The sequence below is a fragment of the Bufo bufo genome, chromosome 1 (assembly GCF_905171765.1).
Source record: "Bufo bufo chromosome 1, aBufBuf1.1, whole genome shotgun sequence".
Taxonomy (NCBI): Eukaryota; Metazoa; Chordata; class Amphibia; order Anura; family Bufonidae; genus Bufo; species Bufo bufo.
Window position 1 is genome coordinate 15,076,840 of NC_053389.1, and position 64,863 is coordinate 15,141,702.

Here is a 64,863-nt window from a genome sequence, read left to right on the forward strand (position 1 = left end):
AATGACTATCCTGAAGGGAACCCCACCAAACAGTTGTAAACATGATGAATGTAATCCTCTGTTCCTGTCCATTAGAAATCCTATACAACAGGATTTGGGGATATATGTGTTAGGAGCATGTGTAAGTGACAAAGATCCCCTAGGCAAATCTAGAATGTTGGTAAGGGAGAAATCTCAAAGTTCAGTAGCATCTGTAGCTCCTACATCCTTACCTATAATTGACATTAAATATTTGGCCAAATTTAAAATATAATGACAAACTGACCTTAGAGACAGGATTTATACAGGAAAGCCCTTTGGTGTTTTCCCTCCAGGATATTGTTCTTACATAATTCAGCTGAAGAAGACAAGTAGTGACTCTAACATTTACTCTGACAGTTGGTTTATCAACCAAAAATTATCAAAACGCAGATATCTGGTGATTGTGTGGAGATTTGAAACTCCGACCCAGGATGCAGGTGGAATGAAGTGGTCAATGTACCCTGATCAAGTCCTGATCGGGTACTGATGCCATTTGTTCTATTCTCAACTCCTGAGTGGGATCAAATCAGAAAACAATGTCCGGTCACGACTAAGGAGGTCACTGCCTACATCCTTTGACTCACATGGATACATGGATGCCATAGGAGTCTGTAGAAGAGTTTCTGATTAATTTAAAGCAAAAAGTCAGATAGTTGCAGGATTCGAGTCATTAACTCCCATGATTAGTAAAAATAAAAAAATTAATGTTTTTTGATTGGATTAACATCTCTATTGTCATCAACAGAGATTTGTGAATTATATCTGTGATGCTGTTGAAGGAATGGTGGAACAACTGAGCTCTTTTCCAGTGATGACTCTACAGAACCGACTGGTCCTTGACAGCAGAAAAAGGAGGGGTCTACAAGAACGGCTGCATCTACATCCTGGACAACACTGCCCCTGATGGAAGGATCACCAAGCATCTGAAGAAACTGATGGAAGGATCACCAAGGATCTGAAGAAACTCATAGAAGGATCACCAAGGATCTGAAGAAACTGATAGAAGGATCACCAAGGATCTGAAGAAACTGATAGAAGGATCACCAAGGATCTGAAGAAACTGATAGAAGGATCACCAAGGATCTGAAGAAACTGATGGACTTTATCAAATGAACTGACGGGAAAAATTCTGAAATTAATATCATGGCCAGAATAATGTTTTGGGAACTGGTTCAGCGACTACAATGTTATTAGAATTTGGTTTTAACAGGCTGTCATATAGTTCTACATTTTAGGAAAATTGTTTTTGAAAATGTATAATATATCCATGCCCACACTATGTATATGTGCTGTGCCCCTGTCAAAGACACAGATTATTCCATCCTGAAGTAAATAAAACCTTGTTGGTGGTTGCGGGGTAAATAGGACAAGGTGAAGGCAAACCCGAAAGGGAGTTGAGGGGACCTGGTGAAGCAATAAGGAAAGTCCAGCTCTTCGCTGTTTAGGGCGTTGGGAGAGTACCTCACTTTTGCCTGTTCACCTCTGGTCTATTTCCCGCAAAAGGAGGGATTTGTGAGAGAAGGATTTATGATTTTATGAATATATAATGAGAATATTCTGTAGTACACATTTCTGTCCACTAGATGGCTGCAAACCATATGTATGAGAAGGTCAATGAGGGAGGGGGAAAGAGGGGATTACATTACAGTCTTCAAATACACCTATAGACTCAGTGAAACCCCTCCTATCAGGTTAAGGAGCCAATAGTGTCTTCTTAAGGAACACCCCTTTTGTGATGTCATGTCTGCTATTTAAGTGAATGTACTGTGAATAAAAGGCTCTCTCGCCTGCTCTTCTACCAAGCGCTCAGGGAAGATGAGAAGATGCTTTCATGAAACCACCTAGAGTGTCTGGTCTCATTATAAGGCAGTATGGTGTACACATACTTATTCTTCTAATTGATTTGGCACCACACAAAGAAGAAGGAGAAGCGCATGAATTGCGCTAACAGTGGTTATTTTTTGGCTATATCCTACATCAGGGGCAAGCTGCCACCAAGTCCATTTAACCATCAATAGTGTGGTTATTTTTTGGCTATATCCTACATCAGGGGCAAGCTGCCACCAAGTCCATTTAACCATCAATAGTGTGGTTATTTAAATCTATCCCTAAAAGGGTATATTAGATTCAAGGTGCTGATAGGGTCATTCTCAATAACTTCACACACACGCTACTGTGCATATCCAAGTCTAATTCTGTGATTAAACGTATACCTGTCACCCAGCGCCTAAATAATAGGCTTCAAATTTATATTCAGCTAAATCTGTCATTACTGCTGTGCCTGTATTAGTGTAATACGGTACCTAAATAGATAGCCAGATAGTGTTAGGTGTCTGTAAAAAAAGGCCTGAATTTGAATTTAATACATTGGGCCAAATAATATTTTTCTTATTGTGGTGAACGGTAACAATGAGGAAAACATCTAGTAAGGGACGCGGACATGGTCGTGGTGGTGTTAGTGGACCCTCTGGTGCTGGTAGAGGACGTGGCCGTTCTGCCACAGCCACACGTCCTAGTGTACCAACTACCTCAGGTCCCAGTAGCCGCCAGAATTTACAGGGATATTTGGTGGGGCCCAATGCCGTTCTAAGGATGGTAAGGCCTGAGCAGGTACAGGCATTAGTCAATTGGGTGGCCGACAGTGGATCCAGCAGGTTCACATTATCTCCCACCCAGTCTTCTGCAGAAAGCGCACAGGTGGCGCATGAAAACCAAGCCCATCAGTCTGTCACATCACCCCCATGCATACCAGGGAAACTGTCTGAGCCTCATGTTATGCAGCAGTCTCTTATGCTGTTTGAAGACTCTGCTGGCAGGGTTTCCCAAGGGCATCCACCTAGCCCTTCCCCAGGGGTGGAAGAGATAGAATGCACTAACGCACAACCACTTATGTTTCCTGATGATGAGGACATGGGAATACCACCTCAGCACGTCTCTGATGATGACGAAACACAGGTGCCAACTGCTGCGTCTTTCTGCAGTGTGCAGACTGAACAGGAGGTCAGGGATCAAGACTGGGTGGAAGACGATGCAGGGGACGATGAGGTCCTAGACCCCACATGGAATGAAGGTCGTGCCACTGACTTTTTTACAGTTCGGAGGAAGAGGCAGTGGTGAGACCGAGCCAACAGCGTAGCAAAAGAGGGAGCAGTGGGCAAAAGCAGAACACCCGCCACCAAGAGACTCCGCCTGCTACTGACCGCCGCCATCTGGGACCGAGCACCCCAAAGGCAGCTTCAAGGAGTTCCCTGGCATGGCACTTCTTCAAACAATGTGCTGACGACAAGACCCGAGTGGTTTGCACGCTGTGCCATCAGAGCCTGAAGCGAGGCATTAACGTTCTGAACCTTAGCACAACCTGCATGACCAGGCGCCTGCATGCAAAGCATGAACTGCAGTGGAGTAAACACCTTAAAAACAAGGAAGTCACTCAGGCTCCCCCTGCTACCTCTTCTGCTGCTGCCGCCGCCTCGGCCTCTTCCTCCGCCTCTGGAGGAATGTTGGTACCTGCCGCCCAGCAAACATGGGATGTACCACCAACACCACCACCTGCGTCAACAAGCATCTCAACCACGTCACACGGCAGCGTTCAGCTCTCCATCTCACAAACATTTAAGAGAAAGCGTAAATTCCCACCTAGCCACCCTCGATCCCTGGCCCTGAATGCCAGCATTTCTAAACTACTGGCCTATGAAATGCTGTCATTTAGGCTGGTGGACACAGACAGCTTCAAACAGCTCATGTCGCTTGCTGTCCCACAGTATGTTGTTCCCAGCCGGCACTACTTCTCCAAGAGAGCCGTGCCTTCCCTGCACAACCAAGTATCCGATAAAATCAAGTGTGCACTGCGCAACGCCATCTGTGGCAAGGTCCACCTAACCACAGATACGTGGACCAGTAAGCACGGCCAGGGACGCTATATCTCCCTAACTGCACACTGGGTAAATGTAGTGGCGGCTGGGCCCCAGGCGGAGAGCTGTTTGGCGCACGTCCTTCCGCCGCCAAGGATCGCAGGGCAACATTCTTTGCCTCCTGTCTCCTCCTCCTCCTAACTCAGCTTCCTCCTCCTCTTCTTCCACCTGCTCATCCAGTCAGCCACACACCTTCACCACCAACTTCAGCACAGCCCGGGGTAAACGTCAGCAGGCCATTCTGAAACTCATATGTTTGGGGGACAGGCCCCACACCGCACAGGAGTTGTGGCGGGGTATAGAACAACAGACCGGCCTGGTAGTGTGCGATAATGGGCAAAATCTCGTTGCAGCTCTGGGACTAGCCGGTTTGACGCACATCCCTTGCCTGGCGCATGTGCTGAATTTGGTGGTGCAGAAGTTCATTCGCAACTACCCCGACATGTCAGAGCTGCTGCATAAAGTGCGGGCCGTCTGTTCGCGCTTCCGGCGTTCACATCCTGCCGCTGCTCGCCTGTCTGCGCTACAGCGTAACTTCGGCCTTCCCGCTCACCGCCTCATATGCGACGTGCCCACCAGGTGGAACTCCACCTTGCACATGCTGGACAGACTGTGCGAGCAGCAGCAGGCCATAGTGGAGTTTCAGCTGCAGCACGCACAGGTCAGTCGCACTGCGGAACATAACCACTTCACCACCAATGACTGGGCCTCCATGCGAGACCTGTGTGCCCTGTTGCGCTGTTTCGAATACTCCACCAACATGGCCAGTGGCGATGACGCCGTTATCAGCGTTACAATACCACTTCTATGTCTCCTTGAGAAAACACTTAGGGCGATGATGGAAGAGGAGGTGGCCCAGGAGGAAGAGGAGGAAGAGGGGTCATTTTTTGCACTTTCAGGCCAGTCTCTTCGAAGTGACTCAGAGGGAGGTTTTTTGCAACAGCAGAGGCCAGGTACAAATGTGGCCAGACAGGGCCCACTACTGGAGGACGAGGATGAGGTGGAGGAGGATGAAGCATGTTCACAGCGGGGTGGCACCCAACGCAGCTCGGGCCCATCACTGGTGCGTGGCTGGGGGGGAAACGCAGGACGAGGACGATACGCCTCCCACAGAGGACAGCTTGTCCTTACCTCTGGGCAGTCTGGCACACATGAGCGAATACATGCTGCAGTGCCTGCGCAACGACAGCAGAGTTGCCCACATTTTAACGTGTGCGGACTACTGGGTTGCCACCCTGCTGGATCCACGGTACAAAGACAATGTGCCCACCTTACTTCCTGCACTGGAGCATGATAGTAAGATGCGAGAGTACAAGCGCACGTTGGTAGACGCGCTACTGAGAGCATTCCCAAATGTCACAGGGGAACAAGTGGAAGCCCAAGGCGAAGGCAGAGGAGGAGCAAGAGGTCGCCAATGCAGCTGTGTCACGGCCAGCTCCTCTGAGGGCAGGGTTAGCATGGCAGAGATGTGGAAAAGTTTTGTCACCACGCCACAGCTAACTGCACCACCACCTGATACGGAACGTGTTAGCAGGAGGCAACATTTCACTAACATGGTGGAACAGTACCTGTGCACACCCCTCCACGTACTGACTGATGGTTCGGCCCCATTCAACTTCTGGGTCTCCAAATTGTCCATGTGGCCAGAGCTAGCCTTTTATGCCTTGGAGGTGCTGGCCTGCCCGGCGGCCAGCGTTTTGTCTGAACGTGTATTCAGCACGGCAGGGGGCGTCATTACAGACAAACGCAGCCGCCTGTCTACAGCCAATGTGAACAAGCTGACGTTCATAAAAATGAACCAGGCATGGATCCCACAGGACCTGTCCATCCCTTGTGCAGATTAGATATTAACTACCTCCCCTGAACAATATATTATTCTACTCCAGGGCACTTCCTCATTCAATCCTATTTTTATTTTCATTTTACCATTATATTGCGGGGCAACCCAAAGTTGAATGAACCTCTCCTCTGTCTGGGTGCCGGGGCCTAAAAATATCTGACAGTGGCCTGTTCCAGTGATGGGTGACATGAAGCCTGATTCTCTGCTATGACATGAAGACTGATTCTCTGCTGAGTCGCTGACATGAAGCCAGATTCTATGTTATGGGACCTCTCTCCTCTGTCTGGGTGACGGGGCCTAAATTTATGACAATGGACTGTTCCAATGTTGGGTGACGTTAAGCCTGAATCTCTGTTATGGGACCTCTCTACTGTCGGGGTGCCGGGGCCTAAAAATATCTGACAATGGACTGTTCCAGTGGTGGGTGACATGAAGCCAGATTCTCTGCTATGGGACCTCTCTCCAATTGATATTGGTTAATTTTTATTTATTTTAATTCATTTCCCTATCCACATTTGTTTGCAGGGGATTTAACTACATTTTTAGTGCCGAAAAGTTCGGGTCCCCATTGACTTCAATGGGGTTCGGGTCGGGTTCGGATCCCGAACCTGAACATTTCCGGGAAGTTCGGCCGAACTTCTCGAACCCGAACATCCAGGTGTTCGCTCAACTCTATTTATTATCCTAGATGGAGTAAACCTATGCGCCATGTTTACCACAGTGGGGGATGTCTGGCAGGGTTAGACACTTCCTAAATTTACACCAATGACTGGAGCTAAAAAGCACATATCAGGCCATGCTCCCTTGTCAGGTTGGGCTTTGTTCACACAGTGTTTTGATCAGTGATTGTGAGTAGAGTTGAGCGAAGTCGCTTTGTTCAAAACTTCAGAAGACTACTGTAAGGAGATTAGTCTCCGTACAGTGTTAGAAGGTATGGACTCCGATGAGCCGAAGTACTAGTCGGAACCGAAGCGGGGTTCGGTTCAAGTTTTAAAGTGGTTTTCCACTTTAAAAATCAACTACCGTAGTTATGCGCCACTTCGAGAATAACTTACTTCGGCTCATCTGAGCCCATACATCTCAGTACAGTATTATTCCGAAGTTTTAACTAAAGCGACTTTGGATTAAGCAGCCGAAGCTCGCTTCGCTCAACTCTATTTGTGAGCTAAAACCAGAAGTGGAGCTGCACAGAGATAAGGTTGAAGGGAAAGATCTGCCCCTGTTCTGTGCTTAGACCAACTCCTGGTTTTGGCTGACAATCACTGATCAAACACTGACTGTGTGAATAAAGCCTTAGGTGCACAGGTCTCTAAACGTAGATGTGCTAAACATGCCACATTTTGGCACCAGTCTCCGCTTTCTCGTACCTCTCAATACAGCCAATCTCTGATGACATCTGTGACCCGCTAAATGAAGGTAAAGGTCAGTTTTACCACAAAGAGAACGTCGTAAAAACAAAACCCACAAAACGATGGTGAAATTGCATCACTTCAGCAAATTACATTTATCCTGTGGACAAAGTTAAATACAAGGCATCAGGGGTGGACGGAGAACTTAAAGTGGTCCTGGAAAAAAAAACAAAAAAAAAAAAAGAGGCCCCAAGCTGTAGGCAGGTCCAAATTGACAGAAGGAACCAGTGATACTTAAACCAGCAGAACTAAATACCGCCCCCACTGCCGTATTCAACTGTATCAGTCATGAGGACGACGATACAGCCAAACTCAGGAGGGCAACGGCCAAGTGCATTTGATGCTCCTAGCATTATTACTGAGAGCATGAGATCATTATGTATCCTGCTGGAGGCTCAAGTGGCCCCCTAGGCATGAATCAAACGGGAAATTTCCCTGTAGGGACTATGGCCATATTGCTTACTTTGCTCCATATACTACATAAACTATAGGAAAAAGCATCAACCTATGCAGAGGCCAGTATCTTCTCCTATAGTGTGCAAGCCCATCCACTACCGCTGCTCAATTGCAGGGTGATCGTATCCATGGAAACGAGCAGTGTATAATGTGATAGGAAAAAGAAACCTGCCAGCAAAAAAGGAGGCAATATGGACAATAACAATACATTAGTAAGTGTCTTGCAAAGAGGTTCAGAGAATCCCAGCTCCACTTCAATGAAGGAATCTTTATTTAGCTTGCGGTATTAGTAAGTGCCTTGCATTAACTTTCCCTTACATGATAAATGCCACTTGCTGAAATGAGACAACCCCTTAAAAGGACCTATCCTGAGGATAGACAAAGAAAAAACACAATGCAAACCAAATAAAGTACAATAATGCCATAGTTATAGAAAATATTCTGGTGCTAATGCTACGCTTATTTTGTAAATTTGAGACTCTTGGCAAATACATTTTGTACTAAATTATTTGGGCCCGTCTGCACACGTCTAGGCGATCTCTGTAAGATGGGAACCTAACACTAAATGCTACAGTACCTGTTACGTGCTATAACGGCCACCATACAATTTAGGGAGTGCAGGTTCCACATGCATGCTGGGTCCACTCTGCTTTTTATCATTTTTGGTGCCAAAATGGCCTCCATTAAATTTAGGGGGTGCAGATACCAACATGCATGCTAAGCCCATTATAAACCTCTCCTGGTGCCAGTCAGCTTCCAAAGAATGCAATGAGAGTCCACTCCATACCTCTCCTGGTGCCAAAAGGCTTCAAGTGAGTGCAGGCTACAGCTTTATACTTACACTAATTAAAATCAGCCAATGGGGGCAGACAGGCTGGTCAGGGGTGCAAGACTGAATGGAGTCTGCCACACATCCAGTACAAACTGCAAAGAAAAAAAAAAAAAGGGATCAGTCAGCACATCCCAATGCGCAGGTGTGCGCAAGACAGGAACCTAACACATGTTGGTACCCGCATCCCTTAAATTTAATGGAGGCAATTTTGGCACCAAAAATGATTTTAAAAAAGCAGAGCGCACCTAGCATGCATGTGGAACCTGCACTCCCTGAATTTTATGGTGGCCATTATGGCACATAACAGGTACTGTAGCATTTAGTGTTAGGTTCCCATCTTACAGAGATCGCCTTGACGTGTGGCAGACGGGCCCAAATCATTTTGTACAAAATGTATTTGCCAAGAATCTCAAATTTACAAAATAAGCGCAGCATTAGCACCAGAATATTTTCTATAACTATGGCATTATTGTACTTTATTTGGTTTGCAGAGTGCTGTTGCATTGTATTTTTTTTCTGTGTTTTTTTTTTTTTAGACATGACAGTGTGCATCTGTGCATTGGGATGTGCTTGAGGATATATCATCCATCTCAGGAGCCTGAAAAACCCTGTTAAGCAAAAAATGGCTTGTCGAGCCAGAAAAAAAATTAAAAAAAAAAAATTAAAAGGGGAGTTGGTAGACACCGCGGCCATTACACTGGACATAGGACTTCTGCTTCCAGCTCCATCCACTTTTGTTTGGTGTCCTCCCCAACTAATTTGATATTGAAGACCTATATCCTGAGGGCGGGTCATCCATAATGGGAGACTGGAAAACCCCTGGAAGCCAGAGGTGCCGAGTAGGGATGAGTGAATAAAACATCCAAAGTGGATTCGCATAAAACTTCATTAGAATAGTGTACGAAACAGAGTTCAGTAAAAAAAAACAAAAAAAAAACACCACATTATAACAGTAGAAATACATTTTTGAAATTACCCGAAGTCTCACAAGACTTTGCGAAGTAATAACTTCGGCTCATCTGAGCCAATACATTCTAAAACTGTATGGTGCGCTCGCACCGTACAGTATTCAAGCGAAGTTTTATGCGAATCGACTTTGGATGTTTCATCCGAAGTCTATTCGTTCATACCTAGTGCTGAGCTATAATGTTATAAAACTAATAGTCCAGTTTTAATCCCCTCCCTGTGTGCAGAACAGTCCATGTAATGACACTGGCGAAGGGACTCTTTCTACGCACCACCCAGATCAACATTAATGGTTATGACGAGAGGTTTCCGTTAAACTTTATTTATACAAATTGCATTTACAGGTCATCATCTCATCCAAGTCACAAACACTGATGTTAAAAAGACGAAGCTAAATCGAATCAACAGGAACGAGGCTCTTTAATACTGTCAAGCAGGACAAGACGCAGCAAGCACAGCGCAAAGGTCAAGCTAAAAACTGGACGTTCAAACTTTGACGAGCTTCCATCAGACATCTGGAGGTTTGGGATAGAACAAGTAGCACCTGCTGTGAATCCACGTCGAATTACAAATTCCAATCCCGGGTTGACAAAGTGCATAACGGAAAACCAGCCTTTAACCTGGCTTAGAAAATTTTGGCCAAGTTTTATTTTTAAAGGCGCGCTTACAAAAATTTCCATCCAAAATGTAGGACATCTCCTAAATTTCTGCATATTTTATACAAGTTGTCTCTCCATGTGAAAAGGACTAACTTTGGGGTCTTCCAATTGGTAATTTTTTTTAAGTGGGTGCCCAAAACATCATCTCTTTGAGAAGACCACAAGATTTTGCACTGATGGACATTCAATTGCCTCATACTGTATAATGGAACTGTTCTTCGAGGTGACCACCTCTTTAGAAGACTACATTTTATTGTGTATGGTGAATATGGCACAGGGAGCGAGAGAGAAAGTTGTGGTAGTTTATGTGCTACCAAGCCACTTTGACTTTCTGATCTTAGTCTTGTCTATAGCAACCAGTCTAAAGACTATCAGGTAGAAATATTTAACCCAATCAACCAGCCTGCAGAACTTGTCCGAATTCTGAACCCGAAATGTGCATGATTCGCCAAAGTCAAATCTGCAAGCCTTCCAAATCATCACAGGCCTCAACGCTATGAATCGTAGAGACGGCGAGGGCTCTAAAATATAAGAAACGTCTCAAGTGAATCAACATTTCCATGCTGGGTAAAAAGTGGCAGCATTCTTCTTTGGTAAGGGCACTTCAGAGCTTTCCTTCAAGGGACTGACCAATGAGTCATCAAGCTTTGTTATAATGGAGAAAGTTCTTGTGCTTAAGAAACAGACCGAAGCTGAAAACGCGAGTGCACGAGTCTTGGCCCAGGAGCCACAGCTAAGCAATTTTGATGTTAGAAAGGGCTGGGGAGGTTTTCTTCATTACTTCTCCTGGTCTGACACAGTTAAAAGTGCTATCAATGCAACAACAAAAACAGACAAAACCTCTGGAAACAAAAATGGTTGTATTTATTCATGTAATTTTACAATCAAGGCAGCTCGACCGATACACTCAAATGCAATTATCGAAGTTGCAAACATCACGTACTTTGGACTATATTTAATTTTTCTCCTCCAACTGCAGGCGTTTTTAAAGGAGTTTTACTGCAGGTTATACTTTAGAAACAATTAAAACTTAATACATTTTATTTCTGGACAAAAACAGCAGCTTGAATATAGGTGGTCTATGGCAATATAGTGTTCTCAGATGAGGGACAAGCGGCAGGCAGCTCCATTAAAACCTGCGTCACTGCTCGACACCCCTTTGCCGGTGAAGCTGCTGCCGAGAGATCTCTGTACGAGTGGCTCGGCCCCAGCCGCACCGGCAACGGGGCGCCGAACCGTTATTTACACAAGGTAAAAACACTAAACAGCATAGTATAGGAATATAGACCTGAAAGCATTATTTCACAAAAATAATAAGCTGCCATATTCCCTTCCCAGTCGACCTAGATTACTTTCTTGTAGTAAAAAAGTGATATGAACATAATGATCCCCTTCAGAGTCCTTTTTGGACAGAGTAATAGCATATTAAGAGTTAAAAGCCACAGCCACTAACGATTCATTTGAAGTAATGTTCAGCACTATGTATGGAGGGGGGCAGAGATTCCAGGCTGTGGGAGAGACCAAACACCACCAGGTAGGATCGGGCCAAAGGATGTGGTGCGGAGGGCAAAACTGTGAGTAGAGTCGTGCAAGGGGAACAAAAATAAAAAAGGTTCTGTCAGAAGCGGAGTGCCACCGTCAATGGATATTCTCATGCCAGAGCCAGCACTAGAACAGAGAAGAGAACAAAATAAGTACAAAAAGCAGTAGAGATCGTGAAAAGCTGTCCGATACTATAACAAATCCCAAACAAAGAATTCCCTCGGATCCATTAGGACGCCGCTCTGAACAGTGACTCTGGCTTAGCTGCAATGTCTTACGGGAGTCTATGGTAGTTTAGAAATGCACCTCCCCCCCCCTCCCCTTATACAGACTGACACGATCTGCATTGTCCATGTGAAAGAGGCCTCAGGAACAGATTAAAGGGGTTATCCAAAGTCTAGAATCTGCCCCCCAATGCCCGGTCCCCTCTCACCTATATTATACTTGCACCCACCTCACTCCTGATCTCCCTGCATCTTTCCCAGGTGACGTTAGGAAGGCTTGTCCCCGTAGCGCCCCCAGTCGCAGAATGCAGCGGCGGCTGCGTGGTGATCAGGAGAGATGCGGGTGCTGGGGAGCGGGGTAAGTATAATCTATATGAGGAGACCGGGCATATTTTAGACTTTGGATAACCCCTTAAATCCGAGAACATCAGCCACGCGAGATCCGTTTGTTTAAGTAGAATGTCTGAAAAAGTGCACGCGGGTTCCATGGTTTCCTGGACCAGGAGGTGCTTTGTTTTTAGTTGACATTTTATATAGTACTGACTAAATGATGATTTTTTTACACTATAGGGGCTCCGGTTAGGTTGGGGTCACATCACCCAGGGATAAACATCCTGTTTTTTTTTGTCCGTTCTTCTCACAGATTAGAAAAATGAAACTGATGTGAGCGCGGCCTTAGCAAGAACATTATCTATGCGTTCCCAGATGCTTATCCCTGTGATCTGTATATAGGACAAGCATGCAGATCCCTTCGCCTTCTAAGCCCCGCGGCACAGGGTTTCCTTAGCAACAATCTGAACGCAGGAGCAGCATGTCCGCATCTGGGAACACAGCGTTCAGTGCCGGCGCCGTGATCAGGGGTTTTCTGTGACAGGGAGCCAAGTACTTCAGGTGCCTTTCATAGTACAGGACGGGCAATCAGTCCTGTCAGCCCCATCTTACTAAAGGGAATCGGTCACCCCCCCCCCCCATGACTCTGCTCTCAGGGCTTAAAGCTGCACTAAACTGCATTGTAGGAAGTGCCGCGAACACGTCCCGGTGCCCCCTCCATTACCACTGCCATCCAGACTACATATTACATCACAGCTTTGAGTGGTGACAGAGGAATGGGAAGCAGTAGGAAAAAAAAAAAAATGAGGGGGGAGGGGTATTTTTTAATAAAGCCCTGCACTCTAGAACAGTCTTCAAAATGTCATAAAATACAGCTTTTGCAACTCAGAGGTAATTTGCCCAATATACCGGTATGTGACCTTTGACATTTAGACCACATCAGTTTTGTAAGGCAGGAGAAGTGGGCGTGGTTAGCTATGCTAATGAGCTTCACTTTAGATTTATGACGGACCAAAAAATAAATAAAAATAACAAAAATATATAAAAGTCCCAAAGCCCGTCCAGTAGCAGGGAGCGGAGTAGCATTTCTAGACCAAAATAATAGGTTTAAAGATGAGCCAAGTTTGACAAAAAGTAAGCCAACTTATGTGTAGCACTACTCCTGTATTACCTCAGACAATCGCCCAGAACCGCGATGACAGATTCCCTTTACCCTCCCCACATGAGGCACAGGGTCCAGTGGGGAAGGGGTTAAGCGAGGCTCGGGCTGCCATATCAGATTGCTCTTTATCTCGAGTGGCGCTGCCCTGACAAATGCTAGTCTGCGGCCAAGTCCCTTTCCGAGACCCCGCTTTATACTGCCCCCTAGTGTCTTGTCCGCCTCAGACCAGGCCCCGTACCTGTCACTGCTTCCTGTGCAAAGTATTTCACGTCGACGTCTTGGTCTTGAGTCAGCTTCTCCAGGACCGGCTTCACGTCATTCTGCAGAGTGCTAGAAGTGCAAGGATGAAGAAAGGTTACTGGCGCGGATATCGGGAGAGGATCGATACCCTTCTCTCACTGACGTTTACGCCTTTGTCCCGTCTTGCGGAGGATGCCGCACTGATGACAGCGCCCCGACATCTGGCCGATGTACGGATGTTCTGGGGTCTCATCCCCTCCTGCACCCAGGTCTGCACTTACATACTGACCCCCCCCAGAATAAGCAGGAGAATAGAAAGCTGCAGGTGCCCGTGGTTTCCATCGCTGCCCCCGGCAAATATCTGACTATTTAGACATTATGAAAGGTGATTCGCCTCGGAATATGAAGCTCTAATTTTCAAAGATGAAACAGAGACGCTATTTTAGTACCAGAGGGACACATTCATCGCCAGAGGCTCTGGAACAATTGGTACAATCAAGCACTTAATTAGGTAAACTGGAGGCGAAACGAGCGGGGCGGCAGGAATCCCGCCATCTGCTGCTCGTAACTCTACCCGACAGCGGAGCGTGAAGTGTAAATTTCATGGACACACAGGTTCACTCCCATCACATCCAAATCTGAAATCCAATTACAAAGTATTACCGAACAGCTACACTTCAGCTGAGCATCAAGTGCTGAGTGCTTTATACTGCAGCTCTGCTTGCTTATACAGGCTTCAGCCCGTAAGGAGGTCAGTACATAAAAAGCGGATTTCTACTACACCAAGAACAAAGATAAACTACAAAAAAATAAAGCTGTGCAAGATCACGTGGAAGAAGACCGCAGAGCATGGTGGCCGGACACCGACTACTCTGCTCCATTTTTGGTAGGAATGCTCAAAAATAAACGTGTTGCAGCAGCCGCCTCTTAATGGGTAGAAATGGAGAAAGTTCTGCATACCTGAAATGTCAGTGAGGGTCTATGTACGGGGTACTCAACTACTTGTAGTACAGGTCCACATATCTGGCTCTGCGGTCAGGAGAAGGTCCGAGTCACTAGCGTTGTGTGGTGCGGCAGCCATTTATTATAACAATAAAGCACACCTGTGATCCCACCTAATCCCCTGTCTCCGAACCACACAGTAATAAAGCCCCCCCCAACAGTAAGGATACCCCTAGGACACAGTAGTATATCCCTTTAGTGCCCCCTCAAAGCAGGGTGATCCCTTGGTGCCCCCAGACTGTATGAGACCGTGTCCAACACAAAGCGATACCCTCGAAGTGCTCCCTCACATGGCCCCCTCAAATCAGATGTCCCTTCAGTGGCTTGCACGCGATGTATGATGCCCCTTTAATGTCCCAAAAAAATATGATGTTCCATGAAGTGACCCACACAGAATCCCGCACCCTTACGTGCCCGCACAGAGTACCTCAAACACACAGTGAGGCCCCCTCAATTAAGCTTCCTTCGGTAACCCCCAGACACGGTGATACACCCTCAGTGTTATACCCCCTTAAGTGCCTCCAGTTTAAGTAGTCACCTACCCCATGTTCCACAGAAACAGGTTGAAAAGGCGCGATGACCTGCACTAGGGACAGTAGGGAATGGTGATGCAGGGAGCTGACAGGACGCATCTACAGTTTAATGCGGGACATGCAGATGTTCTGACAGCTGGCTCCTGGGGTCCGGATTCGGCACGCGGTCTGCCAGTTGAGTACCCGTGGTCTATGCATTGTTCTACCAACCCTCTAGCGTCCTTACCTGTTATCCAGAGTGGGTCCTATTTTCTGTAAAGACTTGGCAACATTAAAACGTACATTCGCAACAGCATCGCCAGCCATCCGCACCACTGTGGGCAGCATGTGCTTGGTAGTGATGTCCTGTCCGCAAACCTCTGACAGAACCTGCAGCCAAAGCAGTGAGATGAGTAATGTAAGCAATCCCCTCGCCCATGATTACCCCAAAGATTACATAAGAGGACGGAACGACTAAAAAAGGGAGACACGAGTGGAGGACGGAACGACTAAAAAAAGGGAGACACGAGTGGAGGACGGAACGACTAAAAAAAGGGAGACACGAGTGGAGGACGGAACGACTAAAAAAAGGGAGACACGAGTGGAGGACGGAACGACTAAAAAAAGGGAGACACGAGTGGAGGACGGAACGACTAAAAAAAGGGAGACACGAGTGGAGGACGGAACGACTAAAAAAGGGAGACACGAGTGGAGGACGGAACGACTAAAAAAGGGAGACACGAGTGGAGGACGGAACGACTAAAAAAGGGAGACACGAGTGGAGGACGGAACGACTAAAAAAGGGAGACACGAGTGGAGGACGGAACGACTAAAAAAGGGAGACACGAGTGGAGGACGGAACGACTAAAAAAGGGAGACACGAGTGGAGGACGGAACGACTAAAAAAGGGAGACACGAGTGGAGGACGGAACGACTAAAAAAGGGAGACACGAGTGGAGGACGGAACGACTAAAAAAGGGAGACACGAGTGGAGGACGGAACGACTAAAAAAGGGAGACACGAGTGGAGGACGGAACGACTAAAAAAGGGAGACACGAGTGGAGGACGGAACGACTAAAAAAGGGAGACACGAGTGGAGGACGGAACGACTAAAAAAGGGAGACACGAGTGGAGGACGGAACGACTAAAAAAGGAGATTTTTGTGAAACTCACCTGTAAAATCTTTTTCTCGTCTTTTCCATTGGGGGACACAGACCATGGGTATAGCTTAGAGATATTACTAGGAGGGACACTATGCAAAAAAAGAAGCTCCTCCTCCTCGGGCTATACCCCCAGGCACCTCCAGGAGAACTTCAGTCGTTGCAAAAGCAGTAGGAGAAGGAGAACGGAAATAAAACACAATGGAAACCATCACACCGCACACCATAAGGCGAAAACCATAAAAAAAGGGGCGGGAGCTGTGTCCCCCAATGGAAAAGACGAGAAAAAGATTTTACAGGTGAGTTTCACAAAAATCTCCTTTTCTCGTTCATTCCATTGGGGGACACAGACCATGGGACGTCCCAAAGCAGTCCATGGGGTGGGAACAAGAAACAAACCCAACACCGCCTGGAATAAGCGTCCCGCAGTTAAACAGGAACCACAGCCTGCAATACCCTGCGCCCAAAAACAGCATCAGCCGAGGCTAGAGAGTGTAGCTGATAAAACTTTGTGAAAGTATGTAAGGACGACCAAGTGGCCGCCTTACACAACTGGGAAACGGATGCGCGATTGCGTCTAGCCCAGGAAGCTCCCACTGCCCTTGTGGAGTGAGCAGTAATCCGTGACGGCGGAACCTGGCCACGAGCGCGATAGGCCGCAGCAATAGCGGAACGGATCCACCGCGCCACGGTGACCTTGGAAGCCGCCAGGCCCTTACGAGACCCTTCAGGAATCACAAAGAGAGAGTCTGAACGCCGGAAGGAGGCAGTAGCCCCCAGGTACACCTTCAGAGCCCTGACGACGTCCAGAGAGTGGAGAGCGCATTCCTTGGGGTTCGCCGGAGAAGGACAAAAAGAGGGCAGGACAAGATCTTCGTTAAGGTGGAAGGGAGAAACCACCTTGGGCAAAAAAGAAGGCACCGGTCTGAGCACCACCTTATCCTGGTGAAAGACCAGAAAAGGTTCTCGGCAGGAAAGTGCGGCCAGCTCCGAAACTCGCCTGATGGAGGTTATGGCCACCAGAAAAACCACCTTCCAGGTAAGTAAAACCAGAGAGATCTCCCTCAGAGGCTCAAAAGGCGCCGACTGAAGGGCGCGCAGAACCAAGTTGAGATCCCAGGGGGGCAAGGGAGGCACATACGGGGGAACAGAATGCGCCACCCCCTGCAGGAAGGTTTTCACAGGTCTCAAAAATGCAATGGACTTCTGAAAAAAGATAGCCAAAGCAGAAACCTGACCCTTCAAAGAACTGAGCGACAGACCCATGTCAAGGCCGGATTGGAGAAAGGACAGCACCACTGGGACAGAGAAACGTAGGGGCGGGTAGCCCGACTTCTCACAAAAAACCAGGAAGGCCTTCCAGGTGCGATAATAGATCCGTGAAGAAGCCGGCTTCCGAGCCCTGATCATGGTTCTCACCACCGCATCAGAGAAGCCTCTCTTCCTTAGGATGGAGGTCTCAACAGCCACGCCGTTAAACGCAGCTGCCGTGAATTCTGGTGGAAGAGTGGCCCCTGAGACAGGAGATCCTCTCTGTCGGGTAGCGGCCAAGGAACGTCGACCAACATACGAGCGACGCTGGAGAACCAGGCGCGGCGAGGCCAATCCGGGGCGACGAGAATGGTTGGTATCCCCTCCGCCTCTATCTTGCGCAGCACCTTCGGCAACAGAGGAATCGGAGGGAAGACGTAAAGGAGGCCGAACCGCTGCCATGGAGCTACCAGCGCGTCTACCCCGTCCGCCCGCGGGTCTCGAGCGCGGGCTAGATACACCGGCACCTTGTGGTTGAGCCGGGAAGCCATCAAATCTACGTCCGGACGGCCCCATCGGTTGCAGATGTCCTCGAAAACCTCCGGATGGAGAGACCATTCTCCCGGATCCACCCTGGTGCGACTCAGAAAATCCGCCGTCCAATTGTCGACTCCCGGGATATACACTGCCGACAATACTGGAACATGCGACTCCGCCCATAAGAGGATCCTCGCTACTTCCTGCATTACTGCCCGACTGCGGGTCCCGCCCTGATGGTTGACATAAGCCACAGCCGTGGCATTGTCCGACTGAACACGCACCGGGCGAGTTGCAAGGAGAGGAGTCCAGTGGGAGAGGGAGTGGAAAATCGCCCTTAGTTCCAAGACGTTTATCGGGAGACGGGACTCCTCCGTCGACCAGACACCCTGAACTGTGAGGTTCCGGAGAACACCTCCCCAACCGATGAGGCTGGCGTCGGTGGTGACTACCGTCCAGGAGAACGGAAGGAAGGACCTTCCTGACGATAGGTTGAGGGAAGACTGCCACCAAGGGAGAGAAGCTCGAACTTGCCGGGACAGAAGAACAGGAGTGTCTAGACCCCGAGGGCTCTTGTTCCAGAGGGCAAGGATCATTTGCTGTAGCGGACGAGTGTGAAATTGGGCGTACGGAATCGCCTCGAAAGAGGAGACCATAAGGCCCAGCACCCGCATGCACTCCCGAATGGTGGGACGTGGAGAGCGTAGAAGAAACACCACTGCCAGTCGAATCTGGGAAACCTTGGAATCCGGAAGAAACACCCGAGAAATCGAGGTGTCCAAGATCATCCCCAGGAACGAGAGTCTCTGGGAGGGGTGAAGAGAGGACTTGGGAAGATTGATCAGCCACCCGAACCGTTCCAGGGATTGAACGGTGATTCGGACGCTGTCCTCGGCCTGTGGAAGAGACGGAGCTTTTATCAAGATGTCGTCTAGGTATGGTAACAAAGAGATGCCCCTGGTGCGAAGAAGCGCCATGAGAGGCGCCAGAATCTTCGTAAAAACCCGAGGGGCGGTCGCCAACCCAAAAGGTAGGGCGACGAACTGGTAATGACGCCCCCCTATGGCAAAGCGCAGAAAACGATGGTGGGACTCTGCAATAGGGACGTGCAAGTAGGCGTCTTGAATGTCCACAGACGCGAGGAATTCTCCTGGACTCAGAGAAGCAATAACGGAGCGAAGGGACTCCATGCGAAACTTCCGCACCCGTAGAAACTTGTTGAGAAGTTTTAGATCCAAGATCGGACGCACTGACCCCTCCTTCTTTGGAACAACGAACAGGTTTGAGTAAAAACCTGTCCCTTGCTCTTCTGGGGGAACGGGGGAAATGACACCACGGTCCAGAAGAGAGGAGACCGCAAAAAAGAGATCCGAGGCCTTGGCCGGATCCCCCGGAACGCGAGAAGGAAAAAAACGTTCCGGCGGACTGGACGCGAACTCCAACTTGTAACCGGACGTCACCACTTCCAGAGCCCAGGCGTCCAGAACGTGAGCCCTCCAAACTTGTTGAAAGGAGAGCAGACGTCCCCCCACCACGAGGGGTGGGGGCACCCCTTCATGCGGAGGGTTGCTTGGGAGCAGGAGGACGGGCTGACTGCGCCCGAGGCCGCCAAGAAGGCTGGGGCTTGAAGAAAGGCTTCTTGCGGGAGTCCTGGGACCCCCCTGCCGATGAGGACGACGGCGTCCTGGCAGTGGAGAAGCGACGAAAGGACTGGCCCCGGAAACCTGAAGGCCGAGACCGAAAGGGACGCTTGGTCCTGGGCTGAGGTAGATGAGTGCTCTTGCCCCCAGTTGCGGCCGAAATAAATTCATCTAGTTGAGCCCCAAAGAGCCTGGACCCTTCAAAGGGAAGATTAGCGAGTGAACGCTTAGATGAGGCATCAGCATCCCACACCTTCAGCCAGACCTCCCTGCGCTGAATGACAGAGAGGGCCGAAATACGGGCAAAGAGGGAGCCGATGTCCATTGAAGCCTCACAGAGATATTTGGAAGCTTGAGACATCTGAATGATAAAATCCAGAGTATCTGCAGAGGCGTCCTGCTCTGACAGATCCTGGTGGTGGCGCTGCAACCACATTGTAAGGGCTCTGGCGACCCAAGCTGACGCGAAGGCCGGTCGCAGGGAAGCGCCCGCCAGGGAGAAGATAGACTTGGAAAGTGAATCCAAACGTCTGTCCACCGCGTCCTGCAGAGAGGAACCGTCTAGGACGGGAAGGGCCGTGTTCTTGGCTAACCTGGCCACCGGAGGATCTACCTTAGGGGAAAAAGTCCACTTTTCCACTGTGTCAGCTGGAAAAGGATACAGTGTATCCATACGCTTGGTGGCCGAAAACTTTTGATTAGGACGATCCCAAGCTTTTGATATGACCGCAGTGAATTCCTCATGAATAGGGAACACAGCGGACTCCTGCTTCTTAGGTGGAAAAAGGGAGAACTCCCGACTAGTGGAGGGAGGCGAATCCCCTTGTATATTAAAAGTGTCACGGACGGCTGCCACCAACTCTGTTACCATGGTGGAAAGCTTAGGCAGGGGTTCCCGCTCCGTGACTTCGTCCGATCCGGACAATTCCCCTTCGGATTTGCGCTCCCTGCGGGGGGGGAGAGTCAACCGGGCATGCCTCAAGGCGAGGGGGAGAAGCGGAGTCATCCGAGGAGGAATGCTGCCGCTCACGCTGCCTTTTAGAAGTCAGACGCCCTCTGTGAGAGTCACTGAGAGGAGATGGAGTGGTGGCTGCCACAGGGGTAGTAGCCGCCATGCGCTCCATGAAGGACATGGCTGCCTTGGCAACTAAGGCCAGATCAGCTGCCGCATTAGACATGGCGGAGGCCCAGGCGGGTACCGCTGGTTCCGCAGGGGCAGAGGGAGGACCGGGCTGAGCAAGAGAAGGAGGCTGATCCTGTATAGGAGCAGGGCATGAGTCACAAGAACCAGTGACAGAAAAAGGCCTAAGGCATATCTTACATGACTCCAATGGAGCCTGAGAGGGAGCCTTGGAAGGCTTAGGGGCCCCAGGTTTAGGCATGATGGATTCCAATGTAAAACAGATTTCCTACCAGGTTGCTGCAATTCCTACCACCCAGGCAAACAGCAGAAGTCTCCGGTCACTGAGGAGCTGCACGGCCACAAACCAGCAGAGTCTCCGGCGTAAGGAGAAAACAGGCCGGACGCCGAAGCTCCGCCCCCTTGAGCGCGTCATTGCGGCGCGAAAAAAGCGCGCGCGCGCGCGATTCAAACTACACCCCATAGCCGTACGGCGCAGCAGGGGTTAATGAATGACGGAGCGGTCCGGCGGGGAGCTGCAGAGAGCGCAGCGGCCGCAGTCTAAAGGAACAGAAATAATCATATGCAGAGGCGTCCTGTCTCTGCCGATCTTAAGCTGCCGTTTGAGCTGTAGGCAGGTAGGAAAAATGAAGATAGGGAATCCTCAGCCCTACCCGGAAGGCCCCCTCCTCTAGGAAAAAATGCCCCCAGCAGGTCCTTTTCCAGCTCACCCAGGCGGCCTCAGAGTGCCAGACAAACGACATGAAGATAGGGGGGGGGGGAAGAGAGAGAAGGGAGATTGAAGCAGGCAATACTTATCTGCTCAGCATGCTCCCTCGATGTCCAAACCAGCAGGGATTCACCTCTTCAGACATCTGACTCCAAAGGAGGGCAGTGCTCTGGGGAGGGTAGGCAGCAGGTGTCCCAGCAGCTGGTGGGATGCCAGAGCTTACATGTCGAGCCTGGATCCACTTTTCTTCTGTGGGGGAATGGGAGGTAGCCAGGAACCTTCAGAAGACCGTGGCAGACACTCCACAGGGGCCAGGAAAGCGCAATGCTGACCTGCGTCCCCATCTGAAAACAGAAAATAACAAACAGGAGAAGAGTAAGAGTCAACCTCCTTGGACGGACACTAAGCAAAGACTGGAGTTCTCCTGGAGGTGCCTGGGGGTATAGCCCGAGGAGGAGGAGCTTCTTTTTTTGCATAGTGTCCCTCCTAGTAATATCTCTAAGCTATACCCATGGTCTGTGTCCCCCAATGGAATGAACGAGAAAAGGGAGACACGAGTGGAGGACGGAACGACTAAAAAAGGGAGACACGAGTGGAGGACGGAACGACTAAAAAAGGGAGACACGAGTGGAGGACGGAACGACTAAAAAAGGGAGACACGAGTGGAGGACGGAACGACTAAAAAAGGGAGACACGAGTGGAGGACGGAACGACTAAAAAAGGGAGACACGAGTGGAGGACGGAACGACTAAAAAAGGGAGACACGAGTGGAGGACGGAACGACTAAAAAAGGGAGACACGAGGGGGGGACGGAACGACTAAAAAAGGGAGACACGAGGGGAGGACGGAACGACTAAAAAAGGGAGACACGAGGGGAGGATAGCCCGCTCATCACTTACATTGATGCAGAAAAGCGTGGTCATTCGATGCAGGTAGTTTGGGTCGTTGGACATGGCCAGCACCTTGGGGATGATGGTGGCCTGAGCCCAGTCTTTACCGAACTTCTCCACCAGCTTCTTCAGATTGCTTGTTGCAGCCTCTCGGATGGCGTACACTGAGAACAGAGGAGGGGAGAGTACAACTTACTGAGGAGGAATGCTGGGAGCTGTAGTCCCATGGTGCTCTAAACTACTACTTTATAGCTGGTGGCCTCGGACACAGATTAGTTTTATCAAAGATTAATATCTAGAAATGCACTTAACCCCTTAAAGACCAGGGCTGTGTCGGCTTAGAGTCAGTTTCCAGTCACTGCAATCCCTTTTCACATCGTAATGGTCGTGCCTCCTGCTCTCCATCAGGAAGTACAAAGTCATTGTAGCCGCCGCTCCGTCCCCCGGGACTGAAGGGCCAAGTCTTTCCTTCTCTCTATCCGCCAGACGCACAGACACAGAGGCCGGTAGTTAGCGGAGTGAGAGTAGCAGCGCCGTTTACCCTGTAGATGCAACAGTCAATAGCGACCGTGTCATCCAAGAGGTCTGACAGTTATACTGTCCCTGGCTATCCCGTGTACAACCATCAGTGACTGACCGCCATCTACAGTATGTACACACCTACACAGAGAATGCCATCAATCACAGATTTTTTTGCAGACTTAACATTTTTTCAGAGATTTCCATACTCAATACTCCATACCTATCCTCTGGTCATCAGTATCGGATAGGTGGGGGTCATACACCCGGGACCCCCGCTGATCAGCTGTTTGAGAAGGCACTGGGGCTCGCAATAGCGCATGGCCTTCTCTCAGCTTTTCCTAGGCCAATGACGTCATGTTCATCGGACACGTGACCCAGACGCAGCTCAGCCTAATACAAGTTAACAGGGCTGGGCGCGATACCAAGCATAGCCATTACAGGCCGCGGCGCTCGCAGGAGCCTTCTCAAGCAGCTGATTGGCGGGGTTCCCGGGGGTCGAACCCTCACTGATCAGATACTGATCACCTATCCAGAGGATAGGTCATTAGAATTAAAATCTCGGCAAAACCTTTTAAAGGCATTACTAACTTACCAGTTTATTTTGTATTAGCATACTACATGTATGTACCTGTACAGTACCGCACGTACTGTCAGAAGAGCACAATGTCATGTCAGGCCTGGGGTCCTTTATACATCCCGAAGGCTGACTGCACAGGGGACGCCAGTCTCTGGTCACTCTGGGCTGCCATGATTAAAGGGAATCTCAGCACATACCAGTAAATGAAGCCATCCCACTGTGTCAATGTGTGCTGTGCCCCTGAAAATACAAATGTTCCTTCTACCATCCTGATCCTCGGTCCCAATTTTGAGAAAAACGTCTTTTTGTGATATGTTAATGAGCCCCTTGGTGCAACAAAGGACTTTGTCGTTACGCCCAGAGGTCCTGCTCATCCTCACTGCTGGCCAGGCAGCGTAGATGGAGTCATGCCTGGCCCTGAAGATGCCCACCTGTCCGAAGATCTCCATCTCTGTACTGTGTGCCCCAAACATGCCACAGTGAGACTTCAGGGCCAGGCATGACTCCAGCTACGGTGCCCGGCCCTGTCAGTCAAAGTGGTGGGGGAGCAGCGACGATGACCGGAGCCTCAGGGTGCAACGGCAAAGTCCTCGTCGCATCAAGGGGCTTATTAGCCCGTCATAAAAACATGCTTTTCTCAAATATGGGACCACAGATTAGGATGGGAGAAAACACACTGTATTCAAGGGGAAAGAAGGTGCACATCTACTGGACTTCACTTGCTGGTATGTGTTGACAGACACCCTTTAAAAAGGGTTAAACAGCTGAGAAGAGGAGAGGTTCCTTCAATCCTGGCCTTCAAAGCTCCAGGGGGACCCCCATGCATAAAGTCATGGCGCTACAGACCACCATAAAAATGTATACTGGCAGTCATTAAGGGGTTAATGGGCTCTTTACACTAAACAAACAACTGAAAGCGATGTCGTGTTGGCCACAAGTATCGGGGACGTCTTTGCATATAAAGGAGTCTCTTACCATGATCCACCAGCCACGCCATGCACAGAGAGTTCAGCTTCTCGTCAAAAAACTCCACGCCCTGCAAGGAAAAGAAACGTCAACCACTGCTTTCTGGAGAGCATCATCCGACGATGGGGCAGAGCGCCCACTGCTGGTGAAGAGCGGCACAGAATTAATCCTTGTGTCATGGAGAGTCTCCCGGGGGGTGTAATGTCGGCCGCTCGCAGGCTTCCATTACATAAGCCCATCTATTAACCAGACAGCTGAAAGCAGAAATGTGCCCACGAGCCCAAGCTAGAGTCTCGCTGTGGAAATTTCGCCAGCCAGATGGGCGCCCCGAGTGCTCGAATTAAATGGATCTGTCACCGTGACATTTCTTGCAGCGTAACCTGAGTAAATTACTAAATTCTACCCAAACGGCACAGAGAATAAAGTGGAACTACGCAAAACCAATCATTCGCATATATTAAAGGGAGTCTGTCACCTGCCTGACCGGTTTCAAACAGATCACATTGTTCAGTGGGGCACAAAGACACGACACAGATGTTACCCGTGGTTAGTTCTTCTGATGCTTCAAATCGCCCAAAAAGTCGTTTTTATCATATGCTAATGAGCAGTCGCAAGTGCCCAGGGGGCGGAGTTTTCTGAAAGTGCCCAAGTTCCTCCGCCTCACTCACGCCTAACTCCGCCCCTCAGGCCCGCCCTGTGACATCATATTTCCCTATAGGCTGTTCGCACATCACTGCCGGGCCCGGGCATGCGCAGTGTTCTGCCCACTGTGGGCAGAGGGACAGGGATATGGAGTGCGCATGCACCAGTTACTGGCGTGAAATTGGCCCGGCAGTGATGCGCGAACAGCCTATAGGGAAATATGACGTCACAGGGCCACAGGGCGGGCCCGAGCTTACTGAGGGGCGGAGTTAGGCTCGAGTGAGGCGGAGGAACTTGGGCACCTTCAGCAAACTCTCCGCCCCTGGGCACTTGCGATGGCTCATTAGCATATGATAAAAACGACTTTTTGGGTGATTTGAAGCATCTGAAGAACTAAACATGGGTAACATCTGTATCATGTCTGTGCCCCACTGAACAATGATCTGTTTGAAACCGGTCAGGCAGGTGACAGACTCCCTTTAAAACATAATTTTTCTCAGCATTGCGGACACATCCGAAAACAGGCGCCTTCAGCTGCCAGGAGCACGTGTAACAGGTCAGTGTCGTAGGAGGAAAAAAAAAAAAAAAAAAACTGCTGACAGATGCCCTTTAAGAAAAGATGTGTTCTAGTTCTGTGGCTCTTAACCACGACCATTGCTCATTCCATTACAGTCCAAAGGTTTACAGAGGCGCTTAACAGCTGTCCGGCAAGGAGAGGCATGTACTCGATGATGGCCAGACACACGTGCCACTTACCAGCTGTCCGGCGAGGAGAGGCATGTACACGATGATGGCCAGACGCACGCGCCACTTACCAGCTGTCTGGCGAGGAGAGGCGTATACGCGATGATGGCCAGACGCACGCGCCACTTACCAGCTGTCCGGCGAGGAGAGGCATGTACTCGATGATGGCCAGACGCACGCGCCACTTACCAGCTGTCTGGCGAGGAGAGGCGTATACGCGATGATGGCCAGACGCACGCGCCACTTACCAGCTGTCCTGCGAGGAGAGGCATGTACTCGATGATGGCCAGACGCACGCGCCACTTGGCATCTTCCGCCAGCTCCACTATGGCAGGCAGCAGAGACTGGGAGAGCTGCCTGATGCCGATAACCTCGTTCACACAGTCCAGGTTGGAGATGATGTTGAGCCGCACTTCTGGACACTGCGGAGATCAAGAGAGGAGATGAAGCAGCTGAGACACTGAGCACAACGGGAGGGACGCCCAACCCCTCCGACCAGGCGACTTTGGGAGTTCTTCGTTTCCCCTTATTTTCGCACCCTTCTGCTTTACAACGCCTCAAGCTGAAGTACTTTAATGGCGTCTGTACTCAAGACAGGCGTCCGTCACATCTGTTCCGGATCCCACATAAAGTGCACATTCAGGCCGGATTATATTGATGGGGAGAAGTGAATAATCGGATCTCGCCCCAATAAATACGGATCCATTAATGGATTCTTCGCTTTGCTTTACCCTGGTTTCACACCTGAGCGTTTGAGACGCGCGTTTTTGCAATAGTAAACGTGAGTTTGACGCGCGTTTGTGTGATTGAAAGCAGTGTCCTATGGCCGCAAACGCGCGTCAAAACGCCCCAAAGAAGCTCAAGAACTTGTTTATGCGTCGGGCGTTTTTCAGCGCGTTCGAACACGCTGTAAAACGCGAAAATGTGAACCAGTCCCATAGGGAAGCATTGGTTTGCATCGGTTATGCATTTTACAGCGCGTTCGAACGCGCTGTAAAACGCGCAAGTGTGAACTTAGGGTTAATCTGTACAAACACTGCCTCTCCTGGTGCGATCAGAGAAGCCCAAGGCTCTATTCACTCTGCACATCTCCAGCGTGGTGGTGACAGTCGTGCACAGAGCTCCCCCAAGAGGGTAAAAGAGGAAGTGCTTAATAAAAAAATAAAATAAAAAATAAAGTGCAGAACCGCTAACATGGTTGCTCTGCCGCTTCCTTAACCGCTTTCCGTCCGCCCATAGGATATAAACGTCCTATGGGTGGACGTCTATTTCTGAAAGCACGTTTTAAAACGTCTTTTCAGAAATAGCAGCTGCACGCTAATCGTGCAGCTGCTGATCGGATTGCCCGCTGTCAGTGACAGCAGGGCAACCCTAAGACAAGGCAGGGACAGTGCCCAGGTGTCCCTGCCTTCTAGATCGCTGTGCGCTTCCTGTTCCGGACCAGCGGTCATGTGACCGCCGTGACCGGAGTGTGCAGGAGCTGTGTGAGGTCTCTCAGAGACCTCGATCAGCCCTGCTGTGAGGCTGTACAGCGCAGGATTGCTGCTGTACAGCCTCTCTAGGGGTGCATTTGTCCTGTAACTGGGGCTACTATGTCAGCCCCAGTTACAGGAGAAATCAACTGTGAAAAAAAAAAGAAAAAGTGAAGTAAATGTCCCCCAGAGGTCTTGTATGACCTTATGGGGGACGAAAAGTGTAAAAAAAAAAAAAAAGGTTGAAAATAAAAAAATTCAAAAAAGTTTCACATGTAAAAAAAAAAAAAAAAAAAAAAAAAATTTAAAAATAGAAAAAAAAAAAAAAAAAATGTATACATATTAGGTATTGCCGCGTCCGTAAAAACCAGCTCTATAAAAATATCACATGACCTAACCCCTCGGGTGAACACCGTAAAAAAAAAAAAAAAAAAAAAAAAAAAAAAAAAAAAAAGAAAACTGTCAAAACAAGCAATTTGTCACCTTGCATCACAAAAGGTGCAACACCAAGTGATCAAAAACGCGTATGTCCCACAAAATGGTACCAATAAAACCGTCACCTCATCCCGCAAAAAATGAGCCCCTACATAAGAAAATCTCTCAAAAAATAAAAAAACTATAGCTCTCAGAACATGGACACATTAAAACATAATTTTTTGTTTCAAAAATGCTATTATTGTGTAAAACTTTAATAAATGAGAAAAAGTATACATATTAGGTATCGCCACGTCCGTAACAATCTGCTCTATAAAAATGTCACTTGACTGAACCCCTCAGGTGAACGCTGTAAAAATAAATAAATAGAAACTGTGCTAAAACAACCAGTTTTTTGGTCACCTTGCCCCATAAAGTGTTATAATGAATGATCAAAAAATCATATGTACCCAAAAATAGTACTAATAAAACTGGCACCTTATCCCCTAGTTTCCAAAATGGGGTCACTTCTTGGGAGTTTCTACTGTAAGGGTGCATCAGGGGGCTTCAAATGGGACATGGCATCTAAAAACCATGTGGAGTTCCTTTCCTTCTGTGCCCTGCCGTGTGCCCATACAGCAGTTTATGACCACATGTGGGGTGTTTCTGTAAACCGCAGAATCTGGGTAATAAATATAGAGTTTTGTTTGGCTGTTAACCATCGATGTGTTAAAGAAAAAAATTGATTAAAATGGAAAATCTGCCAAAAAAGTTAAATTTGAAAATTTGATCTCCATTTTCCTTTAATTCTTGTGGAACGCCTAAAGGGTTAACAAAGTTTGTAAAATCGGTTTTGAATACCTTGAGGGGTGTAGTTTCTACAATGGGGTCATTTATGGGGGTATCCACTATGTAGGCCCCACAAAGTGACTTCAGACCTGAACTGGTCCATAAAAAGTGGGTTTTGTCAATTTTCTTAGAATTGCTTCTAAACTTTTAAGCCTTCCAACGTCCTAAAAAAATAAAATGACATTTCCAAAATGATGCCAACATAAAGTAGACATATGGGGAATGTTAAGTAATAAATATTTTATGAGGTATCACTTTCTGTTTTAAAAGCAGAGAAATTGAAATTTAGAAAATTGCGAATTTTTCAAATTTTTGGGTAAATTTGGGATTTTTTCATAAATAAAGGTGAAATATTTTGACTCAAATTTATGATTATCATGAAGTACAATGTGTCACGAGAAAACAATCTCTGAATGACTTGGATAAATAAAGGCGTTCCAAAGTTATTACCACATAAAGTGAGATATGTCAGTTTTGCAAAATTTGGCCTGGTCAGGAAGGGGGCAAATGGCCCAGATGGCAAGTGGTTAAGCGGCAGCCTATTTTTGGACAAAATGTCATTAAGGAGTACCTTACTGCAGGGGTCAGCAACCTCCGGCACTCCAGGTGTTATGAAACTACATCTCCCATCATGCACACTTGCTTGGCTGTTCTCTGAACCCCCACAGAAGTGAAAGGAGCATGCTGGGAGTTGTAGTTTCACAACAGCTGGAGTGCCGAAGGTTGCAGATCCCTGCCTTACTGTTTAAATCAAGCTTTTAGGTTGGAATATTTTGGCGATGCTCTGCAGCCCCGTACGTGCCCCTCGTTTCCGCAATTGAAAGGAGCGCTGAAGAGTTAGAAAATAAAAACGTGCCAGAAACGTAAAACCCACCTGACTCCGAAGGGCTGTGAATGTGGCGGGTGAGGGTCAGGCCGAAGGGGGTTCTTGGAGGGCGATTTGGGCCATTAGTCCCTTCATGTAAACTCAGCGCTACCTTCGACGCTGGGGCCGCAGTGTGGATGAAGGAGGCATGTCTGTACGACTCCCCGCAGTCACCACTAGACTGTGGGGCCTCCCTGCTGTACAGGGGCCTATAGGTTAGCTAGACCAATGGGGGATTTGCCAAGAAGCCTCTTGAGGCGTCTAATGACTTTTCACGGAATGATTATCGGGTGAAACATTAAATATATCTTAAAATGTGGGAAAATAAATCATTTTGAAGCGGTTAATAGTGATGATGGTAAATGTCACCAGGACAAGGGAAATGTGTCACCAAAACGGTTAGATGGTAAGGCGTCTCCTTTTATTCTCTTTCCTGAACAGGATTATGGGGGCGGCCATCTTACCTGAACTGGTCTTAACATCATTTACAAAGCATTAAAAAATGTCTTTACGGCAGCGGCCCCAGGGGCCATAGACACAATGGTCGAGAGGGGCCCTCATTGACTTCTATGGGAGAGTCTCCTGTGCGGAGGTCACTGCACACGGGAAGCATAGACGAGATGTCACCCGTTATGAGTGGTGGATCCCGTCACCTATAAATCATTAGAACAGAACTGCAGTGACCTGGACAGACCAAGAGGTGGCGCCCATGAGGCTCAGTGGTCAGAGCGAGAACTGCAGGACTTTATGTTACACGAATCGACTCCGGATGAAACGTCTCAAGTCGATTCACATAAAACTTTGTTGGAATACCGTACGAAACCGAACGCGGTACAAGGCTTTTCACAGTATAAATTAATTATTACACAAAGTCTCGCGAGACTAATAACTTCAGCTCATCGGAGCCAATACATTCTCTCTCCGTACAGTATTCTAACGACGTTTTGTGCGAATCGACTTCAGATGTTTCAACCGAAGTCAATCAGCTCATCCCGGATGATATCACCACCAAATGGGATTTAAACAATAGGTCATTTTCGGATGACACTTTCGCTTGCTGATCTGTGTCCGTTAACGAACGTTCTAAGACCGCAAGGAACATTTGACGAAAAACGACCGCACCCGAATATCTGAACCGATCCACCGTTTGTAGAGGAACTGGTAAAGACGGACCCGGAGAGTAACGAGAACAGGGGGGATAAAGCCGACTTCTCCATAGACCGCCAGAGAGACGACGCATTAAAACGGAAACCCCTAGATACGTCCCCTTGTGAATGCTCCCTTACAAGCAGGGCGGCGGCGGCTGTAAAACATCTCTCTAAATGAGGTTTTCAACGGTTCAGGTGAGACGATCGCACTTACGCCTATTTAAACAGCAGAGATGGGCGGCCGCGCACGGCCATACTAGTGCCGGTGCGGCCATGCGATAACTACCGCAAACCCACTCTGCATGTTAGGCTATTTGTAACATCCATGACTCTTTACACCAGCAGCGCCTGATGAAATACCCGCCATCGGGATATAGGAAACGCGTCGATCAGGGGGTTTCATTTATAGCCAGACTGTAGTGGATCAGGATCCGTGGTAGATTCCATCTCTCAACACTGGAGATTGGATCCTAGGAGAATTATCACGGGCCCCGATGACTGGTGAGCGCGGGGATGCCACGATACAAAGGTCCCATATTGGCGCCCATCACCACGCATTTGGATACAAGCGGTGACAGCGCTGAGGCTGTAGAATATAATAGTCACAGCCCGGGGGTAACTGTACTGCACCCACAGGACCTTTGGGAGGACGGACACACGGCTTCCTGCCCCCAATAATGTATCACCCAGAGCGGCCTTGTGTCTGTAGGCACATCTCATTTAGGGATATAGTATCACCCTCTGGCTTTAAAGCAGTTTTCTGGGATGTTAATATTGATGGTCTATCCTCGGAGGACACACTTTGCGCATTTTCCCAGTTTACCAAGAGCAGCACCATCTCCGTCTCTCCTCATTAAAAGCCGAGGCCGTCATCGGGACTGGACTGCACGCAGCAGGGACATGGCCGCTCTAAACTGAAGCAGTACCTGCGGAAAGTGAGGATACACGCTGCTGCTCGGCGGCCTCTACGCACTCACCTCATCCTTCAGCTGGGCCAGGAAGAGAGGAAGAAGATGCTCGATGGTATTCTCCTTGCCCAGGATAGGAGACAGGCCCATGATGACTGAGGCCAGGGCAGATTTCACGTGCTGATTGGCATCCGACACCAACTCCTAACAATAAGGAAAGCAGAAAATACAAGTAAGTGACGCGTCGTAGTCATACCGCAATCTGCTAATCGTCTGACCATGCGGCCGTTCATGGTGTATGCGTGTAGTGGGAGGGTAAGGCCCTCTGGGTGCACTACAATGGGGGCGCCCCCCCAGTCTGGAGGACACAGCTGACCTCACTAGCTGCCCCTGAGGATAACCGATCTGCTCATTATCAGATGCCTGATGTCATAAATATAATATATAAATATATGAAAAATTCAGCTCAGGAAATGCTTATGATGTGGTGGAAATGCTGTGGGCTTCCACCCTCTATGTGCCAAGATTTAAACTTAACCCCCTATCTACAGGACGGAGGGAGTCCGACAGCTGAGCCCTGCATCCCCTTCACCATCAGTGCGGTGGTGGTCAAGCACATGTGCAGTCACTCCGTTCATCGCTGTGCGTCAGACGCCCACCAGACATGTAGGTCCTGCCCTGTGGATATTGGGCAAGTTTATCGGCAAGTACTGCTCATGTACAACTGTAGATAATAGATCAAAACCGCGGTGACAGATTCCGTTTCCACATCACCATTATATAGTCTCCTGCTGCCCCGGTCCCCCCTCTGTCGGCACTCAAAGCTGCGGTGAAATACAGGGTCCGGTCTGCTGTGCTGCTCCAACATAATGGAGAGGGCCCATGCGCATGCACAGCAGTCCGGACAAAGTAATTCAGTGCAGCTCTGACAGTAAGGGAACCAGGGGGGGGGGGGGGAGTGATGTGGACTCCATATCTGCAGTTAGATAATAGCCCCAAATCAGGGTGACAGGTCCCTTTAAGTCCTGCCATTAGAGGTTTCATACAAAGAACGGGAGAAAAAAAAATGCAATCTTTGTGGGAGTTTTTCTTGTAGTTTTTTGTGCCAAAAGCAGAAGTGGATGCGAAACAAAGGGGCAATCTAAAGAGAGAAGGCCTACGTCTCCTCCTGCTGGACCCATTTCTGGCTGCAGCGGCTTTTTCCGAAGACACTTGGGAGCTGAATTACCTTGACGCACGGCAGGATCTGCGTCATGATGACGTTCTCCCGGCAGTCAGGGGACAGGTTTTCACAGAACTCTGCAATAAACAAGGAAGAGATGGGGTCAGATGAGCGGCGGGATAGAAGGACCTCAGTAAGGAGAGGTGACCGTGCCGTCACACCACCCCATTACCTCTTACATTAGTACATTGCGGCACTCACCACGGCCCTACCAAATATGTAAGGGGACCGATACAGGAGGCACACACCGTTCTCTATGAGGCACACTATCTGACGTGTGCAGTTCACAAGACAATTAGTGACATGTCTCTTTAAAGCGAACCTTTCACCTCATTTTCACTTTATAAACTAGCAACAGTACCTTATAGATTATCCTGAGTGTGTTGTTATCCATGTTAGTGCCGCTTTCCTGGGCTCTTTATACTTCAAAAAATCGTCTTATAAACTTCACATTCGGTGCTCCAACAGTCACGCAACCAGTCAAGGGGGTAGTCCTTCCATCTCCTCTGGCCGTACCACCCCTGCCCTAACGCCGCCTCTATGCTTTGTAATTGACAGCCGGCTCAGTCGCCGGGACCGCGCTTGTGAATCCTGCACATGCGCCGTCCTCCTCATTCGCCGCGCGATCCCGTCTTTCTGGCAGACACAAGCGCGACCATGTAACAGAATCGCGCATGCGCCGTACGCGATGCCTGCCTGTCTGCTCTCCCTCCCGTGTGCGCGCTCCACTATCTTCAGGCTCCAAGTGCCCCACGTGATCACTGTATACTTGCCGCAGATTGCAAGCCAGTGATCATCGTGAGCGGAGCATTGTTCTAATAATCCGAAGGTATTTTATGAAGATAGTGGAGCGCGCGCACGGGAGGGAGAGCAGACAGGCAGGCATCGCGTACGGCGCATGCGCAATTCTGTTACATGGTCGCGCTTGTGTCCGCCAGAAAGACGGGATCGCGCGGCGAATGAGGAGGACGGCGCATGCGCAGGATTCAGAAGCGCCGTCCCGGCGACTGAGCCGGCTGTCAATTACAAAGCATAGAGGCGGCGTTAGGGCAGGGGCGGTACGGCCAGAGGTGAGGGAAGGGCTACCCCCTTGACTGGTTGCGTGACTGTTGGAGCAGAAATGAGAACTTTATAAGACGATTTTTTTATGAATAAAAAGCGCAGGAAAGCGGCACTAACATGGATAACAACACACTCAGGATAATCTATAAGGTACTGTTGCTAGTTTATAAAGTGAAAATGAGGTGAAAGGTTCGCTTTAAATATTTAAAGCAGTCAGCTCAGATTTCAGTGAAGCAGAACAGCAGTTACCAGCACCTGGATCTGAATACTTTTGTAACTGCATGTAATTACAAATGGTGTACAGCTACTGGGTAATTCCATAAAATATCTCTGTATATAGCGCCACTTCATTTCTTATTTCTTTGACCTGCTCACTGAGAAGGCCGCACATGCTCAGTTTCATCTTGAGACACGCCTCCCGAGCCGCGAGCGGGGGGAGCCGAGACACGCCTCCCGAGCCGCGAGCGGGGGGAGCCGAGACACGCCTCCCGAGCCGCGAGCGGGGGGAGCCGAGACACGCCTCCCGAGCCGCGAGCGGGGGGAGCCGAGACACGCCTCCCGAGCCGCGAGCGGGGGGAGCCGAGACACGCCTCCCGAGCCGCGAGCGGGGGGAGCCGAGACACGCCTCCCGAGCCGCGAGCGGGGGGAGCCGAGACACGCCTCCCGAGCCGCGAGCGGGGGGAGCCGAGACACGCCTCCCGAGCCGCGAGCGGGGGGAGCCGAGACACGCCTCCCGAGCCGCGAGCGGGGGGAGCCGAGACACGCCTCCCGAGCCGCGAGCGGGGGGAGCCGAGACACGCCTCCCGAGCCGCGAGCGGGGGGAGCCGAGACACGCCTCCCGAGCCGCGAGCGGGGGGAGCCGAGACACGCCTCCCGAGCCGCGAGCGGGGGGAGCCGAGACACGCCTCCCGAGCCGCGAGCGGGGGGAGCCGAGACACGCCTCCCGAGCCGCGAGCGGGGGGAGCCGAGACACGCCTCCCGAGCCGCGAGCGGGGGGAGCCGAGACACGCCTCCCGAGCCGCGAGCGGGGGGAGCCGAGACACGCCTCCCGAGCCGCGAGCGGGGGGAGCCGAGACACGCCTCCCGAGCCGCGAGCGGGGGGAGCCGAGACACGCCTCCCGAGCCGCGAGCGGGGGGAGCCGAGACACGCCTCCCGAGCCGCGAGCGGGGGGAGCCGAGACACGCCTCCCGAGCCGCGAGCGGGGGGAGCCGAGACACGCCTCCCGAGCCGCGAGCGGGGGGAGCCGAGACACGCCTCCCGAGCCGCGAGCGGGGGGAGCCGAGACACGCCTCCCGAGCCGCGAGCGGGGGGAGCCGAGGACACGCCTCCCGAGCCGCGAGCGGGGGGAGCCGAGACACGCCTCCCGAGCCGCGAGCGGGGGAGCCGAGACACGCCTCCCGAGCCGCGAGCGGGGGGAGCCGAGACACGCCTCCCGAGCCGCGAGCGGGGGGAGCCGAGACACGCCTCCCGAGCCGCGAGCGGGGGGAGCCGAGACACGCCTCCCGAGCCGCGAGCGGGGGGAGCCGAGACACGCCTCCCGAGCCGCGAGCGGGGGGAGCCGAGACACGCCTCCCGAGCCGCGAGCGGGGGGAGCCGAGACACGCCTCCCGAGCCGCGAGCGGGGGGAGCCGAGACACGCCTCCCGAGCCGCGAGCGGGGGGAGCCGAGACACGCCTCCCGAGCCGCGAGCGGGGGGAGCCGAGACACGCCTCCCGAGCCGCGAGCGGGGGGAGCCGAGACACGCCTCCCGAGCCGCGAGCGGGGGGAGCCGAGACACGCCTCCCGAGCCGCGAGCGGGGGGAGCCGAGACACGCCTCCCGAGCCGCGAGCGGGGGGAGCCGAGACACGCCTCCCGAGCCGCAGCAGAAAAGACACGCCCCTTCAGCTGTCAGCTTGATACAAATCTAGCAGAGCAATGAATGAGGAGATCTCTGGACCCATGTGAGGTCCAGGGCTGGTTCTAGGTTTGTTAGAAAGGGTATTGTCATGTACTATATGATGTTTGATTTAAAAAAATTTACATTATTCATGGGATAACCCCTTTAAGAACTCCTAAGACAAGGTTTCTCATATAAGCAATGGTTATGAGGAAACCCTCCATGCCCCCCCCCCCCCCCCCGAGAATCACTTGTGGCCCTCCGTGCACACTTTTAGACCCGTTCCCTGACTTCACCAGTTATTACTCCAAAGCTATGCAAAGGAATGGGCGTCTGAAACAGATAATTGTCTTCTTGGATAGGCACCGAGAGGAATCCATGGGTGGTCTTGAGTCACCAGTAAGTCTATCCTAAGGACTGTTCTGGTCCCTCTGGTTTCAGGGCTTAATGACCATTAGAAGGAGATTTCCTAACGAGCCTTCCTCCCCTTCTGTGGTGCTGCTCCTTAATGGACGACATTTGGCTGTGCTGCTAAGGAGGCCTGGAGGGGCAGAAGCCTCCGTCATACAGAATGGCATCGTATAATGAAATCTAATAAGTCTCGGCAGGGCTCAGGGCGGCAGTCTATCCATGGGGCACTTTTATCCTCACAGCAGAGGTATCCATATATAATACTAAAGTACTGTGTGGCACCATCAGTAAGCTTCCACGTCACGGCTAAGTGCCTTCAGCCGGATTAATGACAGAAAAACATACTAAAAATGACATAAAAATAACAGTTTGATGGGACCGTCTGCTGCAGGATCGGAAAGAGTCAAAGAGGAATGGGCCAGAAATCTATAGCTCCGGCACCTCGTTAACCTAGTCTAATGCATTCACAGACTCTGATGGGCTCATAGTCACACATTGGACGACTCTCTAATTGTCAAAGTGTTTCATGAATATAGCTTAGGCCGGGCGCTGAATCTCCGAGAGAGCCGTCCTGTATGGAGACGCTGGCAATGCTCCATCAGGAACTAGTATCTCCCAAGAAAACACAACATCCTACCAGACGAGACCAGTGACCTGACAGCCGAATGCAACGGTGACGCCTCTCTGCAGCATTCAACACTGTAGGCCACAATCCACTCCTCGCCATCCTCCAATCTATAAGCCTTAGGCCTTTTGCACACGTCTATGGCTTTTTCAGTGTTTTGCGGTCCGTTTTTCACGGATCCGTTCCGTTTTTTGTTTCCATTGTGTTTCCGTTCCGTATGGAGTATACAGTATACAGAAATTACATAGAAAAAAATTGGGCTTGGCATAACATTTTCAATAAAAAAAAAACGGAACGGAAACGGATGCATTTCCGTATGTTTTTTTTGCGGACCCATCGACTTGAATGGAGCCACGGACCGTGATTTGCGGGCAATAATAGGACATGTTCTATGTTAAAACGGAACGGAAACTGAATGCATACGGAGTACATTCCGTTTTTTTTGCGGAACCATTGAAATGAATGGTTCCGTATACGGAACGCAAAAAACGGCCAGTAAACGGGGGGGAAAAAAACGGCCGTGTGCAGGAGGCCTTAGTCCTCTTTCACACTACCGTTTTGTTTTTTTTCGTTTTGCAGGACGTTTTTTGCGTTCCGTATACGGAACCATTCATTTCAATGGTTCCGCAAAAAAAAAAACGGAATTTACTCAGTTTGCATTCCGTTTCCGTATTTCCGTTTTGTTGAAAGATAGAACATGTCCTATTATTGCCCGCAAATCACGTTCCGTGGCTCCATTCAAATCAATGGGTCCGCAAAAAAAAAAAAAAAAAACGGAACACATAAGGAAATGCATCCGTATGTCTTCCGTATCAGTTCCGTTTTTGCAGAACCATCTATTGAAAATGTTATGCCCAGCCCAATTTTTTCAATGTAATTACAGTATACGCCGAACGGAAACAACGGATCCGTGAAAAACAGACCGCAAAACACTGAAATAGCCATACGGTAGTGTGAAAGAGGCCTTAAAAAGGCTCTGTCAGCAGGATCAGCCCCATTAAGCCAGACATACTGACTGGTAGGGCTTATCCTGATGGTGTCTATAACCACACATTGTGAATACAGCAGAAATACGTAGATTGGCTTTCTGAGCAGATGTCAGTGTGGTGAAGCTATAGTACATAGTGTATATGACATGTAGATGCTAGGACACAGCTCTGCCCTCAGCATATGGATGTCTAGGCCTGTTAATCAAGTGCAGAGCGCAGTGCTCGAAGGGTTCAGCCCTGCCTCCTGGTGCTCTGTGCTCATCTGCATATGAATAAATACACAGACCTCGGCAGCCGTTTAGCATACAGGCAAAAGAGAGGCATCGTTTTAATCAGCATGGCGACGCCCCTGTACTCTGCACACTCCCCAGTGTTCTCTCTGTTTTCTTACTCTGACCGCTCTTTCACTGTATTATTTGCTGGCTCCGCTTCCTTTCCTCTATTCCAGGTATGGCCAAACCTGCGGCCCTCCAGCTGTTGCAAAACTACAACTCCCAGTATGCCCAGTCTGCCTACAGCAGGGCATGATGGGAGTTGTAGTTTTACAGCTGGAGAGCCGCAGGTTGGCCAGCCCTGCTCTATTCCATCCATAACTGTATTCTTGCGGCACAGATACCGCTGCTATCCAATCCTTTGCAGTAAAGGATGATGGTACATATAGAGGCAGCTTGTACTGCCCAGCTCTCAATCAGCACATCGCAGCGCCCTCTCCTGGCCTCGTCCCGTACATTTCACAGAGGTCCGGGCATGACCTGGCAGACAGCACGGCAATGTAAAACAAATAAAGCAGATTTGACAGCGAGAACAGGGAATAATGGCCGCGTTGTGAGAGTAGACCGGCGTCTTCCGCTCACCTTTCACCTTGTTGGAGGCCGCAGCTCGGACCTCAGCCTCACAATCCTTCATCAGGTTTTGGAAAGCAGGGACCAAATCCGTTTTGGTGATTTCGGGTCCAACAGCTTTCTGGAGCTGGATGAAAGGGCATGACAGGAATTAGTAATGATGAGGGTTATATTACAGACTGCAGGGGATATAAGAGGTCACAGCGCCCACAACGTATCACCTACCTCAGTGAACTTGTCTGCCACCATATAACGGACACGCCACGACTTGTCCTCGGCCGCCTGGCGCAGCGTTGGCATCACCAGCGGCTCCAGCTCCTCCTGTGGTAACAGCTGGGCAATGTTGACGCAGGCCTCGACGGCCAGCAAACGCACAGAATCCTGGGGAAACATGACGCTCGATGAGACCCTGCACGGGTATTAGGCAAGCGGTTAAATTCAGTCCCGCAGATCTCAGACACCGGAGGGATACCTGCTCATCAGACGCCAGGTTGGAGAACATGGGGATGATCTCGCTCTTCATGTGCTCCAGCTCCAAAACCTTTGCGAACTCCCCTAATTTAGAGGCGGCGGCTCGCCTGACCATGGGGGTGTCATCGGAGCACAGATTACGGAAATGCCTGAAGGGGGGAAACAAATGTAAACACCGGGAAGCTGAGATACGAGGAGCCTCTGTCACGCTGTTTCCTCCACCACAGTGCAAGCGTCAAACAGACCCTCAAATCTCAGCTTCTGAAATCCCAAGGGACTAGGAGATGGTGGCACATACTGAAGTTAAAGGGGTCTGTTTTTTTTACTGATCGGTGGGGGGGGGTCCGACCCATCAGCTGTTCGAGAAGGCAGCGCGCTTGCAGCAGCGTTGCGGCCTTCTCACCGCTTTTCGTAGCGTCACGTGGCCTAGCAGCAGCTTAGCCCCATAGGAGTGAGATACCAATCACAGCCACTATACAACGTACGGCTCTCACAGGAGAGCTGGTGCCTTCATAAAACAGCTGATCAGCGGGGGTCCCCCACGATCAGTATGAGAATCCCGGAAAACTCATAAGGCAACTGAAGTTTCATGGTTTAGTGAAGTTCGGCTTCAGAGAAGACTGGACACATCCGCTGCAGTGAAGGTCTTTATTCCTGTCGGGGCTCACGCACAAAAAGGTTTTATTTTTTTGTCCGCTCTTTTTTATTTTTTAAGGAACCATTCACTTCAATGGGGCAGCAAAAAGACAGGAATGACTCAGGGTGCATTCTGTGTCCGCGTGGGCGCTCCGCAAAAAATAAATAAATAGAACATGTCCTATTATTGTAGGAGAGGACTGTTCTATTAGGGGCCGGCTGTTCCGTCCTGCAAAATACAGAATGAACGCAGCCGGTATCCGTTTTTTGCATATCTGCTACTTGCACGCCGCAAAACACCCAACGGTCATGTGCATGAGCCCTTGTCCCGCATGGAGACGGATGAGGTTGACAACCGGGGGTTACCATTGCCCTCCCCCAAATTACCGATAGGGTGCGTACACAGTATTAGGGTACTTTCACACTTGCGGCAGAGGATTCCGGCAGGCCGTTCCGTCAAAACGCATGCAGGATCCTGAAATGCCAGATCCGTCTCTCCGGTGTCATCCAGAAAAACGGATCCGACATTATATTTTTTGTGGTCCGAGCATGCGCAGACCGCAATGTCGGACCCGTTTTTCCGGAACACTCGGCATTAATGCATGTCAATGGGAGAAAATGCCGGCAAGTGTTCCAGAATTTTGGACGGAGATAAAACTGCAGCATGCTGCGGTATTATCTCCGTCCTGAACAGATTGCTCTCCATTCAGAATGCATTAGGATAAAACTGATCAGTAATTTTCTGGTATTGAGCCCCAAGGACGGAACTCAATGCCGGAAAAGAATAGCGCTAGTATGAAAGTTCCCTGAAACAGTCAGAACTGAGTGGACTGGAAGGGACAGACATTTCCTAGAAGAAGAACAGAGGGATGTGACGACGTCTGACTGCACGGGGGGGAATCAGTCCAACTACTCACTGTCGGAGTTCTGCTTTGACGGTGCTGGACACCCGGGGGTAGCAGACGCTGAACAGACCGCAGGCCGACGTGCGGGAAGTGAACCAGTCTCCACTGGCCAGGCGCTTCCCCAGGGGCACAAAGTGCGCCTCGAGGTCCGAGGGGGAGTGTTCATGGGAAATGGCACGAAGAGATTCCACCGCCCTGTCCCGCACCACGGTCTCCTCCACTGTGGCCAGGCTCTCTAGAGGAGGCTGCAAGACAGACAGGGTCAGAGGGGTCTACATGGGCGGGTGGAGGGGTCATCAGCTACACCTACCAATAGGCAATGCACAAACTCCGGTCCCCCGACCAGGGAGGTAAAGGTCCCCAGCTGTTCAGCCAAGGCCAGCAGCACTTCATCCTCATCGTAGATGGTATCTGCAAAGGCAAAATCAGAATTACTGCCAAGTCCACGGGATCTGCTGCGAAATCCACCGTCTAAAATATCTCCACCCAGCGCCCAGAACCGCGAACGGTGCACACAACGCAAATATAATACGTAAATCTCTTCTAGGGTTTTCTGAGTTCCTCTCCGCAGCCCCGATGATCTGCTGAGTGCAGCAGCCACATCACAGCCGACAGAAGATCCCAATGTGAAGGAGACTGCAATACCAGGAACAACCACTAGCAAAAGTGTGGCACTAAGGAGGGCACTGATCAGAGACGCAGCCCCAGTCAGCCAGCTATACTGGTGGTCATCATCTCCACAGACCTGGTGCACCCCATTAGGTCTCCATCGTCTCCACACCTACCTGTCAGGAAAGGCAGGAGCTCGCTGCGGGTCCTCTCCACGCCCAGGGCCAGAGCGATGGTGGAGAGCTTCTTAATACTGTTCAGGCGAAGCTGCAAGACAAGAAGAAAAGATCATCTCCTGAACCTCCGGATGAAGGGAGAGAAACTGCATCTACCAGTAGGAGCTCCACCGAGCTAAAGAGGAACTCCAGCAGAGAGTCTGCCACGATCCCTGGACCCCCCGAAAACTGCATCTACCAGTAGGAGCCCCACCAAGCTAAAGAAGAACTCCAGCAGAGAGAGTGCCCCGATCCCTGGACCCCCCGAAAACTGCATCTACCAGTAGGAGCTCCACCAAGCTAAAGAAGAACTCCAGCAGAGATAAAGCGCACCCCAAAAACTGCACCATGAAGACCAATCAGCCAAGACTGCCCATCACCAATTTCCCCTCCTTGGCAGCCACAGCATTGTTCCCTTAAAGGGGTTGTCCAGCCAGCGGGATCTGTGGACAATTTACCGCCTGGTCCAATCTGCTCGGTGCCAGTTCCCGGGCTGTCCTCCGGTTCCCGTCTGTTAACCCTTTCCCAACTAGATTTTCCATTTTTGCGCTCATTTTTTTTTTTACAGGAGCGATGGGCAAACATGGCGCCCGCTTGCTAATTACCACGACCGGCAATAAATGCTGGTCGCGGTAATCGAATCCTTTAGATGCCGCGACCAAGTGAGATCTATAAGGGGCTTCTTACCGGCATCCTTTAAATGAGCTGGGACTCTCTGAAGAGACTCGGGGCATTTAAGCGGCAATACTTATAGTAGATAGAACTATAAAAAAAATTCCCCCCAATTCCACCCCATTTGGAATTTTTCCCGCTTTCTACTACATTTTAGGCCATATTAACAACTTGCTCTACAAAAAATAAGCCCTCACACAGCTAGGCGAACGGAAAGAAAAAAAAGTTATGGCTCAAGGAAGAAAAATGAAAACAAATGAAAAACAAAAACATCCAGTATCCTAAGGGTTAAAGGTTCCCCCCCCCCCATCACATACAATGGGGCATATCGCTAGGATATGTCCCCACTGTCTGATAGGTGCTGGTCCCACCTCTGGGACCAGCACCTACAACGGAGTAGGGAAACTAATGGAGGGCGCACTGCGCATGCACAGCTGCCCTCCATTCATTTCAACGGGGCCGCCGAAAATAGCCGAGCGTCTGCCCCATAGAAGTGACTGGGAGCGGGGGCTGCACGTGCGGGGTCCGCTCTCATTCACTTGTATGGGAGCAGCGGACGCACATCCTAGCGATACGCCCCCTATTGTAGGTGATGGGAATATCACTTTAATACTGGAAAAAAAATAATAAAGAATAAACTTTGGGGGAAAAACCACCACCGGCGGAGAGAACGGGGCCCCCACCACCACCGGCGGAGAGAACGGGGCCCCCACCACCACCGGCGGAGATGAACGGGGCCCCCACCACCACCGGCGGAGATGAACGGGGCCCCCACCACCACCGGCGGAGATGAACGGGGCCCCCACCACCACCGGCGGAGATGAACGGGGCCCCCACCACCACCGGCGGAGATGAACGGGGCCCCCACCACCACCGGCGGAGATGAACGGGGCCCCCACCACCACCGGCGGAGATGAACGGGGCCCCCACCACCACCGGCGGAGATGAACGGGGCCCCCACCACCACCGGCGGAGATGAACGGGGCCCCCACCACCACCGGCGGAGATGAACGGGGCCCCCCACCACCACCGGCGGAGATGAACGGGGCCCCCACCACCACCGGCGGAGATGAACGGGGCCCCCACCACCACCGGCGGAGATGAACGGGGCCCCCACCACCACCGGCGGAGATGAACGGGGCCCCCACCACCACCGGCGGAGATGAACGGGGCCCCCACCACCACCGGCGGAGATGAACGGGGCCCCCACCACCACCGGCGGAGATGAACGGGGCCCCCACCACCACCGGCGGAGATGAACGGGGCCCCCACCACCACCGGCGGAGATGAACGGGGCCCCCACCACCACCGGCGGAGATGAACGGGGCCCCCACCACCACCGGCGGAGATGAACGGGGCCCCCACCACCACCGGCGGAGATGAACGGGGCCCCCACCACCACCGGCGGAGATGAACGGGGCCCCCACCACCACCGGCGGAGATGAACGGGGCCCCCACCACCACCGGCGGAGATGAACGGGGCCCCCACCACCACCGGCGGAGATGAACGGGGCCCCCACCACCACCGGCGGAGATGAACGGGGCCCCCACCACCACCGGCGGAGATGAACGGGGCCCCCACCACCACCGGCGGAGATGAACGGGGCCCCCACCACCACCGGCGGAGATGAACGGGGCCCCCACCACCACCGGCGGAGATGAACGGGGCCCCCACCACCACCGGCGGAGATGAACGGGGCCCCCACCACCACCGGCGGAGATGAACGGGGCCCCCACCACCACCGGCGGAGATGAACGGGGCCCCCACCACCACCGGCGGAGATGAACGGGGCCCCCACCACCACCGGCGGAGATGAACGGGGCCCCCACCACCACCGGCGGAGATGAACGGGGCCCCCACCACCACCGGCGGAGATGAACGGGGCCCCCACCACCACCGGCGGAGATGAACGGGGCCCCCACCACCACCGGCGGAGATGAACGGGGCCCCCACCACCACCGGCGGAGATGAACGGGGCCCCCACCACCACCGGCGGAGATGAACGGGGCCCCCACCACCACCGGCGGAGATGAACGGGGCCCCCACCACCACCGGCGGAGATGAACGGGGCCCCCACCACCACCGGCGGAGATGAACGGGGCCCCCACCACCACCGGCGGAGATGAACGGGGCCCCCACCACCACCGGCGGAGATGAACGGGGCCCCCACCACCACCGGCGGAGATGAACGGGGCCCCCACCACCACCGGCGGAGATGAACGGGGCCCCCACCACCACCGGCGGAGATGAACGGGGCCCCCACCACCACCGGCGGAGATGAACGGGGCCCCCACCACCACCGGCGGAGATGAACGGGGCCCCCACCACCACCGGCGGAGATGAACGGGGCCCCCACCACCACCGGCGGAGATGAACGGGGCCCCCACCACCACCGGCGGAGATGAACGGGGCCCCCACCACCACCGGCGGAGATGAACGGGGCCCCCACCACCACCGGCGGAGATGAACGGGGCCCCCACCACCACCGGCGGAGATGAACGGGGCCCCCACCACCACCGGCGGAGATGAACGGGGCCCCCACCACCACCGGCGGAGATGAACGGGGCCCCCACCACCACCGGCGGAGATGAACGGGGCCCCCACCACCACCGGCGGAGATGAACGGGGCCCCCACCACCACCGGCGGAGATGAACGGGGCCCCCACCACCACCGGCGGAGAGAACGGGGCTTCTCCATTCATTTCTATGGGACCTCAGAGATAGTCTACAGACCCCTAGTATCTAATCCTAGATTGTGTGATACCGTCTGCTGTGCAATACTGCCCCCTGTATCTGAGCCTCTCCCGTGCGATACTGCCCCCTGTATCTGAGCCTCTCCCGTGCGATACTGCCCCCTGTATCTGAGCCTCTCCCGTGCGATACTGCCCCCTGTATCTGAGCCTCTCCCGTGCGATACTGCCCCCTGTATCTGAGCCTCCCCCGTGCGATACTGCCCCCTGTATCTGAGCCTCTCCCGTGCGATACTGCCCCCTGTATCTGAGCCTCTCCCGTGCGATACTGCCCCTGTATCTGAGCCTCTCCCGTGCGATACTGCCCCCTGTATCTGAGCCTCTCCCGTGCGATACTGCCCCCTGTATCTGAGCCTCTCCCGTGCGATACTGCCCCCTGTATCTGAGCCTCTCCCGTGCGATACTGCCCCCTGTATCTGAGCCTCTCCCGTGCGATACTGCCCCCTGTATCTGAGCCTCTCCCGTGCGATACTGCCCCCTGTATCTGAGCCTCTCCCGTGCGATACTGCCCCCTGTATCTGAGCCTCTCCCGTGCGATACTGCCCCCTGTATCTGAGCCTCTCCCGTGCGATACTGCCCCCTGTATCTGAGCCTCTCCCGTGCGATACTGCCCCCTGTATCTGAGCCTCTCCCGTGCGATACTGCCCCCTGTATCTGAGCCTCTCCCGTGCGATACTGCCCCCTGTATCTGAGCCTCTCCCGTGCGATACTGCCCCCTGTATCTGAGCCTCTCCCGTGCGATACTGCCCCCTGTATCTGAGCCTCTCCCGTGCGATACTGCCCCCTGTATCCGAGCCTCTCCCGTGCGATACTGCCCCCTGTATCCGAGCCTCTCCCGTGCGATACTGCCCCCTGTATCCGAGCCTCTCCCGTGCGATACTGCCCCCTGTATCTAAGCCTCTCCGGTGCGATACTGCCCCCTGTATCATATCTCTCCGGTGCGATACTGCCCCCTGTATCTAAGCCTCTCCGGTGCGATACTGCCCCCTGTATCTGAGCCTCTCCCGTGCGATACTGCCCCCTGTATCATATCTCTCCGGTGCGATACTGCCCCCTGTATCTAAGCCTCTCCGGTGCGATACTGCCCCCTGTATCTAAGCCTCTCCGGTGCGATACTGCCCCCTGTATCATATCTCTCCGGTGCGATACTGCCCCCTGTATCTAAGCCTCTCCGGTGCGATACTGCCCCCTGTATCTAAGCCTCTCCGGTGCGATACATCAGTTACACCCAGTCCTCACAGTCTCAGAAGGTCACGTCCCCTGCCGTGCGGGACTACAAGCCCCAGCATGCCCTCGGCGGGCAGCACAGGCCGGGCGGACACTCTGAGGCCGGAGCGGGCAGCACAGACCATCCCAGGGCCCGGAGGGTGTGCGGCAGCCCCCGGCCCCCTGTCCCCCCTCACCTGCACGTCCTCATTGCGCAGCTCGTCGATGAGCACGGCTATGGGATACAGAGAGTCGTCCCCGTCTGCCGCCGCCATCTTGTTTCTTCCTGTCAGGCAGAGCAGAAAGTGAAGGGCTGGAGACGGGGACTCCGACGCTTTCATGCAGGGGTAGGAAGCCCCGCCTTTACGGTGACGTCACGGCCTATCACTGTTTATAGTAAGGAGTCATACGCAGCTGAGGAAACGTTCCCTGGAGACCGTTGCTAGGCCGCTGGTTCGTGACGTCGGACGCTTGAGGCTTAGGTCGCCATTTTGGTGAAGGCCTTATGGGCAGATGTAACTTTATTAGAAAGGACAGATACAAGTTCTGATAAGTGAGGAGGGGAAGATTGAGGCCTCAGGTTGTCAGAGGACTGTGGAGGCCTCATGGGGTTATCGCGGAGGTTTATTACCTCAGCCGGCTGGAAGACAATATTTTCTTCAACTTTGAATTTATTAAGACTGTTGTTTCTTACACTAATCACAATGTAAAAGGAAAACTTATTGGTGTACGGTACGGCGGATTTATGAAGAGGCGAGGAGCTGGCGTCCCCCGACACCGATGATTCCCCTCTTGTGTGCCCACCACATAGCGGTGATGCCCCTGAGCCGGGGACTTGTCTCTTTATGCACTGTGCATCTCAAAGGGTCATATATGGCAGTCTCAGCCTAGTTTCCAGGGTGATGGGCTGGTCCCGCCTCCTGGTTACTGAGTGCCAGAAAAGCTAGAGACAATACCTATACGTGTGAGCTCCTGCCAAGAGGCCCAAAGGGAAGCCTCGTCCTGGAAACACCATTCCTGAGACTAAAAAGCTGCCAGAGAGAGACAACCCCTCAGGGAAAGAGAGCGGACATCTATAGTCAGAAGAGCCATGGAGGGTGAGCACTGGCTCCAGAGGAAGGCGCCGCTCGGTTATGGCGATGCGACTTTACTGCTTGTGGAGAGGGTGGTTTGCTTCAGAGCCCATCAAGACGGACCGGCCACCTGGATCTAAGACCTGCACCCCTAAGCCCGGGACCTGCAGAAAGAGTTAATGAGAACGGAATGACATGCCTGGGGTTATTTGGGAAGGTTGCAAAGTGTACAGAGATAGAGTCCACTACTACCACCATCATTGCTGCCTATACACAGCTGTTGGGAAGAGACTACACTACTCCCATCATCAATTTAGTAAAGAGAGACTTTATTTCTTAGGACCAGTGGGCCTGGTCATTGACTCCACCATCATCCTCCGGCCCCTCCATCTGCCCTCCTGACTTGCACCCGTCTACCTAACATCATGGGCACCCCCCCCCCCCTCCTCCCCAATCCAACACCAGGTGGGAGCCCCCAAAAGGTCCAGGTTGTGCCCTCCATTCTCCGCACAGCCCCAGGGAGTGGGGACAGCCACCATGACCCACCACCACTCCTATCAGTGCCAGAACTACCACTCCCCTCCTCTTTGCTCTCCGCAGCGAGGTTGCTGCAAAAATTAATACCGCGGTGCGGTGCAGTTTTGGGGATGTGGCTTAAGGCTACTTTCACACACTTGCGGCAGTGTGATCCGGCGGGCAGTTCCGTCGTCGGAAATGCCCGCCGGATCCGCCGATCTGGATGTGACTGAAAGCATTTGTGAGACGCATCCGGATGCTCAGTTTTTGGGGCCAAAAACCACAAGCTGAAAATGGAGTTTTATATAGAAGTAAACAAAAATTGGATAAAAAAGTGTTTTAAAAAAAAAGCATCAAAAAAGTGTAAAAAATGCACTGAGAAAACAACGCGCACAGATTCCGATCTGGATTTCATTGGCGGATTGTCTGCGAGACGCAGGATAACACAATCTCCCATTGACTGTAATGGACTCCGGCTAATGCCACATTGTAAACGTAGACAAGACGCCAGCCGGACCCCTGACAATCGGCTCACTGCTGGAGGAACTGCCGGACAGAGGGGGCTTCATGATGTAACCGACAGCCAGCAGTGGGAAGGATCACCTGCGGGGGGCGCTCGTGTAGAATCCTGAGTGTCCCCCTCCTCTACACGCAAATACAGTAAATGAGGAAAAGGGAAGTAAAGTGAGACACGTACCTACCTTCTGCCCACTCAAAACCACCTAGACTGAGGAAGAGGAGGAAGTCAGATGTCTCATGTGATGTCTCAGCCGAGATTACAGCGCGCTGGGAATTCTGGCCACCTACATATCTCTCACATTCATCTTCTACCGGCCAGACCCTCCCCGGGCTCCTAACCAGATCATTGGAGGGGTTCAGCCTCATGGTGAATGTTCCACAGCGGATCTTTTAGAAAATCGACGGCAAAATCTGCATGCGCTATAGCTGATTTCTGCCTATGTGCTGTGAAGGGTGAAATCTGCGCAGAAATCTGTGCGCCGCTTAAGAACTTTGGGATGTGGGGTGTAATACTGCATGTTGCTCTTTTGTTTGCTCCTGGAAAAATTTTGGAAGCTCAGACGGCGGCTGCAACATTGGCAGCTGATTGCGGCGAAACCGAGGGGAAAGTCTGTGCTGTGCCGCAGTCAGCTGCCGATGCTGCAGCCGCCGTCCGAGGAGAGCGTCTGTGCTGTGCCGCAATCAGCTGCCGATGCTGCAGCCGCCGTCCGAGGAGAGCGTCTGTGCTGTGCCGCAATCAGCTACCGATGCTGCAGCCGCCGTCCAAGGAGAGCGTCTGTGCTGTGCCGCAATCAGCTACCGATGCTGCAGCAGTCGTTCGAGGAGAATGTCTGTGCTGTGCCGCAATCAACTACCGATGCTGCAGCAGTCGTCCAAGGAGAATGTCTGTGCTGTGCCGCAATCAGCTGCCGATGCTGCAGCAGTCGTCCGAGGAGAGCGTCTGTGCTGTGCCGCAATCAACTACCGATGCTGCAGCCGCCGTCCAAGGAGAGCGTCTGTGGTGTGCCGCTATCAGCTACAGATGCCTGCAGCAGTCGTCCAAGGAGCAGCGTTCTGTGCTGTGCCCGCAATCAGCTGCCGATGCTGCAGCCGCCGTCCAAGGAGAGCGTCTGTGCTGTGCCGCTATCAGCTGCCGATGCTGCAGCCGGCGTCCGTGGAGAGCGTCTGTGCTGTGCCGCAATCAGCTACCGATGCTGCAGCAGTCGTCCATGGAGAGCGTCTGTGGTGTGCCACAATCAGCTACCGATGCTGCAGCAGTCGTCCATGGAGAGCGTCTGTGGTGTGCCGCTATCAGCTACAGATGCTGCAGCAGTCGTCCGAGGAGAGCGTCTGTGCTGTGCCGCAATCAGCTACCGATGCTGCAGCCGCCGTCCAAGGAGAGCTGTCCAAGGAGAGCGTCTGTGCTGTGCCGCAATCAGCTGCCGATGCTGCAGCAGTCGTTTTTGAGGAGAATGTCTGTGCTGTGCCGCAATCAGCTACCGATGCTGCAGCCACCCGGTCCGTGGAGAGCGTCTGTGGTGTGCCACAATGAGCTACCGATGCTGCAGCAGTCGTCCGTGGGAGAGCGTCTGTGGTGTGCCACAATCAGCTACCGATGCTGCAGCCGCCGTTCGAGGAGAGCGTCTGTGCTGTGCCGCTATCAGCTGCTGATGCTGCAGCCGCCGTCCAAGGAGAGCGTCTGTGCTGTGCCGCTATCAGCTGCCGATGCTGCAGCCGCCGTCCGAGGAGAACCTCTGTGCTGTGCCGCAATCAGCTGCCGATGCTGCAGCCGCCGTCCGAGGAGAACCTCTGTGCTGTGCCGCAATCAGCTGCCGATGCTGCAGCCGCCGTCCGAGGAGAGCGTCTGTGCTGTGCCGCAATCAGCTGCCGATGCTGCAGCCGCCGTCCGAGGAGAACCTCTGTGCTGTGCCGCAATCAGCTGCCAATGCTTCAGCCGTCGTCTGAGGAGAACCTCTGTGCTGTGCCGCAATCAGCTACCGATGCTGCAGCCACCGTCCGAGGAGAACCTCTGTGCTGTGCCGCTATCAGCTGCCGATGCTGCAGCCGTCGTCCGAGGAGAACGTCTGTGCTGTGCCGCAATCAGCTACCGATGCTGCAGCCGCCGTCCAGGAGAGCGTCTGTGCTGTGCCGCTATCAGCTGCTCCGATGCTGCAGCCGGCGTCGAGGAGAGCGTCTGTGCTGTGCCGCTATCAGCTACGATGCTGCAGCCGCCGTCCGAGGAGAGCTGTGCTGTGCCGCAATCAGCTACCGATGCTGCAGCCGCCGTCCGAGGAGAGCGTCTGTGCTGTGCCGCAATCAGCTACCGATGCTGCAGCCGCCGTCCGAGGAGACGTCTGTGCTGTGCTGCAATCAGCTGCCGATGCTGCAGCCGCTCGTCCGAGGAGAGCATCTGTGCTGTGCCGCAATCAGCTACCGATGCTGCAGCCGCCGTCCGAGGAGAGCGTCTGTGCTGTGCCGCAATCATCTGCCGATGCTGCAGCCGCCGTCCGAGGAGAGCGTCTGTGCTGTGCCGCAATCAGCTGCCGATGCTGCAGCCGCCGTCTGAGGAGAGCGTCTGTGCTGTGCCGCAATCAGCTACCGATGCTGCAGCTGCCGTCCGAGAAGAGCGTCTGTGCTGTGCCGCAATCAGCTGCTGATGCTGCAGCCGTCGTCCGAGGAGAGCATCTGTGCTGTGCCGCAATCACCTGCCGGTGTTGCAGTTGCCCTCCGAGGAGAACCTCTGTGCTGTGCCGCAATCACCTGCCGATGCTGCAGTTGCCCTCCGAGGAGAACCTCTGTGGTGTGCCGCTATCAGCTACAGATGCTGCAGCAGTCGTCCGAGGAGAGCGTCTGTGCTGTGCCACAATGAGCTACCGATGCTGCAGCAGTCGTCCGAGGAGAGCGTCTGTGCCGCAATCAACTACCGATGCTGCAGCCGCCGTCCAAGTAGAGCGTCTGTGCTGTGCCGCAATCAGCTGCCGATGCTGCAGCCGGCGTCCGAGGAGAGCGTCTGTGCTGTGCCGCAATCAGCTGTCGATGCTGCAGCAGCCGTCCGAGGAGAGCGTCTGTGCTGTGCCGCAATCAGCTGCCGATGCTGCAGCCGCCGTCCGAGGAGAGCGTCTGTGCTGTGCCGCAATCAGCTACCGATGCTGCAGCCGCCGTCCGAGGAGAACCTTTGTGCTGTGCCACAATCCGCTACCGATGCTGCAGCCGCTGTCTGTGGCTCCATAATCCTTTATGGCTGAACAGGAATATACGGGATTACGCCCCCGCGCAGGTCTCGAGTAGCATGCAACCCTTCCTGTTTACCTTCTAGAACAGGTTTCTGACACAGGAGGGCGGCCATTTTAATCCAGGACAGTGAGTGCCCCCTACATAAAAGCAGGACTTACTACTAATTAAAAGGATTGTCCGGGTTCAGGGCTGAACCCGGACATACCCTTATTTTCACCCAGGCAGCCCCAATGAGGCTACCATTGGAGCATCTCATGCTCCGATGCGCTCCCTTGCCCTGCGCTAAATCGCGCAGGGCACGGTCTCTTTTGTTTTAAATAACACATTGCCAGGTGGTGACTTCCGCCCGGCAGTGTGTTCGGTGACGTCACTGGCTCTGATGGGCGGGGCTTTAGCGCTGCCCTAGCCGTTTTACTGGCTAGGGCAGCGCTAAATCCCGCCCATCAGTGCCGACTTCCTGGCAGCCCCATGGAGACCCTCAGTTTGTCACCGGATCTCCAAAAAATGAACTGCTCCGATGCTCCTGTCAGGGGGGGCTGCCGGGGTGAAAACGGAGGTATGGCCGGGTTTAGCTCTGAACCCGGACAACCCATTTTTTTAAAGGTTTTTCGGAATTTATGGACGATGACAAGAGATGAGCGAAATTTTGACAAATTCGATTCGGGCGATTCGCCTAAGTTCACCAAGAAATTTGATTAGTTCTGAATCTATTTGTCACAAATCGCTATAAATCTGGGCTTGGTAAGAGGTAAGTCCTTACCTGTGCCTGCGCCGCGAGCCGGTCTGAAACACATGCGGTCACCGGGAGCAGGCAGTTCCGAGAACAGCCCGATGAAGGCCCCCGGCGGCTGTTCTCGGAACTGCCTGCTCCCGGTGACCGCATGTGTTTCAGACCGGCTCGCGGCGCAGCCACAGGTATGGACTTACCTCTGCATCGCCGGACTTGGGAATAAAGATGGCAGATCGCATGTGCTCGTCGGCGAACACTGCGAACCAGCCATCACTGTTACTATATATTGCTTATTTCTTATGTTGGCCTGCCATCTGGTGGCCAAAATAATAATTGTAGCATGAATGCTGTGAGCCTCCTCAGCGAGGCTCAGCACATTCAAAGCAACTACTGACAGCCCCATTGGCCGCAGGGGGTGTCGGTAGGAAGCACGTCCAGGTTTTTGCGCTTTTAGATGCCGTGTTCTGACTTGATCACGGCATCTAAAGCCTTTAATTACCGCGATCGGCATTATTGCATGTCGCGGTAATTAGCCGCTGGTCTCTGCTGCACGTGCGAGCGGGTGCCATGTTTACACATCGCTCCAGCGCCGTAAATGTACAGCACTGGTAGTGAAAGGGTTAAAAATGGCACCCGCTGGCGTGTGCATTGGGCACCATGGCCGTCAGGTGTCTGCTGTTTTAAAGTGCAGACACACGGCACTAATGTCCGCTACCACTGGGTAAGGTCGGTTGCGGACTTTTAACCCTTCAGATGCTGTGGTCATCTAGGTGTTTTTTTCCGGCTCCCCCAAGAAGACAACGATAACTCAGAAATTATTAAAATCTCCATCCATGGGAACTACCTGGGCGCTAAAAATTGGATGCCATTTTATTGCTTTTTGTCTCTGCCTGTGTGAAGAATATTTCCAGTTTTTATACTTACAGCGCATACTGTAGCCGGAGGAAATTGCTGTTTTTTAAATAAGGAAACCACAAAACCATTAAGTGAAATCAAACTCTGCTGATTATTTAAGCTAATTACTTCAAATAAAGGGCTCCTGGGCCCCAATGCAAAAGATGTAAGCGGGCCCTCCAGGGCCAGGGTGCAACTGCTACCTCCTCTGCATCCCCTATTACAGCTACATGTATAAAGGGCCTTCTTTGATGCTGCTCAGACCCAGATTGCAACATAAAACAAGCAGTGAAATAGTTATAGGGTGTCTGTCAGCAGTTTTGTGGATGCATAAACTGCTGACAGACATAGGTAGGGGCAGGCAGCGACGGATTGGCCATAGACCTTAGAGGGAAATTTCCCGGTGGGCTGATGCCCAGGCCCTCTTGTCTCCCGCTGGCCAGATACATAATGAGCTCTCAGCGGTAATTAAAGCTGTAAGGCCCCTTTCACACGGGCGAGATTTCCGCGCGGGTGCAATGCGTGAGGTGAACGCATTGCACCCGCACTGAATCCGGACCCATTCATTTCTATGGGGCTGTGCACATGAGCGGTGATGTTCCTCTTTGTGTGTTTTCCACGCAACGCAGGCCCCATAGAAGTGAATGGGGCTGCGTGAAAATCGCAAGCAAGTGCGGATGCGGTGCGATTTTCACGCACGGTTGCTCGGACACGATCGGGATGGACACCCGATCATTATTATTTTCCCTTATAACATGGTTATAAGGGAAAATAATAGCATTCTGAATACAGAATGCATAGTACAATAGCGCTGGAGGGGTTAAAAAAATAAATAAATAAAATTTAACTCACCTTAATCCACTTGTTCGCGCAGCCCGGCTTCTCTTCTGTCTTCATCTTTGCTGTGCACAGGAAAAGGACCTGTGGTGACGTCACTACGCTCATCACATGGTCGGTCACATGATCCATCACCATGGTAAAAGATCAACTGATTATTTAGCCAACATAATGAACACCCTAAAAAAAATTTGCAGACATTGCCGGAGTTGCTGTGTGTGGCGGAACCCGCCTCGCCACTGGGCATTGGAGAGGCCTGGCTACCCGCCTCCTACCTGCTGACTATGGCCCCTGGTGAATTTGTACGTGGAATGCAATTTGGGCATGTGGTATTTTGTATAGCTGTGTGTTGTGGACTGTATATATCTTGCTCTTACTGTAATGGTTGCTAGGTTACAGGCACTGCTGTTCTGTGCCTCTTCTCCCCCTTTTTCCTGTCCCATTGTTTCCCCGGCAGGGTGTTGTCGCAGGGACACTGGGAGACCTGTTTAAACCAGCTGCTCTGTCCCTCCTCAATCTCCCATCAGCCCTTGCTATTGTCTGGCCCCACCCTTCCTTGTACCATAGTCCTAGGTACCCTATTGTATGTAAATGAGGCTGTTGGGGGGGGTTTAAAGTAGGTGTGCTATGTCTAAATAAAGTCAGTTCCTGTTTTAACCCTCAAGGTAAAGTGTTGTCTCATTCTTGGGGGAGGATTTATTGGATGCTGTCCCAGTTTGACTGCTAGGAGTGTAAACCTATTCGTATGGTTTCCTATTCAACTGTCTACAGCATTCATATGCTTGAAGAGGATTTATATGCTGCTTCGGTTCGGTGATTGTGGTGTCTGCCAGAGTGCTTGGAAACCTCAGGAAAACGCTAGGAGCATCCATCAACAGAGGTACTCTGTCCTGCTCCCTGAGATGGAAGCACATGCTCATTTCCATCCTCCAGCTGCCGCCAGTTGCAGCAGAAAGGACATTCCCCTGAGAAAGTGCTCGCCCCCTGAGCTGCTAGTGTCACCGCCAGCTCTCTGAGAAGGTCTGGCAGACGTTCTTCTGTACCTCTTGCATGATGTTCTTTGTTTTGGTTTCACTTTGTCATCTCCTTTCCTTCTCCCAGCTGTCACCACCTATTTACACTAATTGCCTCACGTTTATATTCCCTCCCATACTGCCTCACTTTGCGGTTTATACTACTTCCTGGATTGAAGTGTTCACTGCTGGAGACTTCTGTTACTGCTTGTTCAGATAAGTCCTTTCATGTATTGTGTTTCCTTGCTGGCTTGATTCTAGGTGACCCTGACTCCCTCCGTATTAAGTGCAGGGAGCCGGTGGTCGTTTCCCCTCACTATTATAGGCTTTTCAGGTGTCACACAGTCTAGGTACGAGGGCATGCAATCGCCTACCTCTGAGACCCTTGTATGTGCTTAGCAGTCAGGGTGAGCTCTTAGAAACATAGAAACATAGAAACATAGAATGTGTCGGCAGATAAGAACCATTTGGCCCATCTAGTCTGCCCAATATATCTGAATCCTATTAATAGTCCCTGGCCCTATCTTATATGAAGGATAGCCATATGCCTATCCCATGCATGCTTAAACCCCTTCACTGTATTTGCAGCTACCACTTCTGCAGGAAGGCTATTCCATGCATCCACTACTCTCTCAGTAAAGTAATACTTCCTTATATTACTTTTAAACCTTTGCCCCTCTAATTTAAAACTGTGTCCTCTTGTGGTAGTTTTTCTTCTTTTAAATATGCTCTCCTCCTTAGGGTTTTATAGGGGTCACCTTTATGCTCCTTAGTTTGGGATCAAGCCAGTCGGATGTTTATCCATAACTTCCAGCTATCTGCAACATCATCCGTGACAGCTAGCTTGAAATAAATCTAGCAGAACAATTGGAGCAGTGAATGGGGAGATCTCTGGATCCATGTGAAGTTCAGGACTGGTTCTACATTTGTTAGAAAGTGATTGTCATGTACTCAGGGGTGTATCTATCACAAGGTAAACAAGGCATTTGCCTAGGGCGGCACTTGCCAATGGGGTGGCAAAATGCCTTGTTTGCTTAGTGATAGTTACACAATATGCTAAATATATTTTTTGCCCCTTGTCCGATCCGATCCTTCACTATGCGAGCGGCATCGCCGGCGCCACATAGTGAATGAGTCGAAAGACTTACTTCCTCCTCCTCCTGACTTCCTCCCGACCTCCCCTGCCTTTTGCGTCCGCGCGTTGCCGTCGTGAGGTGGAGTCACGGGCCGGCAATGCTAGGATAAGACTTATTTCCTTCAAGTGCAGAACGGATCCTGCACACGGTCACCGTGAACACTGAGGCCAGGCCCCGGCCACCAATGCACTGATCCCTGAGCCTGCTGTCTTCAAAAACTGTACGTACTTAAATTACAGTAATTCACAAAAAATCAATTACTTAGTTGTTTTATGGGGTAAGGGGGTTGGGACCCATTGGGTGGTTAGAGGGGGGAGAATTAGGGAGGGGTTAATACTGTACTACAGAGGGCACAGGGTTTACAGAGGAAGGGGTTTGGCCTTGACAGGAAGGGGTGGGTCAAATTTATATTAGGAGGGTGCCCGAGTTTATTCTCGCCTAGGGCAGCACAAAAACAAGATACACCACTGCATGTACTAGATTATGTACGGTTGTCATTTTTTATATTACTCATAGGATAGCTCCTCTAAGGCCAAAATAGGCCTCGTAAGGGGTTAAAGGGGTTGTACAAGTTATTTTTATTGATGACCTATCCTCACCACAGACATTGGGGGCATCATGCTAGGATATGCCCCCAATGTCTGATAGGTTCGGGTCCCGCAACTGTCTTTAGAACAGATCCCGCAAAGTGAAGGAGGGAGTGCCGAAAATAGCCAAGCAAAGATGGAAAAATAGGCGCGGGTCCCAGAGGTGGGGCCTGCACCTATCAGACATTGGGGGCATATCCTAGCGATATGCTTCCAGTGTCTGAGGTGATACAACCCCTCTAAAGCTCTATAATTGTAGGTTGGGCCCTCATGATTCCTCTTTGATGGTAGGCCTCAGTCCAAAAAATGTTGGTCATCCATTTTCTACATCTTTCGACCACTAGGTGGTGTCACGTTTGTGTGGCCAAATGTGAGTGAGATGTAATCAGTGGCGCACCTACAGGGGGGGTCCAGCGGGTTTGGACCCCCCCCCTAGAACAACCAGACATTTTTTATTATTTTTATCCCTCAGGGCCGCACCGCCGATCACGATATGCGGCGCGGTCCTGGATGTAATTGCGGCAGCGGGCGGGCAGTATGGGGGGGGGGCACCATGGGGGAGAGGAGCACTATGGGGGGCATCTGGGGGCTCTAAAGGGGCTTTTTTTTATTGACACATTATGGGGGGCACTATAGGGGAGAACTGCACTATGGGGCATCTGGTGGCACTATAGGGGCATTATTTGGAGCACTATGGGGGAAGTGGGGGTTCTAAAGGGGACTTTTTTTCTTATTGCCACATTATGGGGGGCATTATGGCATCTGGTGGCACTAAGGGGGCATTTTTTTACTGGCACATTATGGGGGGGGGCACCATGGGGGAGAGGAGCACTATGGGGGCATCTGGGGGGTCTAAAGGGGCTTTTTTTTTATTGACACATTATGCGGGGCACTATAGGGGAGAACGGCACTATGGGGCATCTGGTGGCACTATAGGGGCCACTATGGTGGCATTATTTGGGGGCACTATGGGGGCATTATTTGGGGGCACTATGGGGAAGAGGGGGCTCTAAAGGGGCCTTTTTTCTTATTGCCACATTATGGGGGCATTATGGCATCTGGTGGCACTAAGGTGGCATTTTTTACTGGCACTATAGGGGAGAGCGGCACTATGGGGCATTATTTGGGGGCACTATGTGGGAGTGGAGCACTATTGGGGCATATGGTGGCACTTAGAAGGGGCATTTTTTACTGGCATATTATGGGGGACACTATGGGAAAGGGCGAGAGGAGCACTATGAGGGCATTTACTGGGGCACTATATAGGGGTATTTTATACTGGCATACATGATGGGGACATTAGCTCAACTGCGGGCACTAAGCGGGGGTATTTCATGTACTGTCATATTATAGGGAGAATTATTACTACTAGGGGGTATTATGGGGAGCTTTACTACTACTGGGGGTCTATAAGGAACATGATTACTAGTATGGGCACTATAGGGGCATTATTACTACTAAGTGTGCTCTGGCAGAGAATTATTTCTATTGGTGGGATTTTGGGGAGCACTGTTACTTTGGGGGGCACCCTGGCACAGTATCAGCTTAGCACACTCATTTTTGGGGGACATTATCTTTATACTATTAGTGTCTGGGCGCAGTTATTTTTTAGAGCACTGTGTGCCAATAATTGTTGAAGGGGGCACTGTCTGTGTAGTAGTATTTCCAGGGGGACTGTTTCTGCAGTATAGTATTGGGGGCACAGTGGGCACAGTATTGGGGGCACTATCTGTGTGGTAGTAGTATTTCCAGGGGGACTGTTTCTGCAGTATAGTATTGGGGGCACAGCGGGCACAGTATTGGGGCACTATCTGTGTGGTAGTAGTATTTCCAGGGGGACTGTTTCTGCAGTATAGTATTGGGGGCACAGTGGGCACAGTATTGGGGCACAATCTGTGTGGTAGTAGTATTTCCCGGGGGACTGTTTCTGCAGTATAGTATTGGGGGCACAGCGGGCACAGTATTGGGGGCACTATCTGTGTGGTAGTAGTATTTCCAGGGGGACTGTTTCTGCAGTATAGTATTGGGGGCACAGCGGGTACAGTATTGGGGCACTATCTGTGTGGTAGTAGTATTTCCCGGGGGACTGTTTCTGCAGTATAGTATTGGGGGCACAGCGGGCACAGTATTGGGGCACTATCTGTGTGGTAGTAGTATTTCCCGGGGGACTGTTTCTGCAGTATAGTATTGGGGGCACAGCAGGCACAGTATTGGGGGCACTATCTGTGTGGTAGTAGTATTTCCAGGGGACTGTTTCTGCAGTATAGTATTGGGGGCACAGCGGGCACAGTATTGGGGCACTATCTGTGTGGTAGTAGTATTTCCAGGGGGACTGTTTCTGCAGTATAGTATTGGGGGCACAGTGGGCACAGTATTGGGCACAATCTGTGTGGTAGTAGTATTTCCCCGGGGGACTGTTTCTGCAGTATAGTATTGGGGGCACAGCGGGCACAGTATTGGGGGCACTATCTGTGTGTAGTAGTATTTCCAGGGGGACTGTTTCTGCAGTATAGTATTGGGGGCACAGCGGGCACAGTATTGGGGCACTATCTGTGTGGTAGTAGTATTTCCAGGGGGACTGTTTCTGCAGTATAGTATTGGGGGCACAGCGGGTACAGTATTGGGGCACTATCTGTGTGGTAGTAGTATTTCCAGGGGGACTGTTTCTGCAGTATAGTATTGGGGGCACAGCGGGTACAGTATTGGGGCACTATCTGTGTGGTAGTAGTATTTCCCGGGGGACTGTTTCTGCAGTATAGTATTGGGGGCACAGCGGGCACAGTATTGGGGCACTATCTGTGTGGTAGTAGTATTTCCCGGGGGACTGTTTCTGCAGTATAGTATTGGGGGCACAGCGGGCACAGTATTGGGGCACTATCTGTGTGGTAGTAGTATTTCCCGGGGGACTGTTTCTGCAGTATAGTATTGGGGGCACAGCGGGTACAGTATTGGGGCACTATCTGTGTAGTAGTTGTATTTCCAGGGGGACTTTCTCTGCAGTATAGTATTGTGGGTGGCAGGAAAGGGTGTTCAGAAGATGATGGAAATGTGGGAAACTAATGTCTGTTTGTTAATCTCTGCAGAGATGGGAGATGGCTGGAAAATCATCATGGCGGTCTGGTCTGAATGGAGAAGATGAGGAAAGAGAACGTCTACAACAAAGGTGACATCACTGGATGTAAGAGGTATGGGGCGCTATGTAGAAGAGGAGATGCTCCGGCTCCTCCCCCTGCCATTTGCAGAAGGAGGATTCAGAGCTGGGTGAGGACGGCCAAAGGGGGCAGCAGGCCACGGGCGGGTGGCAGATGGTGGGGGGGAACCACAAGCCTTGAGCAGGATCAGGGGAGGGAGGAGAGCGGAGGAGCGTCCTGGCTGTAGCTTGTTATATAAGCAGGCAGTGCAGCCAGGACAGACCCCCCCCTCTCCGTATGATGTGTAGACAGGCCTCAACTATAGAATGTCAGCTGTACAGTGTGTGTTGGGAGTGGCCTATTATATGTAGGAGGGGCTTTTAATTAATAATGGGCCGCATTATTCCATTCCTACAGAGCTTTTAGAAATGGCCAAGTAAAAGAATCAGCGCAACACACTACAGCCTAACCCCCCCCCGCCCCCGCGGACAACAGCAGGCCACATTTTTTTTGCCTTTCAGACCCCCCCTAGACAAAATTCCTGGGTGCTCCCCTGGATGTAATTACACGTATATGAAGCCTCAGCAGCTGAAGGAGGACACCCTGGGTGTAAACTGTGTAGGTCGGTGAAGACGTTAGTCATGCATGTTATATGAGGTAGACGTGGGAAATCATGCTTGTCGCTGAGTTGAGGAAACCAGATGATATTTGAGATAAGAATCTGCAGATAGTGATCAGTCTAGCTCTACACACAGAGCTGCATTAAAGTCCACGGCGGCCTTCACAATGACATTTTGTATTTATTTTGTCCCCAAATTCAAAATGAAAAGGGTTGTCCCATCTGGACATCAATAGGATGAGCCATAAATGTCCAATAGATGAGGGTGCCACCAGGGGTGTAGCTAAAGGCTCATGGGCCCTGGTGCAACAGTTCAGCTTGGGCCCCCCTTCCCTCAGTGGTTTGTGGCCAGGGGTGCGCCTAGCCTTTCTGCTGCCTGAGGTAAAGAATTGAAACACCCCCCTCCCAATGCCAAATTCTCAACCTAACCCACTCCCTCCAGTCCTACTGTTAAAGGGGTTGTCCTCTTTTTACTACTGATGACCTATCCTCAGGATGGTTTTTCAATAACAGATCGGCGGGGTCCGACACCCGACACTCCCTCTGATCAGCTGTTTGAAGAGAGGGCAGCGCTGATATGAGAGCTGCTTTCCCTGCTTTGTTAACCTGCTCGCCGCAGCATTTGCAGTGATGAGCAGGCAAACAGAGCAGAGAAGGCAGCGCTTGTACGGGAAAAAAAAAGTGGACAACCCCTTTAAAGACATACTTGGAAACATTATATGCAGCTCTACTGAACATACAGGGTCACACAGCGTCGCTTACCTCTTACATCCAGTGACGTGTCCTCTGATGTAGACGTTCTCTTTCCTCATCTTCTCCTTCCAGACCAGACCACCATAGTGACTTCTTCCAGCCATGTCTCTTCTCTGTAGAGTTTAACAAGCAGACATCTTATTTTCCTACTTTTCCATCATTCTCCCACCTTCTCAACACCCAATACTGTGCCCGCTGTGCCCCCCAATACTATCCTGCAGAAACAGTACCCCTGAAAAATACTGGTACTACGCAGTGCGCCAGTACAAAAATACCCCTTTATTTTGTGTGCCAGTACAAAAAAATACCCCCTTACCTTTCAGATCCAACCCCCATATAAAACCCCAGAGGAGACCCCCCCATATCAGACCACACCTCCTTTAGACCTCTATGTCAGACCCCATATCAGACCCCAGTTTTAGACCTCAGATCAGACCCCGCCATCAAACCTCAGATAAGATACCCATTAGACCTCTCAGACCCGACTCCCATTAGACCTTCAGACCCCCATATAAGACCCCAATTAACCTCTAGACCCCCATTAGACCTCAGAGCAGACCTCCAGATCCCCATTAGGCCTCAGACCAGACCTCCAGACCCTCACTTAGACCCTCATTTGACCTCCAGACCCCCCCATTAGACCTGCAGACACCCAATCAGAACCCCCATATCAGACCTCCCATATCAGACCTCCAGACTCCCCATAGCAGACCTCCAGACCCCTCATAGCAGACCCCCCAGAGCAGACCTCCAGACCCACCAGAGCAGACCTCAGATCAGACTTAAAAATAAATAAAGTAACTTACCTCTCCTCTGCCGCTGCTCTCAGGGACACAGAAGCGTGGTGGAGGTGCTCACTAGTATACAGAACCACACCCTCTGGGCCCCCCTGGTGTGGGGCCTGTTCTCAACTGCGATCGCTGCAACCCCTATAGCTACGCCAGTGGGTGCCACCTCCTATGTCAACAACGGGGCCCCAAAGTGAATCAACAGCATGCCACGCATGCGTGGTGTCGTCTTCATACACTGCTGTGGAACTTATGAAAAAAGTTGGGCCAGCTTTCAGCCATTTTTGGACGTCCCATAACAGTGAATGGAGAGGACACTGTACAAGCGCGACCATCCCTCTATTCGCTGCATTAGGACATGTAAAAATAACTAAGAAGGCCTATAGTAGGGAATGGTGAAATCTTTGTATGTATTGCTTGCTCCACATAAACAGCTGGACCCTGTTCTTGAGACAGGAGCATATCCCAGAGGTTGGGCCCACACCTATCAGACTTTTACAGCATGTGTAGTCGATATGCCATAAATGTCCAGACTCCAGATAGGAATACCCATGTAAGCAACTTTCTAATTAGTCTTTATTTTTTTTTAAAATCCTGCCATTTTGCTGCTGTAGAGTTTGTGAAACTCCTTCACTGAGCTGCTGGTCTTCTGAATCTAACAAAGACCACACCTTGCTCCTGTAGCTGATGTCTCTCTCTCTCTGCTCTCCCCCTCCCTTCTCTCAGTGCTTTTGGGTTACAGTTAAGTACCAATGAACCACAGCAGTACATGATTAGAAAAAAGAGAGACCAGAGGATCACTTAATGGTGGCGGTGGAGAAAGGTATCTACCCAACATAACCATAGGCCACCTATATAAATGACTCGGTACCAGCTCCAAGGCGAATAAACAAAAAACGGAGCTCGCAGTACCGTTATAAAAATATTATTTTAATAACAAGCGTATCCAAATGTAATATAATTACCAAATATTTAAATATATATGTAATTGTCCCTCAGTTCCCTGCCAGATCAAGAAGACGTCATCAATGTACCGCGCTCAAAGAGTGGCGCGGTCCATGATGACGTGTCTGTCTGACAGGAAAAGGTCCCTCTCCCACAGCCCCAGGAACAAATTCGCATACGAGGGCGCAGACGCCGCCCCCATAGCGGTCCCCTGGAGCTGCAGGAAGAAGGACCCATTGAAGGAAAAGACCTTGGAAGAGTGGTCAATAGTCGTGTAGAGAGACTCTACATCACAAGTCACCAGAAAGGTGTCCTCCTCTAGAACGATTCCCTGTATCTTTTGTAAAAAGTCAGATGTATCCCTAACATATGAGGGTAGGGTTTTGACAATTGGTTTTAAATGAAAATCCAATAGTTTACAGATATTTTCTACCATACTGTTACATCCAGATATAATGGGCCTACCTGGAGGGTATCAAAGATGCCTGAGAAAGCCTCTCTCTAGCTTGCCACCTCTTCATCATCAAGGATCGCCCAAATAAATGCACAAAATGTTTTTTGGTCATATTGGCATTGGATATAGGGGACTCTTTATACTTGGTTATTACTGCGAACCTATTCCAGTTTATGTACTTTAGCACATGCATGTGGTCCCTAATCCCTTAGCCATGCAACCAACGTTACTGAGACTCATCCTGTATATCCCCTATATGTATAATTCACTATATATTTAAATATTTGGTAATTAGATTACATTTGGAAACGCTTGTTATTAATTTTTTGGACATATGTGCAGCACCAGGATGGCACCCTTTCTGTCACCCTCTTTTACTTTTTAACGGCTTACTACTTATATTATATATGTTTTAATTATGTCACAATAAAAATTATATTTTTATAACGGTACTGCGAGCTCCGGTTTTTGTTTATTTGCAGCAGTACATGGCAAACTTTACAAGTGCTGAAGCAAAAAGTGCCGGATCGTAGCCGTGTGACCAGAGGAGAGAACAGTGTTCACATACAGTACAAAATATTACATTACATTTTGGCCTGTGGTGTTTGGCACCCGGGGCGGGTCCTTTCTCTGCCCCCCCCTCCCCCAATACTTAAAAAAAAATTGCCCTCATTGTACAACCTTCACAGTAGTTTTGTACAGATGTGTGCCCCCTCACAGTAGTTATGCCCACATTGTGCCCTCTCACAGTAGTTATGCCCACAATGCGACCCCCTCACAGTAGTTATGCCCTCTATGTGCCCCTTTCATAGTGTCCCCTTCATAGTAATAATCCCCATTGTGCCCCTTCACAGTAATAATGCCCACTGTGCCCCATTCACAGTAATAATGCCCACTGTGCCCCCTTCACAGTAATAATTCCCATTGTGCCCCTTCACAGTAATAATGCCCATTGTGCCCCCTTCACAGTAATAATGCCCACTGTGCTAGTAATGCCCTCTGTGCCCCCTCCATAGTAGAAATCCCCATTGTGCCCCCTTTACAGTAATAATCCCCATTGAGCCTCCTTCACAGTAATAATCCCCATTGTGTCCCCTTCATAGTAATAATCCCCATTGTGGCCCCTTTAAAGTAATAATGCCCACTGCGCCCCTTCACAGTAATAATGCCCACTGTTCCCCCTTCACAGTAATAATGCCCATTGTGCCACCTTCACAGTATTAATGCATATTGTGCCCCTTCACAGTAATAATGCCCATTGTGCCCTCTTCACACTAATAATGCCCCCTGTGCCCCTTCACAGTAATAATGCCCACTGTGCTAGTAATGCCCTCTGTGCCCCCTCCATAGTAGAAATTCCCATTGTGCCCCCTTTACAGTAATAATACCCATTGTGCCCCCTTCACAGTAATAATGCCCACTGTGCCCCTTCACAGTAATAATGTCCACTGTGCCCCTTCACATTAGTAATGCCCTCTGTGCCCCCAGCTGTTTGAAGAGAGGGCAGCGCCTGCTCACCGTAGCATTTGCAGCGATGAGCAGGTAAACAGAGCAGAGAAAGCAGCGCTTGTACGGAAAAAAAAAGCAGACAACCCCTTTAAAGACATACTTGGAAAACAT

General features: G+C 51.3%; 1 protein-coding gene across 1 annotated transcript; it reads right to left on the reverse strand.

The window, feature by feature from the left end:
• Positions 1-10,939: 10,939 nt before the first annotated feature.
• PPP2R1A (protein phosphatase 2 scaffold subunit Aalpha) lies at positions 10,940-46,394 on the reverse strand. The gene is made up of 15 exons (XM_040420581.1): positions 46,233-46,394; positions 41,368-41,458; positions 40,893-40,993; positions 40,595-40,827; positions 39,043-39,190; positions 38,796-38,951; positions 38,583-38,697; positions 32,770-32,840; positions 31,611-31,745; positions 26,134-26,307; positions 24,509-24,569; positions 22,444-22,598; positions 15,354-15,496; positions 13,591-13,682; positions 10,940-11,762 (listed from the first exon to the last, which is right to left on the reverse strand). The coding sequence occupies exons 1-15, from the start codon at positions 46,374-46,376 to the stop codon at positions 11,746-11,748; spliced, it is 1,836 nt and encodes a 611-aa protein (XP_040276515.1). The 5' UTR covers positions 46,377-46,394; the 3' UTR covers positions 10,940-11,745.
• Between the last annotated feature and the right edge of the window lie 18,469 nt (positions 46,395-64,863).

Excerpts from the sequence above, each read along its gene's own strand:
- PPP2R1A (XM_040420581.1), bottom strand. The coding sequence starts at position 46,376 with ATGAAAGCGTCGGAGTCCCCGTCTCCAGCCCTTCACTTTCTGCTCTGC. Across the intron at positions 41,459-46,232 it reads TGCGCAATGAGGACGTGCAG|CTTCGCCTGAACAGTATTAA; the intron begins GTGAGGGGGGAC and ends CTTGTCTTGCAG. Across the intron at positions 13,683-15,353 it reads GGACCCACTCTGGATAACAG|CACTCTGCAGAATGACGTGA; the intron begins GTAAGGACGCTA and ends TTGCACTTCTAG.